The sequence below is a fragment of the Nicotiana tabacum genome, chromosome 14 (assembly GCF_000715075.1).
Source record: "Nicotiana tabacum cultivar K326 chromosome 14, ASM71507v2, whole genome shotgun sequence".
Taxonomy (NCBI): Eukaryota; Viridiplantae; Streptophyta; class Magnoliopsida; order Solanales; family Solanaceae; genus Nicotiana; species Nicotiana tabacum.
The window spans coordinates 100,550,316-100,616,108 of record NC_134093.1 but is presented as its reverse complement, the minus strand read 5'-3'; the positions used below and the strand labels follow the sequence as shown (position 1 = coordinate 100,616,108).

Here is a 65,793-nt window from a genome sequence, read left to right as displayed (position 1 = left end):
AATCATCACCGTGTTTATCAAGAATCTAATTCCATCAAGAAAATCAAAATTTAATGAAATACATAATAATCCCATGATTAAAGATAATAAAATATGCAAATATATAAGCATATATGCAATAAGAATGTGAATAACAACTTACTGCTTTGGTTGAAAACACTATAGGCTTTTCCGATAGATATACTAAAACGAGATTCCTGCACAAATATTTTAGCTTTAGAAGATAAGAAATTCATGTAGTACTCTCGAAAAAAATATTTGAAGCTTTACAAGATGAAATCCCAATGTCATGTTGAATGTTGGATATTTTGTCAAAAAAAAAAAATGCTTCAACCAATTATTGATTCAACGACCTCTCTACTCGTAGAACTAAAAAGATACTAAGGTAAAACATAAATAATTCTTGTAAACCCGAGTTCTTTTATTTTAATTTAGGAGAAATAAAATGGAAGGTATATATTATAGTTATATTACATAGTTCAAATAAGGAAAGATTTTATACAAGGTAAAGAATCTTAATTGAATTCAAATTCCTAAATATTTAGGACTTCTTACATAGTTCAAATAAGGAAAGTTTTAATAATCAAAATGTTTGTTGATTTTAAAGTTATAAATATTATAAAAATATTAAATGCTAATTTTGTTTGATAGAATCTATTTTTTGAAAGGTAAAAAGAAGTTGTCCAATTTATTTACTTGTTGCTAAAAGTCCTTAGTTTGAATCAGTAACCGTATCTTTTTTACTTAAACTTTTTGTGTGGAACATATTGAAATTGTCTAAAAGCTTCTTAGTCTGCATATTAAAACTGTCTAAAAGCTTCTTAGTTTGTTGTATTTATTTGTATTAAAAGTATAAAAATATAATAACTCAAAAGGCGTTAGTCCAAAGTAATATAACGGAAGAATTAATAATATTTGTATATTACAGAACAAAAACTATCCTCTTGGCTCAAAAAATAATAAAGAAAAATCTAAATAGATTGTGTTTTTCCCCCTTACATGTAGGGACGGGCATATTTTGGTCAGAATCGAAGAAATCGACCGAACCGAAAATATTTTTATTTCGATTTCGGTTATTTGATTTTTTCGGTCGGTTTCAGTTTAAAATTTTAAAATTTCAGTTTTTCAATTCGGTTGTCGGTTATTGATTTATTTGGTTCGGTTAACCGAGAAACCGAATTATTAGCAAATTAATTCTTTAAGCTATATATATAGACTAACCCATAGGTAATAATATTATGCCCAATTTTAAGTGAATGAATTGGACATCTTAGTTGGACAGTAGAAACCATATTTTGTCACTTTGAACCTTAAAATGACAAAAGCTTATTATCACATTCTTGAGCAATAATATGGACAAATCAGATTTATAGAAATAACAAATAAGATTTATGATTTATCACATTGAAGCAACATAAGAAGTCGGAAAACACTAACAAATTCGTCAGTCCAATTATTACATAGAAAGAGCCCAATATAATAATGTTCAAATCGAAAACCGATTCAAAATAAACTGAACTGAAATTGAAAAATCGAACTGAACCGAACTTATTTCAGTTCGATTTCGGTTACTATTTTTAAACCGAAAATCAAATAACTGAACCGAATCTCTTCAAACCGGACCGAACCGACCGAACGTCCACCCCTACTTACTTGTTTCCCATTTCCGCTCCTAATAGATTGTAATGTCCAAAAATTTAGGACTTCCAACGCATTTCGTTTAAATAAGGAACATATTTAATAATAAAATATATAGTAGCTTTCAAAATTGCTTTCAAGATCTAAATATTAGAAAAATAATTATATGACAGTTTTGTCCAATATAAAATCAATTTTAAGGGTAAAAAAACGAACGGCATTTCGCTAAAAACTTTTGTACTTTTAATATAACTAGTCTAAGTGTACGCGCGTTGCGCGTGTACCTCGTTTCTATGAATATAATTTTTTTTAAATTACATAATTGTTATATAAATATACATGAGTTAGTATAAATTAAAAGTTGAAGAAAAGGTACAGGTTACTAAAAATGATGATTGCTGATCTTAATTAACTAACTCAAGGAAAAAACTATATTTATAGAAGTCTTCAATCATCTCAATGAACGGGTTAACTCTTGAAGATTTAAGAGTAGTTCTGAATTTTTCTGAAAACCAATATTTTAAGTTAATTGCAGAAAACACAAGCAGGATAGCTAAATTACATGAAATATTTTTTTGTCAAGCGAAATATCAATTATTCTATTTATTTGATCAAAGATAAATAATATGAGAATTATTTCCAACAGATTAGAAAATAATAAATCTCTATTGAAAAAGTAGAAAATGCTACATTTTGATTAATCTACACTTTCTTCATTTTCAAGAGAGCTTTCATTTCTGTCCAAGCACATAACCATGCATCCTAGATTTAACATCTAGATGTTGTGCTTTTACAGAACGAAGAGTTTATGATTGAAAAATATAGTGCTCATGCATGTTAAATTCAGATTTCGAGTTTAATACTATCCCAGAATATAAGTAAAAATACAAACTTCATGCATATTACAATCAGATTTAGAATTTATTTTTTCAACCAATTCTCACGTAGGGTTAATTCTTGTGCCACGATAATCAGTTCTCATATAAGTTGGAACTTTTTAAAGATAACTCCGACTTGATTCAAAAATATATATATATTTAATTGTCTATATTGTGAAAAAGTAATTTTTGAGAATTGTTTTACATAAATACTTTGCTTGTTTATTTTTCTAATAATATTTATTATGATTTTCTTATTTTTATTGTATTGAGTTTTTATTTACATAAAACATATTCATAAATGGCTTCTGACAATTATAATTTTAGATTTGTTTCCCTATTTTCACATATAAAATGGCAAGAGATTTAATCTTGCACTAATTTTTATTCATAGAGTTATATCTCTTTAAAACTATTAGTTCTATATTCATTTTTATGAACAAGGGATGTTGCTATTATCAATAGGACTCTAGCCGGTTAGTTTGGTGCATTAATTAATGCTATTATAAATAGAACCCTAGATACTTAGTGCAATTATTCTCAATAACAACATCGTTATTCACTTTCAAGTTAAAATTGGTATTTTGTACCTAAACTTAAGAAGTATTTAACTTTGATGATTTCCTACATTATTCAAATAAGAAAAAATTTAATAACTATAATATAATTTTAGTTAATTTCAAACTCCTAAATATTAGGAGACAATATTAAAAGACTATTTTATCTAGCATGAAATATATTTTTAAAAGGTTAAAAAGACGAACAATATTTCGTTAAAGGTGCTCGTGTTTTTAATATAGTATAGATAGATAGATATAGATATTCGAAGTGAAATAAATACTACCATATCCGTTAACGTGTTTATCAAGATGAATGCACATTATTCAAGCGCATAAAATGTTAATTAAATACACATAATTATTGCGTATTGGTCACGTGGGTATCCCAAAAAAAAAGGGAAAAAAAATAGAGGTTATTTCAGAGTTATGTTAAAATTAGCCATCTTTTAAGAGCGCTAAAGCTCTAAGAGAATGCCCCTTCTATTAAATTATTCTTGGAGTGAAAAGGTCTATTAAAAGTGGTATGAGATAAGTGTGATTTGATCGTATCCTTTTAGCCATAGGGTATTGAGTCATTATATGAATGTTAAATCTCATATATGTGTCCCATGGTTAGTGGGGGAAGTGTAACACCTTACTATCCAAGAATGGGAGAAAGGGATATTTTATTTAATTTTCCGATATTCTTTCTCCCTACACGGTACAAATATATAATTGTATTCTGATTACAGCTCAATACTATACACTTGTCCCAATTTCATTAATTGCCTAAGGGACTTGATTGAAAATACGAAAATTACCACTATGACTCAATTTCATTAGCAACTAAAGCTTATCTGTAAGGCTGAAACTTAAGAAACACATAGTCCCTAACATTAAATTTTGTGCTTATCAGCATAATGTTTCATCCTATTCTTAGCTAATTTGATCAACTTTGGTTTGAGGTGGGGTGGATCAGCTACTATCTCACAGCTATTATCCTTGAGTAACTTTCCAATTGCTCCTCAGTCATTTCAGACACATTTTGTTGTCCTAGAAGTGTAATTGTAATAACTCAGAGACTAGAGAATCAATTCTATTTATATCTACTGGGTTACATATTAAACTAGTGGGAGAGAATTTACAATAATGTATATGACTATTTATAATGAAAGGTACAATATTAAACTATTTATAATGAAAGGTACAATATAGAATCTGCTAGGAAAATTTTATGTATTTCGTTGCTAGTTCATTAAGTAGGAGAATAATTATTAGACAAGAACATGTGTTGTTGATCACGCCCAATTATGCCTTATAAAAAATATTTATCGATCGTTGCAAATATATTCCGGCTAATAAGTCCGGAGTCGAATCCCACAGGGAATTAATCTATCAAACACAGCTACTAGACTCGCACAAATTCACGCAATCAATCTTCAGAAATATTTAAGTAACAATTTGGGTTTTTATTAACTAAATATTGTTGAGGTTTTGTTTTTAAGATGAAATATTCTTAAAATGAGGGTGAATGGGAAATGGAGGAAAAATGAAATTTTGAGTAAAATTTTAAGTTTTCCCCTATTGACAATGAGACATTGTCCCATATTGGAAGAGGAAGACATTTTTAGTGGGTATATATATATAATTGCTCTTCTTGTAGCTCTTAAAGAGTTAAGAAGAAAGCAAGCCTCGCGCCATCGTCATCGTCGCTCGCTCGGCTCGGCTTCGGCTACGGCTACGGCTTCGGCTTCGGCTTTGGCTTTGGATTTGGATTTGGATTTGGTCAAATGATCGATTGATTGATTAATTTTTTGGACCAAATTTATTTGTTAATAGTAAATATTAACGTAAGATTATCCGTATTTGTAACGGATATTTTCCAATCCGTGTATTGACTATTTGGCAGCCGCCTAATGCTCTTCCCACCATGAAGTGCTTGCTCCACAAACATGAAGTGCTTGCTCCACAAACAAGCTAATGCTTGCTCCACCATGGAGGGTGGACGTTTGGTCTTCTTCAACACTGGCTGCTATATATATGTGCAGCAGATGTTGAAGAAAGACACTCAACACACAACACACAATTCGCTCAACAAATTGGCTATACAGTGCACTCCTTCCTCTCAGCATTTCTATACGATTTTCTGAGTTTCTACTCCTTCGTTCTGCATTGTTTTAACTTCAAACAAAGAAATTGTAAGTGTGATTTGCTACCGAACTTTGTGTTCGCTGAAACACTGCGGTTTGAAGTACCGCTACACCAGTGTATGATTCCTTCTATCCTGGGAGGAAATAATCCATTACCTTGGGTACTAGGAGGGGATTAAATTCCTTAAGGAAACACTGTGAATTCAGTGGGCTCGAATTAATTATTGTTTCATTACGCTAACTTATATTTTGCAGAATTATTATTTACAAATACAACAATATTGGCGGGAATAACAATCTTAAGGAATTTAATATTTATTTCTGTATTTGTGTTATTCTTATTATTCTGCAAACTAAAACCTTTGTGGTTTGTGTACTCCCGTTTTGGAGAGTTAAGCCTTCGTGGCATTTTGTTGGATATTAAAATCTACGTAATTTTTACTCCAGTTTAAAAACGTGTATTAAACGTTTGTTTGTGTCATTCTTTTACAGAAAAAGTGATGACTGAAAGCGAAAACCAAGCTGTTCCGATGGTAACTGCCAACGCATCGACAAGCCGAACACCGGCGTTGGCACCGGCAGAAAAATCCGAAAAATTTTCCGGGATTGATTTCAAGCGCTGGCAGCAGAAGATGTTCTTCTATCTAACTATGTTATGTCTACAGAAGTTCATCAAGGAAGATGTTCCTGATCTGTCAGATAAAACTCCAGAGAATGAACGCTTTCTCGTGATTGAAGCGTGGAAGCATTCTGATTTTTTATGCAAGAATTATATTCTTAGCGGACTGGATGATAATCTGTATAATGTATACAGTAGCGTGGAGACCTCAAAAGAATTGTGGAATGCGCTTGAAAAGAAATATAAAACTGAAGATGCCGGGATGAAGAAATTCATTGCCGTAAAATTTTTGGACTACAAAATGGTAGATAGCAAATCTGTTATTACCCAAGTCCAGGAATTGCAAGTGATTATTCATGATCTACTTGCTGAAGGTCTTGTCATCAACGAAGCATTCTAAGTAGTAGCAATGATTGAGAAGTTGCCTCCGTTGTGGAAGGACTTCAAAAATTATTTGAAACACAAACGAAAGGAAATGTCCCTTGAAGATCTCATTGTTCGGTTGAGAATCGAAGAGGACAATAAAGCTGCTGAAAGGAGAGGCCGTGGAAATTCAACAATAATGAGAGCAAATATTGTTGAAGCTAACAAAAAGAGGAAAAAGGCTTCTGGTCCGAAATATAACCCAACCAAGAAGCGGTTCAGTGAAAACTGCTACAACTGTGGGAAAACCGGACACAAATCTACGGAGTGTCGTGCTCCGAAGAAAGACAAGAAAAGGGGTCAAGCAAACATGGTAGTAAATCATGATGATGTTGATAACTTGTGTGCCATGCTTTCTGAATGTAACTTGGTGGGAAATCCTAAACTGTGGTGGTTTGATTCAGGAGCCACTCGCCATGTTTGTGCAGTTAGAGAAGCTTTTGCTACTTATGCTCTTGCTGAACCCGGAGAGACAGTTTATATAGGAAATGCTTCAACAGCAAAAGTTGAAGGATATGGAAAGATATTTCTGAAAATGACTTCTGACAAGGTCATGACTTTGAACAATGTCCTTCATGTTCCCGAAATGAGAAAGAATCTAGTCTCTACTGGACTTCTTGTTAAGCACGGTTTTAAGTGCGTTTTTGTGTCAAACAAGGTTGTAATTAGTAAGAATGAAATATTTGTAGGAAAAGGTTACCTCACCGAGGGCCTTTTCAACCTAAATGTAATGGTTGTGGAAAATAATAATAATATTTCAGCTTCTTCTTACTTACTTGAGTCAAATGATTTATGGCATGTACGTTTGGGTCATGTCAATTATAAAACCTTGCGGAAAATGATTAACTTGGAAGTACTGTCCAAGTTTGAATGCGAAAAATCAAAATGTCAAACATGTGTGGAATCTAAGTATGTTAAACATCCTTATAAGTCAGTTGAAAGGAATTCAAATCCTTTAGACTTAATTCACACAGATATTTGTGACATGAAGTCAATACCATCTCGCAGTGGAAAGAAGTATTTCATAACTTTTATTGACGATGGTACTCGATATTGCCATGTTTACTTACTGAATAGTAAAGATGAAGCAATAGACGCATTCAGGCAATACAAAAATGAAGTTGAAACGCAACTTAACAAGAAAGTAAAAATGATAAGAAGTGATAGGGGTGGTGAATATGAATCTCCTTTTGAAGAAATATGTTTAGAATATGGAATTATTCATCAAACAACAGCCCCTTACACGCCCCAATCTAATGGGATTGCGAAAAGAAAGAATCGCACATTAAAGGAGATGATGAATGCGTTGTTGATAAGTTCTGGTTTGCCACAGAACTTGTGGGGGGAAGCCATTCTTACGGCTAATTGAATATTAAATCGAGTGCCCCATAGCAAAACACAATCCATTCCATATGAAAAATGGAAAGGAAGGAAGCCCAACTTGAATTACTTTAAAGTGTGGGGGTGTTTGGCAAAAGTGCAAGTTCCTAAACCCAAAAGGGTAAAGATAGGACCGAAAACCGTTGATTGTGTTTTCATAGGATATGCGACAAATAGTAAAGCATATCGATTTCTGGTTCATAAATCAGAAAATCCTGACATTCATAATAATACGGTTATAGAATCAGATAATGCTGAGTTCTTTGAAAATATATATCCGTATAAAAAGGAATGTGAGTCGTTTGGTGAAGGATCTATACGACCTCGGGAAGAAACAAAAGAAAGTACATGTAATCAGGAGAATCCAAGACGTAGTAAACGTCAAAGAACGTCTACTTCATTTGGACCAGATTTTGTGACTTTCTTATTGGAGAATGAGCCTCAAACATTTAAAGAAGCTATGACTTCTTCGGAATCATTGTTTTGGAAAGAGGTAGTCAATAGTGAAATAGAATCCATATTGAACAACCATACATGGGAATTGGTTGATCTTCCTCCTGGAAATAAACCTTTGGGTTCTAAATGGATTTTTAAGAGAAAAATCAAAGATGATGGCACTATTGATAAATTCAAAGCAAGGCTCGTAGTCAAAGGGTATAGACAACGAGAAGGTCTAGACTACTTTGATACATACTCTCCAGTTACAAGAATTACGTCCATACGAATGTTGGTAGCATTAGCTGCAGTGTATGGTCTTGAAATTCATTAAATGGATGTTAAGACGGCCTTCTTAAATGGAGAGTTGGAGGAAGAAATTTACATGGAACAACCTGAAGGGTTTGTGGTTCCAGGTAAAGAAAAGAAGGTATGTAGACTTGTTAAGTCTCTTTACGGACTAAAACAAGCACCCAAACAATGGCATGCGAAATTTGACCAAACAATGTTGTCAAATGGTTTTAAGATAAATGAATGTGATAAATGTGTGTACACTAAAAATGTTCCAAATCACATAGTCATTGTTTGCCTATATGTGGATGATATGCTGATAATGAGTAATGACATTGCCAACATAAATGCTACTAAGCATATGCTCAATAGCAAGTTTGATATGAAAGACTTGGGAGTTGCTGATTTAATTCTGGGAATTAAGATCCATAAGACTCCTCAAGGTCTGGCATTGTCACAATCTCATTATATTAAGACAGTACTTGAAAAATTCAAGCACTTAGGCTTTAAAGTTGCAAAGACTCCAATTGACGTGAATCTTGCATTAGCAAAGAATAAAGGCCAAAGCATATCACTATTGGATTATGCTCGTGTGTTGGGATGCTTAATGTATATCATGAATTGTACACGACCAGATATAGCTTGTGCTATAAGTAAACTGAGTCGATATACGAGCAATCCAGGCCAATCTCATTGGATGGCAATGAAACGAGTTTTGGGATATTTAGAACATACCCAGAACTTTGAATTGCACTACAGTAATTTCCCTGCGGTGATTGAGGGATACTGTGATGCAAATTGGATCACCGGTTCAACTGATTCTAAGTCCACGAGTGGATATATATTCACTATTGGTGGAGGAGCGGTATCTTGGAAGTCGTCCAAACAAACATGTATTGCCCGCTCTACAATGGAGGCTGAATTCATAGCCTTAGATAAAGCCGGTGAAGAAGCTGAATGGCTCCGGAATTTCTTGGAAGACATTCCATTTTGGCCCAAACCGTTGGCACCAATATGCATACATTGTGATAGTCAAGCGGCAATTGGAAGGGCTGGGAGCGTTATGTATAACGGTAAATCTCGTCATATACGACGAAGACATAAAACCATTAGGCAATTACTCTCTAGAGGAATTATCACGATTGGCTATGTAAAGTCAAGTGATAATGTGTCGGATCCACTTACAAAAGGTCTAACTAGAGAGGTAGTTGAGAAATTATCAAGGGGAATGGGGCTATGGCCGAGAACAAGTCATTGTGGCGGTAACTCTACCTAGAAGACTGGAGATCCCAAGATCTAGGTTCAAGGAGATCAAACAAAGTTATTAATGACAGTTCAACATTGTCAAATAAAATTTTAGTCTGTTCTCGTGATGAGACAATGTTCAGTACCAAGGATAAAGCATTGAGGCTTTTTAATGAATTCTAAATTTGATACGGGGTATATCAAATAGTGTATTTACAGGATGACACATTTAGGAATCACCTATGTCAGTGTGAAGTGTTAGCCGCTTCAAGGAGAACTTTGTAAGGCCAGTTCTCTACGCACTTATGAAACCATGCGGTGTTCATGGCTGAAACGAACACAACAATGAGAACAAAAGACGGTTAAGGGTTGATTGTGTGACTTATGGTTGTCTAGGTATACACCAAAGATCGACGGTTCAAAGATATCAAATCTACCGATTGACCGAGTATATCCGACATAAGTTTACTACGGAAAGTTCAAAGGGAAATCTACTTATCCAGATGCGATTAATCCTTACTTGTAAATCACACAGTTTTTCCATGCATACTTCCGTGATATATCCATTCCCCATTCATGTGGGGGATTGTTGAAGTTTTGTTTTTAAGATGAAATATTCTTAAAATGAGGGTGAATGGGAAATGGAGGGAAAATGAAATTTTGAGTAAAATTTTAAGTTTCCCCCTCTTGACAATGAGACATTGTCCCATATTGGAAGAGGAAGACATTTTTGGTGGGTATATATATAATTGCTCTTCTTGTAGCTCTTAAAGAGTTAAGAAGAAAGCAAGCCTCGCGCCGTCGTCGTTGTCGCTTGCTCGGCTCGGCTTCGGCTACGGCTACGGTTTCGGCTTCGGCTACGGCTACGGCTTCGGCTTCGGCTTCGGCTTCGGTTTTGGCTTTGGATTTGGATTTGGATTTGGATTTGGTCAAATGATCGATTGATTGATTAATTTTTTGGACCAAATTTATTTGTTAATAGTAAATATTAACATAAGATTATCCGTATTTGTAACGGATATTTTCCAATCAGTGTATTGACCATTTGGCAGTCGCCTAATGCTCTTCCCACCATGAAGTGCTTGCTCCACAAACATGAAGTGCTTGCTCCACAAACAAGCTAATGCTTGCTCCACCATGGAGGGTGGACGTTTGGTCTTCTTCAACACTGGCTGCTATATATATGTGCAGCAGATGTTGAAGAAAGACACTCAACACTCAACACACAAACTGAAATCCTGAAATCGCTCAACAGATTTGGCTATACATTGCACTCCTTCCTCTCAGCATTTCCATACGATTTTCTGAGTTTCTACTCCTTCGTTCTGCATTGTTTTAACTTCAAACAAAGCAATTGTAAGTGTGATTTGCTACCAAACTTTGTGTTCGCTAAAACACTGGGGTTTGAAGTACCGCTACACCAGTGTGTGATTTGTTCTATCCTGGGAGGAAATAATCTATTACCTTGGGTACTAGGAGGGGATTAAATTCCTTAAGGAAACACTATGAATTCAGTGGGCTCGAATTAATTATTGTTTCATTACGCTAACTTATATTTTGCAGAATTATTATTTACAAATACAGCAATATTGGCGGGAATAACAAATATTATGTAATGAAAATGTAATAATTAATAACTAACTACGAACGGGTTGTAAACAAGAATTAGAATGATCTAAGGTTGTGATTTCCCCTATTGTCGGAATCTTTTCCGCCACGTTTTCTACAAATTTGCCTAAGTCTTCTCTATCGACCATGAGCACTCTAACTGTCGTAACTCTCTCCCGAGTAATTACCACAATTTACTAGAGATATTCTTCCGAATTATGCTAGCTGGCATTAAGTACAGCTCACTCAGATCGCACCAAGGTTTCGTTATCCCTAATCCCACCTTTAAACCTCCGTATTGATCCCTCATATACGTTTAGGAGTGATGTTATTCAACAACTACTTAAATATGCACTCTCTCCTGAGTAATACATACTAAATAGGCACAGCTAATTGAGGGCCCTTCAATCAACCACAAGAATAATATAGTTGAACAAATAGAGAAAATACTACGGCAAATTTATATTAACGTAACAAGAAAATCATCCTTCAATAGGTTCCATCAAAACCCTAGACTATGAATTTAGCTACTCATGATTAAAGTAACAATATCCCAAATATTTTGCATAATTAAAGTACAGAGTAAAGATGAAAGGATGTAGAAATTGATGATTCTAACTCCCAACGGGTGATTCCACAAGTTATTCTTGCCTCATGTTGCAAAAGTCCCTTCAAGTGGCGTTTTTAGGTCTATTTATATGTGTAGGAAAAGACCTAAATATGTAGGCCAAGTCCTAGTCAAACCCGAAAATGAATTAAGTCTTCAAAACTCGGATTGGACCTAGCCCAGGCCTGGCGTCGCCAGTCTAACACCTGATAAACCTGGCGCCAGGCCTGGCGATGCCAGCCTAACGCCTGGTTCTGCTTGGACTTTGCCTTGCGTCGCCACCCAATCGCCAGCTTCAAACTTGGCATCGCCAGCTTCAAGCCTAGCGTCACTAGCTTCTCTCATTCACTGCTCCCGCGCACGCTTTCGACTTGTAGGTCTCCTTTTTCTTCTACTTTCATCTCTAATTTACCTACACATAAAATGAACCCTATTACACGCAAATAAGGTGTACTTTATCATTAAAGCGTATAAAAATGCAAGGCAAATAATGTGCTAAACCATGAATTATAGTCACACATCAATACCCCACACTTAAATATTGCTCGTCCTCGAGCAATTAAACTACACTCATAGACACAACCTATTAAGCAACTCTCTTAACTCATTATGCCAAGAATCTTTAAAAATAGTTTAAGCACAAAGGTGTGACATCCTCGCCTCAAGATTCGACTCACAAATATCATGCCTTATTCACAATTCACTTACTTACTCTACATAGAAGTCAACAACATTACCTTTCCTTTATGAATCATGTGCACTCACCCAATCAAAAAGCTTAGTTCCACACACAATGAATTTTAAGAACATAGGAACTCCAGATAGACAAAATTCACTCGCTCTCAGAAATAACATTCATATGCCACAAATGATGCACCATAGGCTTGCCCGTAGTGTAATACTCTACTAATCGAGTTCATTCAATCTAAGATCAAGTAGGACTTTCATTGGTTGTAATGTAGACTGCGGGTCGGGTAGGATACATTTGGATATAAGTGACTACACCTCCCTTAAGTACTTTGATATATATACTTTCATACACAGCCCATACTTATGTCAAACCAAAACTCCACCTTCACATGTATATTACCCCATACTTCTTTAAGCACAATTACATTAAGAGTCGCCACTTATCAAAGAGTATTCTTTTTTACAGCACTACAACTATTTTTTTTCTTTCTTTTTTTCCAATTCAAGCGGCTCTTACTTTTTCAAAACTGTGCACCTTTCTCCTTATTTCATTAGTTCCACTCAAAAACCAAACCATCCACCCCACACTTTAATTTTTACAAAGTTCATAACAATTCAAGTGCTTATTAGAGGTGAAAGGTTTAAATAGATGGTTAATTCAAACAATTAGGTAAGGCTTGTAGTGTGGTTACCAAAGAAACAAGATTACAGGCTCAAAGGGGTTAACTACGTTACATAACTTTTAGGGGGGTAAACTATATATATCTGGCCTAACAAAGAAACGCCCATATCACTTCTCAGACTGAACAAGACTACTATTTCACTTTGCACATATACATGGCAAGTTCTAGACATCAAATGGAATGCACAGAATACATACAAAACTCACACATACATGGCACATAACTCACTTAGGATTGGTTTCATAGCGACACTCCAGTCAAAGCAGTTAAGCAAAATTAGGAATCTACGATTTAAGGTATTTATGCTAGAGTCAAAAACTGAGCCTAAGCGTCACGACTATAGTACGAACTATTCTCAAGGAATAACAAAGCCAAGAGATATTTCTACAATTAAATGCATAGCTTCATGGTTCCTACTCCTAAAAATTAAAACTAACTACACCCGGTTCAACTAAAAGCCCCTAGAAAAAAACTGCAGCCTAAAGAAAAGTCAAGGGGAAATTACTACACTACCTAAAAAAATCTTTTTGGTATTTTCTTTAGACTTACTTTCCTCAAGAAAACTGTCTAGGAGATCCATCGTCGGGAAGAGTCCAATTTTTCTTTTTTTTTATTTGTTTTATTTTTCTAACTAACACTAAATAACTAAAACACATAGCCAAATCAATTACTAAACTAATACTAAAACACATACTAAAACAAAGAAAACAAATACTAAATAACTAAAATTAACATGTACAAGTCGCCACCCCAAACTTAGATCATGCATTGTCCTCAGTGCATGCACAAAATGACAAAACACGAAAAATGAGTAGGGTGTAAAGAAACTCCCTGATCAAGCAACGTCTTCATCCGCTGACGCTCTCCACTCGTCATCATGTTCATCCTCCTCCTCATCATCATCCCCCTCACCATCTGACTGCTCAGGCTCAGCCTCAGACTGCTCCGGTGTGTTGATATCCTCATCATCGGGGAGTCTGTATCCATCTCCTAACCCAACCAGCTATTGGGCATGAGCATTGAGCGGGTACCGGTGCTCTAATTCAGTCCTCTCTTCAGATGTGGCCGTATGACCTCCTATCCTTAGCTACAAATCCATCATCCCATAGAGATGGGCCATAAAACTATCATCTCGAGCATTGCGCTCGGTACTTGTCAAAGATGTCATGGCAGTCTCTTCTTTCAGTCGGAGACTAGTGATGTCTGTTTGTCGTAGGGGCTGATCGATGGTGTGGTCAAACTCTGGCTCCTCCTCAACCTCCTCGTGTCTTAAGTACTGAGTTAGAAAATTGGCAAATGGAATTCGATCGACCTTTTTACTCGTTCTGACTACAGACATCTGGTAACGGATTAGATGACCCACATTTACCCTTTGACTCGTCATGAGGAAGTAGAGCACACAGGTCCTCTCACGGCTAATGAGCGTGTCATGATTGCACGGTATGAGCCGTGCATTTATCAGCTTAAGCCACACTTGAGCCTCTGCCCTCATCTTCTTCTTGGGGAACCTCTTGTGCCGATTAGTTTTCTTATCCCGGACCCATGTTGCCGTAGAATCGACACCACAAAGCGTGTGTCTTAACTATCTATATGTAGGCCGGCGAATAAAGTGGTCCAATGTCTCCACAGGAACATCCGGGGCACCTAAAAAGTTACATATGGTCGTGGCTGAAAAATCTATCAATCGCCCACGAATCAACACCAGTTGTTCAGTACTCTGTGGATCAAACCCTGCATAGACTTCTTGGACTAAGTTGAGATTAATGTCCCATGTGTTCTTGAATATATAGCTCAACCCCATATCCTGAATGCCCCTCTAAATTGCCTGATACTTTGCTTTCAAGCTGCGTTCGTGGATAGCTGCTTCCGGGTGTACATGTTTAGGCTTACGACGCCTGTACCAATCCTTAGTATGCGGTGGTATGCTGTTGATTCCAAACTCTCGTTGGCCTTATGGTTGTTGACGCATGGCTGCTATAGCTGCCACAACTTGTACTCCACTTAGATTTGAGGTAGCTTCTCCCCCCTTTCTCTTCTTTGAGGGAGGTGCGGATGTCGCCTTTGCTTTAGCCGGCGTAGTGGAAGTAGCCTTGGTTTTGCCTGTGTCTTTTTTGGGAGGCATCTTTGTTCCTACACAAAAGAGCAGTAGTCAGATAAAACTGCATTACACACTATACACATAATCTTGCCTAACTTTCTGATGTTACTCAGACTTCACCTCGTATTTTCTTAATATTAGAATCAAAGAACAACACATGGGCTACCCACGAGCCACCCTACACTTAAGATTTTAACGTGGTGTATGACTTCATAACACTAGTCTATTAATCTCGGAGACTCGGGCTCCAATGGGGACAAGGAATGCCATTGAGGCATTATATCAAACACTTAACATGCATTAGTGCCATGGGAGTTCTGATGGAAATGAGGGATTGCCTCATCCTCCCAAATCGGCTTGGTGGTTCCGTACTACCACATGTTTTCACAATCGCAGCACCATTCTTATGGAGTTCATGGGGTTGGGGCACACAAACTCAATACTACAATGAAGAACAACCACTAATTTTTGTGTGTAATTATATACATGTACCCAACTCGAAATTACAAAGAAAAGAGATCAAATCATACCTTTGAAGCTTTTGAGATGAGGGAGCTGCCTGAGAAATTTTGATGAGTGTGAAAGAATAGCAAGAGTAAGCTTGACTTCAATGGGGATGGGCGAGACAACTATGGCAATGCGCTGTTGAGTGTTTGTGGGTGAGGGCAATTCGTGCAGTGTGTTTGGTTGAGAGCAAAGCTGATGAGCAGATGTGTGTGCTTGTGATTTTTTCTTTTAGAGCTTAATGTGTGTTTGGTTTAAGTGAGGTTAGGGTTTTTGTATTGTGTTCAGTGTTTAGGGCGTGTAATGTGAGGAGATTCGACTAAAATAAGTTAAGCTAAGCTGAATAACTTACATGGCATCGCCTGGCCCGATACCCGGCGTTACCCAGGCGTCGCCAGCCCAAACGCCAGCCTTATATGGCTTTACCCAGGCATCACCAGCCTAAGGCCTAGTGGACCTGGCGTTAGCCAAGTGTCGCCAGCCTAAACGCCAGCTTTGGCAGATTTATCCTGGCGTCGCCTGCCCCATCGCATGGTGTACGTCAGGTGATGCTAAAACCCTACTCGACTTGCCCAAACTCGCCTGCAAACTTGTTAGTCCCTAAAAACAAAAAGAAAAATTCTAACTACACTAAAAATCAACTACGAATTGGGTTGCCTCCCAACGAGCGCCTGATTTAACGTCGCGGCACGACGCAGATAATTGCACTTAAGGCTCGCTTAACCTTGGTGGCTAGAGCAAATGAGTCACCAACACTACTTTCGCATCTTTCATGCCCAAATAATGTTTTAACCTGTGCCCATTGAATCTATACGTGCGAGAATCATTTGATGCAACAATCTCTATGGCTCCGGTTGGGTGAATCTCTACCACACTAAATAGTCCTGACCATCGTGACTTTAACTTACAAGGAAATAACCTTAACCTTGAGTTGTATAGCAATACCTTATCTCCGGGTTTAAAACTCCGCTCAAGAATATTTTTATCGTGCACTATTTCATTCTCTCCTTGTATAATCTTGTGCTCTCAAAAGCGTGGTAACAAAATTCATCAAGCTCGTGCAGCTCTGTGACTCTACTTGTGCCCGCAGCTTCTATATCGAGATTCAATTGCCGCAGTGCCCATAAATCTCTATGCTCTAACTCCACTGGTAGGTGACATGCCTTCCCAAATACTAATTTATACGGCGACATACCAATCGGAGTTTTGAAAGCGGTACGATAGGCCTAGAGTGTATCATCTAACTTTCTTGCCCAATCCGTTCTTGTAGCATTCACAGTCTTTGTCAAAACACTCTTTATCTCTCTGTTCGACACTTCTACTTGCCCACTCGTTTGTGGATGATATGGGGTGGCAACTTTGTGGCGTACACCATACTTTTATAACAGCTTTGCGAAGGCTCGATTACAGAAGTGAGTGCCTCTGTCACTGATTATCGCCATTGGAGTGCCAAATCGGGTGAATATGTTATTTCCCAAAAAGCCAATTACCCCCTTAGCATCATTTGTTGGGAGCGTTGTAGTCTCCCCCCATTTTGACACGTAGTCCACATCTACGAGTATGTATTTGTTGCCATATGAGCTGACGAAGGCCCCCATGAAATCTATTCTCCACACGTCAAACACTTCTACCTCTTGAATTGGGTTCATATGCATCTCATATCGGCGGGAAATATTCCCAGTTCGTTGGCATTCGTCACAACCTTTCACCCATAAGTGTGCATCTTTGAACATTATCGGCTAGTAGAAGCCCGATTCCAGCACTTTCGCAGCGGTCCTTACTCCCCCGAAGTGGCCACCATATGGTGATTATGACAAGCCTGCAAAACAAAAGATTGGTCTATCTCGGGGATACATCTCTGGATCATGTTATCAACACAAATCCTGAACAGGTAAGGCTCATCCCAATAATACATGTGACAGTCACGAAAGAACTTTTTCTTTTGAACAGAGGAAAGATCATAGGGGACAATACTGCTTGCCAGGTAGTTTGCAATGGCTGCATACCATGGCGCTTCCTCCAATCACTGCTAGCAATTGTTCATCTGGGAATGTCTCAATTATATCTTCTACCTCGACTTTCTTTTCAGCTCCCTCCAACCTTGAAAGGTGAACTGCCACTTGGTTCTCTGCCCTTTTTCTATCGTGGATCTCCAAATCAAATTCTTGTAGCAAAAGAACCCAACGGATCAAGCGTGGCTTTGACTCCTTCTTTGCTATCAGGTACCTAAGTGCTGAATGGTCAGTATAAACAATCACTTTTGAACCAATCAAATAAGACCTGAATTTGTCGAATGCAAACACCACATCCAATATCTCTTTCTCAGTCACGGTATAATTGAGTTGTGCACCGCTTAGCGTTCTACTTGCATAGTAAATTGGGTGCACCAGTTTGTCCTTCCGCTGCCCCAGGACTGCTCCTATAGCATAGTCACTCGCATCACACATGAGCTCAAATGGTTGCTCCCAGTTGGGTGCAATGATGATTGGTGCAGTCACCAGTCTCCTCTTCATCTCCTCAAATGCTAACCTGCAGTCATCAGAAAATACAAAAGAATGATCCTTTTCAAGGAGTTTACATAAGGGGTTAGCAATTTTAGAGAAATCCTTTATAAATCACCTGTAGAACCCGGCGTGCCCAAGGAGACTTCTTACTGCCTTGACTGAAGTGGGCGGTGGCAACTTCTCAATCACGTCAACCTTAGCATGGTCAACCTCAATACCTTTACTGGACACTCGATGCCCCAACACTATACCTTCTTGTACTATAAAATGGCACTTCTCCCAGTTCAGACTAAATTTGTCTCCATACACCTTTTCAACACTCTTCTTAAATTGTGAAGACAGTCTTTGAACAAATCCCCCACCACAGAGAAATCATCCATAAAGACTTCCATAATATCTTCAACCATGTTAGTGAAAATGGTAACATACACCTCTGAAAGGTGGCCGGTGCATTGCATAGGCCAAACGGCATTCTCCGAAAGGCAAAGATGCCATACAGACAAGTGAATGATGTCTTCTCTCTATCCTCAGGGGCTATTGAAATCTGATTGTACCCCGAATATGCATCCAAAAAGTAGAAGTGAGACCTCCCTGCCAATCTATCCAACATTTGGTCAATGAATGGTAAAGGAATATGGTCTTTCCGGGTGGTTGTGTTCAATTTTCTATAATCCATACAAATTCACCAACCCGTAACTGTACGAGTCGAGATTAACTCATTATTCTCATTGGGCACTACAGTCATTCCACCCTTCTTTGGCACACACTGAACTGGGCTGACCCAGTTACTGTCAGAGATTGGGAAGATGATTCCTGCATCTAACCACTTGATCACTTCTTTCTTCACCACTTCTTTCATGTTAGGATTCAGCATTCTTTGATGTTCTCTGGAAGGTTGTGCCCATCTTCTAGTAGAATCTTATGTATATAAAATGTCGAGTTGATCCCGTTAATATCTGTAATGGTCTAACCAATTGCAGTCTTGTATTCCATTAACACCTGCAAAAGTTGTTCTGCCTGCACATCTAACAAACTGGATAAGATAATAACAAGTAAAGTTGATTTAGGTCCCAAGAAAGCATACCTGAGGTGAGACGGTAACGGTTTTAGCTCCAAATGTGGTGGCTCTTCAATTGATGGCTTCGCTGGAGGTGTTTTTCTTTCTTCTAAGTGTAAGGGCTCGAATTCGAGCTCTCTTTTCCAGCATCCTCACCCTTTAAGGGCCAAAACCCACTCTGCCAAGTTTTCACCCTCTATTTCTTCTGAGTTCATAAGGCATGCTGCTAGAGGGTCTTTTGCGTTCAGAGTCTCATCTTTTTCCCCCAAGATCACATCCACAACTTCTATCAGAGAGCAGTTAGCAAACTCACTGGGTCGCCACATAGATTTCTGCACATTAAATGTTGTCTCTTCATCGTTCAGTCTCGTCTTTAGCTCCCTAGTTTCACAGTCAATTAGGGCTTTCCCAGTGGCCAAGAATGGCCTTCCCAAAATTATGGGAATCTCCTCATCAACCCGGCAGTCTAGAATGACAAAATCTGCTGGGAAAACAAATTTTCCTACCTGTACTAATACATCATCAAGGATACCAGAGGGCCTCTTCATTGTACGATCGGCTAGCTGTAATAACATAGACGTGGGTCTAGATCTTCCAATTCCTAAAATTTTGTAGATAGCCAAGGGCATCAAGTTTATGCTTGCCCCCAAATCACAAATTGCCTTAGCAAAAGCATAGTTACCTATTGTGCATGGGATTGTGAAACTCCCTCGATTAGATAACTTCTCAGCTATGGGTCTTGTCACAATAGCACTACATGTCTGAGTCAGTGTAACCATGGCCAAGTCTTGAAAGTCGAACTTACGAGACATCAAGTCCATCATTTTTGCATAACCAGGCATTTCCTTTAAGGCGTCAATCAATGGAATGTTTACCTGAATTCGCTTCAATATCTCCAAGAATTTCTTATATTGCTCATCTTTTTGATATTTGGCCAATCTCTGGGGGAAGGGTGCTGGAGGCCGCTTCTTTCCTGTGATTTGATTTTGAACCTGCTGTGGCACTGTTTCTACTGCCTTCTCTTGCTCTGACTCAGTTTCCTTCGCGACTTCTTTTTCTTTGCTTGTTTCAGCTGGCGCATGTTGTACCGTCACCTTTATTAACCCTGTTGAGTCATCTATCTCGATGGGTACTGGCACTAGTGTTTCAGTAGGCCGGCTTTCGCGAGCCATCTCTTGCTCTAGATCTAGGTCTCTACTATTTCGTAGACTCACTGCCATAAGCTGTTTAGGGCCCTGTTCTTTTGGATTGACTTGTTTATCTGCAGGTAACATCCCTTGGGGACGATTGTTTAGGGCCATAGAACTCTGTCCTAATTGAATCTCAATACCCTTTATCGCCGATTCATGCGAGTCTACCCTCTGTTGCATTTTTCCCGTGGACCCAATCAATTGTTGTAGCATTCTTTGTTGCTGTCTAGCATTCCCTCAAGTTTAGTAAACCTATTATCTGGTCTCTAATCTGTTGTTGTTGAGGTTGTTGATAAGTCAGTTGCTTATTTTGCTGGATGTAGCCATGTTGCCTTTGGTAAGGCGCAACTTGACCCAGTGGTCGCATAGCTCCAGGATTGTTATTGTTATTGTACTGATGTTGTGCTGGTCTATATTGTTGATTATGTTGACCCCAATTCTGACCACCTTGCCTCTGTCCCCCATAGTTGGCTACATAATTCATATCTTTTTGATATTGCTGGTTGTCACCTTCCGCACTCCACGAGCAAACATATGGTTGGTTAATGTATGGTGTACATAAGCCCCCATTAGTTGTGTCAACTATGTGAACCTGCTGCTTCTGGCCTGATTCATCAATATTTTTGGTGAGGATACTCATTTGTGTCATTAGAGTGGCCACATTCTTAGCTATGGAGTTGTCTGGGTCCAAAGCCACTGAGTGAACTGCCGGAGTGATCATAGAGGATTTTGTCATCCATCCTGAGTTTTTGGCCATCTTATCAAGTAGGATCTTGCATTCTACGAACGTTTTACTCAGAAATGCTCCACCTGTTGAAGCATCAACATTGGCCTTTAAGCTGTCCGCCAGTCCCATGTAGAAACTCTGCCCCAACATCTGATCTGGAATACCATGATGTGGACACTTAACCAGCATGCCCTTGAACCTCTCCCACGTTTCTTGTAGTGATTCTGTTGGTCTCTGCCTGTAGCTTAATATATCATCAATCTGTTGGGCAGTTTTATTTGGTGGGTAGAATTTGTTCAAAAATTGCTTGACTAATTCCTCCCAAGTAGTGATGGAATTTATGGGGAGTGAATTAAGCCAAGTCTGAGCATCTCCTGTCACCGAGAATGGGAACAACAAAAGCTTTATTGCGTCCGGTGTCACGTTAGGTTGCCTTTGCGTTAAACATATCGACAAGAAATTCTTCAGGTGTTGCTGAGGATCTTCAATGTGTGACCCTGAGAACAGTCCTTTGTTCTGCAACAAATGTAGCATATTGTTTGTGATTTGGAATGATTTTGCTTGTATCTGAGAGACTGCAATTGCGGTAGCCAGATTGTCGGCTGGTACAAGAGGCACCACACCCCGATTGTTTGGTTTATTCTCATTGTTTCTGTTGTTGATTGGATTTTCTATTCCGTCAGCTATGTCTGGTTCGATTTGTTCTGGCGAGTTTCGTTGCTGTTTGCTTTTCTTGTTTACATGATTTAGTGCCTTGAAAACTTTCTCAGGATCTGATAACGCTTCGAGCGATTCACTAGTTCTTGAGGAGTTCCTAGGCATGCACCTGTAACACCCAAGACTACAAACGTTAAAATTTCAATGTATTTGATTTAGAATGAAGAAAATTGACTACACTAAGAATTCTAGCACTTCTTTTAGCTACAATTAATAACACCGTTAATTCCCCAACAACGGCTCCAAAATTTAATCACGCCTAACTATGCCTTATAAAAAGGACTTATCGGTCATTACAAATATATTCCGGCTAATAAGTCCGGAGTCGAATCCCACAGGGAATTAACCTATCAAACACATCTACTAGACTCGCACAAATTCACGCAATCGATCTTCAGAAATATTTAAGTAACAATTTGGACTTTTATTAACTAAATATTACGTAATAAAAATATAATAATTAATAACTAACTATGAACGAGTTGTAAATAAAAATTAGAATGATCTAAGGTTGTAATTTTCCCTATTGTCGGAATCTTTTCCGCCATGTTTTCTACAAATTTGCCTAAGTCTTCTCTATCGACCATGAGCACTCTAACTGTCGTAACTCTCTCCCGAGTAATTATCACAATTTACTAGACATATTCTCCCGAATTATGCTAGCTGGCATTAAATACAGCTCACTCAGATCGCACCAAGGTTTCGTTATCCCTAATCCCACCTTTAAACCTCCGTATTGATCCCTCATATACGTTTAGAAGTGATGTTATTCAACAACTACCTAAATATGCACTCTCTCCCGAGTAATATATACTAAATAGGCACAGCTAATTGAGGGCCCTTCAATCAACCACAAGAATAATATAGTTGAACAAATAGATAAAATACTACGACAAATTTATATTAACGTAACAAGAAAATCATCTTTCAATAGGTTCCATCAAAACCCTAGACTATGAATTTAGCTACTCATGATCAAAGTAACAATATCCCAAATATTTTACATAATTAAAGTATAGAGTAAAGATGAAATGATGTAGAAATCGATGATTCTAACTCCCAACGGGTGATTTCACAAGCTATTCTTGCCTCCGGTTGCAAAAGTCCATTCAAGTGGCGTTTTTAGGTCTATTTATTTGTGTAGGAAAAGACCTAAACGTGTAGGCCAAGTCCTAGTCAAACCCGAAAATGAATTAAGTTTTCAAAACTCGGATTAGACCTGGCCCTAAGCCTGGCGTCGCCAGCCTAACGCCTGATGAACCTGGCGCCAGGCCTGGCGACGCCAGTCTAACGCCTGGTTCTGCTTGGCTTTTGCCTTGCGTCGCCACCCTATTGCCAGCTTCAAGCCTGGCGTCGCCAGCTTCAAGCCTAGCGTCGCTAGCTTCTCTCATTCACTGCTCCCGCGCACACTTTCGACTTGTAGGTCTCTTTTTTCTTCTACTTTCATCTCTAATTTACCTACACATAAAATGAACCCTATTACACGCAAATAAGGTGTACTTTATCATTAAAGCGTATAAAAATACAAGACAAATAATGTGATAAACCATGAATTATAGTCACACATCAGTTGCATTTATATATCTAAACCTATTCGGGCAGTTTCAATTCTTATGGTTAAGTATGAAGATGGAATATAGGGATTAATCATGATGTAATGATTGGAGGGTGATGATTATAGTAATAATTGATTGTTAGAATTTGATATATGATTGAAATTTATGTCCTCGCATCCACTGTTCTTAGTACATTAGTTTCGTTCTTTGTGCCACTATTGTTCCGAATCTTTATTTTTATATATAGATAAAATTTTGGCTTTCAATTTATAATTATTATTATTGGAATCTCTGTGCTGATTTATAGAAATTATAATCAAATATTAAGTTTAGGTTGAGGGTATTACTTTGTAGGAATCTTAATTGAATATTGTGTTTAAATTGAGATTTTCATTGAGGGGGTCAAAATATAAAAAAATAAACTAACCAAAAAATCAAAGGGTGTCATTATATAGTATATATACATTTTTTTTTAAATTACCGAACTAAACAGTATAATTTTTCGACGAATGGTGTAGGTCGACACCCCTTGGGTGTATGTGGCTCCACCATTGGTTGCAATATATTTTTATTAAGATGCTAAATATTAAGATTTAGCTTTAAGTTTGAAAGTTAGGGAAATTGAGACTTGATCCCTACTAGCATAATTAATATTATTAATTAATATTTTGGATAAATTGAGGCCATTGGAGGCCGTTTAGTTGGTGTTTTGGACGTCGCAAGGTTGAAAAACTTCATGTTAGCAAGCTAAGGTAAGTGAGACTTTAAGCTTTGGTGCTTGCTTTTCAAAATCCGTTTTAAGAATATGGTCCATGTGTTGGGAGTGTGTACTTGACAGAATCGGTAGTCTTGACCAGCCACACATATATTATTTTGTTATGAATATGAAAAATTATTTAATACATAATTGGTGATGTGGCATGGATTCGTGTCATGGCATTGGGGCATTATAAATATTTTTATCGTTGTCGTAAAATATTTGGGGCATTATGTATATCGTCGTGCTAGATTTGGGGCATTGTATATACTATCGTGGACTTGTCGGGATATTTGGAGCATTATGTATATACTTGTTATTAAATATTTGTTTAGACCTTGTGGGATAATTATATGGTAAAATAATTTATGTGTATATTATTTTTGTACTTGCTAATAAAATGGTCACAATATTTGTTGGGGCAGAAATTTATCATCGCGACTGATCAAAAAGCCTTAAAGTATCTTATGGAGCAGACTCTACATACTAACTCTCAGCTGATGTGGCTAACCAAACTGATGCCATTTGGTTATTCTATAGAGTACGAGAAAGGAGTAGAGAACAAAGTAGCTGATGCACTTTCAAGAGTGACTGGAGCTGAACTATTAGTACTGGTGGAAGTGGTGGTTAGTGACACTGATCTTTTCCAAGCTATAATTAATTGCTGGAATTCAGACCAGGAAGTGAAGCACCTCATTGAAGAACTCCAAGCTGATCCACATACTCACAAGCAATTTACATGATTTCAAGGTCAGCTAAGGAGAAAGGGCAGATTAGTGATAGGCAAGGTGCCAGAATGAAGAAAGGCAATTATAAGTCTGTGGCATGCAACTCCTCAAGGTGGTCACTCAAGTGTTGAAGCTACACTAAAGAGACTACTAACACTATTAACTCAAATCAATATGGACTTCATTGATAGTATCCCTAAATCTAGTGGTTGTGATGTGATAGCAAATATGGTCACTTTATTCCATTAAAGCATCCTTATACTGCTCAATCCATTGCTAAAGTATTCTTAGACAATGCGGTGAGATTACATGGTCTAATTGATATCATTACTAGTGACAAAGATGGTGTCTTTTTCAGTACCTTCTGGCAATAGCTATTTTCACTGCAAGGAGTTCAATTAAACATTTTTTCTGCATACCATCCTCAATCTGGTGGACAGACTGAGGTGTTGAACAGAAGTTTTGAGACCTCCTTGAGGTGCTACTGCAATGAAGATGTTGCTAAATGGCTGAGTACTGGTATAACATCTTATTTCACTCAGCTATACAAATCATTCCTTGTAAAGCACTATATGGTCGACCACCTCCTTTTCATCTTCCCTACTTGCCAAGGGGGTTACCTTCAGCTGAAGTTGATAGCACTTTGATCAATAGGGAGCTGAAACTACAGTTGCTTAAACACTATCTAAGAAGAGCTTAACATAGAATGAAGCAACATGCAGACTCACACAGAAGTGATAGACAATTTACTGTAGGTGATTGGGTCTATCTGAAGGTCCAGCCTATAAACAAGTGACCATCTCCAATCTCTCATACACAAATTGGCTGCTAAATACTATGGACCTTTCAGATTATCAAACAAGTGGGTCCAGTTGCCTATACTCTCTTACTTCCTGCTAGAGTTAAGATTTATCTTACAGTGCGTGTCTCATTATGGAAAGGGTGTTATGAAGTTCCATCTCAGATTTCTTATCCTCCTGTGATTGATTTGGCCAGCCCCTATTGCCCTGATCCTGAACTAGTATTGCAAAAAAGAATGGTGAAGAACGGAAATGAAGCTGTTGCACAAGTCTTAGTAAAGTGGCAAGGAGTTCCTGCTTATGCTGCTACATGAAAGTTTGTTACAGTCCTGCAAACTAGGTTTCCTTCATTTGATCCTTGTGGGCAAGGATCTTTGATTGGATGGAGTAGTGATATACAATTATAGAAGAATGGCTCGAGAAGCTCAAGTAGTAGAAGAAGAAGTCGTGTATGTTCAAAAGTTAGTTACATAGTGAGAAATTAGTTAAAGTTAGTTGAGGTAGTTAGAATAACAGAATTCAGTTAGAGAGGAATCTGCTATAACTTTATCATTTTGAATACAATATAATCAGTACAAATAGGATTGTAAGTTACAATTTCGTTTATCAATCAATACATATAATTCTACCCTAAATTCTCTCTTCTCTTCTTCTTCTCTCTTCTTCTCTTATTCTGCAAATTCCTTATCTCAACTACTTACTCGAGCAATTCCTGAGGCAGTGCTGAGATCCTCGAATTCAATCTGAATTCCTGCAATCGTGTGACATAGCTATTGCTAATGCAATATTAGTTTGTTCCTCCACCTTGGTCTTCTCTTATTTCTCCAAACCTTCTGTAATATCATGGAATAGCTCTACTTCTTCCTCCTGCCCTTCCATAGTATTTACTACTTTTTGTTTGCACTGGTGTCCATGGTGATACTTTTCCTATATCACAAACCTTGACCTCTAAGTGCCTCTATGTTATTTGGTTTGCAAGGAGCTTGAATCCTCTGATTTGGATAGGTTATTATGAGTGGGGTATTCTCAAGGAGTAGTCTAATAACAACAAGGGTTCTTTGGTAAGTAAGCTGGTTAGGATTATATGGTCTTGTTTGGGAAGAGAAAGGTCTGTGGCTATTGTGCTTGGCTAAAGCTTGAAAGGACTTCTCATACATTCTGGCTGCTTCATAAGCATCAACGAGGCTAGTAGGGTTAGCAAGCCTAACCAAAGGCACCATCTCAGATTTTAGTCCACTCACAAAACTAGCAATAAAATATGATTTATTTAATAGAGGGTTAAGAATAATCATGTAACTAGTGAGCTCCTCAAACTTTTCCTAATAGCTGTCTACACTTCCCCTTTGTCGGATCTTGTTAAATTCATCAACTATATCGAGTGGCCTAATGTTCCCAAATCTCCTACACAACTCAAAACAAAACATAGGCCAAGTGATATTACCTCTGTTATGAGCCAAGCATCTGTTGAAACAAACATCCACCCGGTCTTTTAAATACATTGAAACACACCCTAGTTTACTCGACTACGGGATATTATAGATTTCAAAAATCTGTTTGTATTTTTTAAGCCAACCACGAGAGATTGTTCTTTCAAATTCAGGAAAGGTGATTTTAGCTTTAGAAAATTTAGGAAGCTGAAAACTAGGATCATCAACAAGGGATATCTAATTCATATGTTGTGTTGGTGAAGAAACAAGTGGAAGATCCTAAGAAGTAAAAGCTTTAAGGGTTAAAAGAGAGTTTTTGGGAGAAGTTAAAGTTGGGATAGGTGATAGAGGGGGTTGTTGAGAGATAAAGGCACGAGCTTGCAAGAGGGGAGAGCCTTAAGAAACAAAAACTGGGGGAAAAGTAGAGTCTCTACCAATAGAGAAAGTGAAAGAAGAAGCATATGGGGGTGTCGATGGAACTAACCCAACCTTATAACCTGCGGATTGCCAGATCCGACTCGTTAGGGGAAGCCCTAAGCTGCAGACGCAAAGGATTTGGCCGGAGGAGGAGCTTCTTGCTTCTTTGTTGCGTCCAACTGATTGGTAATGAGCTGAAGCTTCCAATTTGTCTCCTGAGCTTATTTGAGTTGCATATTAAAACGATTATGAGTTTTATCCACCTTATCAAACCGTTTTGCCGTTTCCGCCATGAAAGACTGAAGTTGGACCTTTAAGTCTTTCACACCATCTTTAAACCCCTTAAAATGATTAGTATCAACATATATTTTTCACGGCCGAAAGTAGCCTAGTAAAGTTCTGATACCAATTGTAACACCTTACTTAGCCAAGAATGAAAGAAAAGTAGATAAAATAGAGAACGAGATAAGAAGATAAAAGGGGAGAGGGATATTTTATTCAATTTTTTGATATTCTTCTCTCAGTACACAATACAAATATATAGATGTATTCTGATTACAGCTCAATACTAGACCCCTGGCCCAATTTCACTAATTGCCAAAGGGACTTGATTGAAAATACGGAAATTACTGCTAGGACTCAATTGCAATAACTAAAAAATTTGAGAAGGACAAAACTGACAATCTAAAAGAACTTGCAACTAAACTTCTTTTTCAACACTTAACGACTAGACTGTTACACGAAGATGTTGGAATAGTGTTGAATTCAGAAGTATCCTTTCCTTATATGTGTAGAATGGGTTAAAAGTGAGGCATCAACTAATCTTTCGAGTAATTTTTAAATTTATGGGGTAAAATAAGGTAATTTTATAATGGTCTTTAATAGTGAAAAAAATATAGGATTTATATTGTTATGAACAAGTCTTTTATGGAGAAGAAGAATAGTTAAAAATGTGGGAAGTGTATAATAATTTTTAATGGTAAATTCCAACGACAACGAAACATCCCCAACCTAAAAAGCGGATTCACTATAAAATAAGAATAGAATGAAAAAAAAGAAAAAAAAGAAGGAAAGAATATGAAAAGTAAAATATTAAATGGTTAAACACACTTATCAAGTGCGTGCTATATGTTACATGATATTAATATGGTTCCACTTCAAAAGAGCCCAAGAAGTAATATGCTCCCCAAAGTACAAATCTGTAACTGCAAATTTTAAAATTCTATAAGGAGTGGTACCAATATTATATAACTCTAATATACATAAAAAATACACAATAAATGTACTTATTAGAGAATTATCTAGTAGAATATTCAAGATATACATAACAGATACTGATAGTAGCGTAATTCCCTGATTTTCTAACTATGTGTCACTAATCCTCGAGAATGATAGGTTCTTAAAAAAAAGGAAAAAGTTTAACTACTGTGTACTTTTACGCCTCCCTGAGAAGTAATAAATGAAATACATTTTTTGTTATAATTTATGATAATAATAGCATTTCAAAAAGTATTGAGAAATAATTTGGGGAATGAGTAGTTAATGATAAAGTTAAAATAATTTTTTTTTCTATTGATTTGCTAAAATAGATAAGTAAAAGCAAAAATATATTTTTAGTACCGTGGACAAGTAAAAGTGAGTAGACTATTAATCCCTAATTTTCATATTCAAATTTCTAGTTGCTATGTGACCTAATAAATAACCCGTTTGGCCAAGCTTCAAAAATCAGCTTATTTTGAAAAGTATTTTTTTTCAAAAGTACTTTTGGTGAGAATCAGTTTGTGTTTAGCTAATTTACTTAAAAAGCACTTCTGACCAGCAATTAGTGTTTGACCAAGATTTTAAAAACTGCTTCTAAGTGTATTTTTCTCAAAAATGCTTTTCAAGAAAGTGCTTTTTATAGAGAAACTACTTTTTCTACTTTTTCAAAAATGTTTCTGGTTCTACTCAAAAGTATTTTTTTTAGCTCGGCCAAACATTTTAACTTTTTTTTTTTAAAAAAAACTTCTTTTGAAAAAAAAAAAGAAGTGCTTTTGGCTGGTAAAAGCTTGGCCAAACAGGGGCATTGCATATATCTCAGGACAGAGCCAAAGAAGCGCGGTCTCACGTCTGAAATGACCGCTTACCCTTGTCTTCCTCCGTTGGTGGTATAGAGTTTTTTAAGTTGAATGGCCGCGATATCAAAGCTGACTAGAGACAATGCTTTATTCTCGCGTCTCAAATCCCTTGTATCCTTGCAGGTACCACTTGGATATCTCATATCTGGTTCTTCTGCATGCTACTTTTTCTTTCAGGCATATTGTCGAACAGTTTATAGCACTAATATAGAATTATGTGTTTCAGAAATTTAAACATACATTTGCTGAATACGAAAGTCAGTCTCAGGTTTCTGCTAATACGGGTACTGAGTCCGTGATCGAGACAGGTAATTATATTGCTTTAGTGCATTTTGAAGCTTCTGCTTGTGCCCAACTTTTCTTTTGCTTATTTTCTTTTAAAAACTTCTTTTCTTGCTGTACCTCTACTTCTCTGAGCTTGGCAAAGCGTCCAAGCTTGGATAAATGAAGATGGATGCAGAGCCGGATCCAAGATTTGAACTTTTGGGTTTGGGATGCCACTGAACCCACTCACTATTTGAATTAATGGGTTCGAAATTTAATATTTGTATATATTTAGTAGATTTCTTAACGCGTACCCCAGGTCTAAGCCAAAGCTAATGTATTCGGCCAAACCTGTAGCTTCTACTGTGCATCTGCCCCTGGACGGAAGGTTGCGGTAGGTTTATACTTTGTGTACAAATTAGTAGTGAAAAACCTGAATAAAGCAGAGTGCATACATAGGATTTATCCAGTTAATTTGGGATTCAGTCATAGTGACTGTTGAGTGTATATTTTCTCTCTCTTAGTTTCTTGTTTGCTTAAGTTCCATAAACCTTTAGAACAAATTCTTGTTCAAAAGAAAACAAAAGTGGGTTTCTTTTCTGCTTGTCTGTTTTTCATTGGGTAGGAGAGACCAAGCTGGAAAAGATTGTGTAGGAGAGACAATGCAACAAACATGTGATTGGATGAAAAATATTATTTGTGGGAGTTACAGTTGAATTATGATATGTGATGATTATGATGCAGGTCAAATTGACTTCTCAAAATGGAGGAAGTTGGACTCAAGGAACTTTGGGATAAGTAGATCAATGATACCACCATCTGCGTGGGTTGTTCTGAAGATTTTGCAGAGTGAAGGTGATACTTTTTGTTGCATTCAATCCTTTCTTTGCATGCTTCTGATCTGTCTTCCAGAGCACGTGTTTCCAGAACTATGTGATTTCAAACTTGTCAGTTTGAAAGATGTTTGCTTTACAAATGACAAGTTTGAAAGCAAACTGGAGTGAGAGCCAAGCCTCTAGTATGAGACTTAGTGTGCAAGAACAATTTGAAAGAAGAAATCCCTGCACAATCATCTCTTGTAATGATAATATCGTCAACATAAATAACTAGAAGGACAATAAGGATATACCAATGCGACTGATACCATGTAAAATAAAAAGGTACTGGAGGAGTTTCCAATGTCTATTACTCAAAGAATCAGTGGTTTAAATAAATGGGAAGAGGATTCTAACTAAGGTAGCTAACTCCTACAAATCCCTATAAATCTGTTGCCAGTAAGTGTGCTTTGTACAGTATTCTGTCTATATACAATGTTCTAACAATAAGAAACACTTTTTTCCGCTGTGCAATTACCAACGACTTTCCGGAAAAAAGATTTTCAGCTTTGCTTTTCATTTCAGTGATTGTTCCCTATTCCAATAATATGATTTTCGTGACTGTTTGCTAGTCAAGTGATTTTTTTATTATCCCTTTTCTCAAAATAAACATACTCAAGTTGTTTCACCTACTTGAGATTGAGGAGGCCTGTTGAGAGTCAAGAAAATATTTGGGTAGAATATTCTTGATGACTAAACATCAAGATATTCTTAATGATTATTTCATAATTAAGAATATCAAAAATCAAGGAATTTTACAAGGATTCCTCTTGTATGTTGCTTTGAAGCAAGCAAAAATAAGAGAAAAGATCTTATTGAGATGATTATTGATGTTATACAAGTGGGGCTCTTAGGAGTCTTAACTTAGGGTAAGTAATAGTCTACACTTACAGTAAGGGTAAGTGATTGTTCTCTTACAATTTTGTAGGACTATTCTGGAACCTTCTGAGAAAAGTAGGAAAATTCTAGAATAACCTTCAATTTTTTTTACTTCTTTCTGCATAAGGACTGGAAACACATATTCTGGTATTTTTCTATTACTCCAGATGCATGTAATGGAAGGGAGCAGTAGTGGTTGAGCGGTGTTAACCAATTAGTTGAATATTCATCTATTCAAGTTCATTGAGTCTAGACATGTGAATCTAGACACACTTTAACATGACCTAATAATTTATTTGGATAAAAGACCCCTATGCTTTTTTCACCCTTGTCCAGTACAACTTCATTTGCATGTCTTTCTTTCTTGTATGATCATACCTATTCTTTTCTTTTTACTCTCGTTTTTTGAAAGTTAGCCTTTGACCAAATTGCAATACACAGGGTTTGAAGCATACTTGGTTGGTGGATGTGTCAGAGATCTAATTCTCAATAGAATACCAAAAGACTTTGATATAATCACAAATGCAAGACTTCCACAGGTTCTTGATGCATTCAGAATCATCACCTTGTTATGAGACATTTATATTAGGGTTCAGTTACTCATAGTTGGGCTCAAACATTTATGCTATTGTACGTCTTGCAGATAAAAAAGCAATTTCGTCGTTCCCAAATAGTTGGACAAAGGTTTCCGATATGTAGAGTACATGTCAAAGGATCTGTTATTGAGGTTGGTGCAACTCCTTTGGGATACCAAATGTGCTACCTTTTTGGGCTTGCGCAAACACAATTTCACATTGTACACATTATGCTGTTCCGACAAATATATACTCCCCCGGTTCCAGCTTATGTGAACCTTTCTCTTTTGTCCGTTCCAAAAGAATGACCTCTTTCTAAATTTGAAAATAATTTAACTTAAACTTTCAATTTTACCCTCAATGAGAAGCTTTTATAGTCACACAAATACTTTGGCATGTTTAACACCACAAGTTTCAAAAGAATTATAGCCACACAAATGTTATGGCTTGTTTAGGACTACAAGTTTTAAAAGTCTTCATTTTCTTCTTAAACTCCGTACCCAGTCAAATAGGTTCACATAAATTGTAAAGGAGGGAGTATATTTTACCTTAAGTGAAAAATTCAGAACTGTTCAACTAAATGCTTGGAGAATTGAGAAGTGCTTGAGTTGCAAGTCACATTTGATGTGTAAATTTACCATTTTGATCACAACATTCTCGGAAGAACATTGATTTGGTATCCAGACGACAGGAAAATTTCCTTTTGTTTTAGTCTAGTAAGAGATAAATTAGAGATCTGAAAACCCTTTTTACAATCAAAACTATTGAAGTAATTTTACTTACACTAACTGCAGGTATCAAGTTTTGATACTGTGGCAAAGAATGCTGAAAAGGAAGAGGAACTCTTTGTTCCTAAAATGCCTAAGGGATGTGATCAGAAAGATTTCGTTCTCTGGAAGAATTCCATGCACAGAGATTTCACTATTAACAGGTATCTTTCTGTTTTGTATTTTTCTAAGTGGACAAGCTAAAAGCTAATTTTTGTTCTGTGGACTTCTCCTGGGAAAAGAAGGCATAGGAAATGTTGTAAGTTTTATTGCTGTTGGGAACTTAATTTTGGTTGCTAAAGCTTAGGTTTCAGTTACACCAATCCTAACTGAATAGGTATAGAGACTGCCAACCCGGTAAAAAAAAGGAGAATTTAACACATAACATCCAAATTTGTTGCTCAGTTCATGCATTTCCCTTTTATTTTTGGTACTGGTGTTGATTATATGCTTAATAATCCATAGAAAAGGCAATGAGTGCAGAACAATCTTTAATTTTGACCAAAATGTGGAGGAATTGATTGTAGCAAGAGGTGGCAGTTATGTAGAGGGAAGTTCTGTGTGCTGTGGCACCTCCATGCTTGATTTCTCCGTGTTGTGGCCCTAATTAGGTGGTATGGAAAACAACTTTGGGAAAAAATTGTGCACTTTTCTTAATTTCAAATACTGTTTTCTAGAAATATTATATTCGGACTAAATGTTTTAACAACAAAAAATTCACCCAAGAATTTATGAAACTATCACTCAGACCTTGGATCATTATTAGGACACATATCTTATGTAAAATGTGGAATAAACTAGTAAAGTAACATGGATTATTGGATTAAGCGACGATCATATACTTTTCAAATGAAGTAACTTTAGTTCTTTCTAGATTTTTAAGGAAAATGGTTGAAAGTTGAGGAGTCAGAGTGGAAGAGGTGGGTTGATTTTGCAAAGAATTAGTTTGCCATAAATTAGGCTTAGATGATTTTTGGTATTTATAAAACTCATGTTTCCCAAAAACCAGAATTTGTGTTTTTTGATGAAGTGAGAATTTGTGTTTTTTTTAAACACCATTATTTTCAGTTTGCTGAAACTGGAATTCTACTTGTTGAAGGTAGTGCTATGCTGCATTTGATTACACCATGTGGGATCCTTGATGACTACTCATAACTCAGTTTAGCATGGATTAATGAATAGAATTATTCAGTGGTTTCTTTTTTGATAAATGGTAAGTATTATTGTGTCAAAATCCAGCACTTTCTAAATGATGTGATAACATGCAAAAAGAGAGCCAAAGAAGCAAAAAAGAAAAAACCCTGACTATCCATACAAAAGATTCTAAGAATTGTAACAGGGTTTCACTCTCATCTATCCAAGTGGTTTCTACATTTCATCTTTTTGGATGAGGAAAGATGAGAGAAAACTGTTAGCGGTTTCCAGAGCTATGACTAAGAAGTTGGAAATGTCTGTTGCTCCTTTTCTTGGAGGGTTGTGAGCTGCAAGAAGAGAGAATAAGTCAGCCTGATCAGTTATTTAATTGTAGTTGCACCTCCACAAGTTGTTGGCAAAGCTCTAGATGCTTTATTTAGTTCACTAGAATCAGTCATCCTTAGCATTTGCAAGCGGATTCAGAAAAAAGGCAAAAAACTGAAGATATTAAACCCTATGCTAGTGCGAGGGACCTGGTTAATGTTTTCTCAAATATTGGTGTAATTGCCCAGTTGTTACAATGGAGTGCTGTGAGATGTGAATTGACAGTTGTTTCAGAACATTATAGCATTTTGGGAAGCTAAACTAAGCAATTTATTTGGTGTTGATAGGATTCTGCTAAACAAAATTATGTAATCTCATAAACGATCAATTCTTTTTAAAATCTCAAATTGCTATTCTCTGCGTTATACGTTAAACTGATGTCTTTATCAGTATCTTTCTATGGAAAGTCCTCCACAAAGTCAATATGAATTATATCTACCTGTTATGCCATATGTAGCATACATGGTAACTTACGCTTTTTTTTTCTTTTCTAGTTCCATGAAACAAAGCATTTTACATATTAGAGAATGTTGGGCCAAATTAAACATGCTTTTTCTGCAGTTCAAAAGCTATGGCCTGTGGGTTGATATGTTTTCGTTATGGTGATTGATTGGATACTTAAATTATTGAGTTTGTGGGTGCTATTTAACTCATTATTAATTTTTCTAATATCATGGAAACAGCTTATTTTTCAATCCGTTGGTGAATAGAATCTATGATTATGTTAACGCAATGCAGGACCTAAGATCCTTAAAGGTGAGGTTATTATCTTCATGTATGTACTTTATCAAAAATTTATCTTCAAGTATGTAATGCAAAATAGTTACTTTGATGTGTTGGGATTTAAAAAGTTTTATTTTGATATGAATTCAGCTGCGGACTTTAGTACCCGCTCACTTGTCGTTTGGAGAGGATTGTGGTAGGTGCAGTTATTTAAGAATTTGTCATGAATTAAGACTTAGTTCATGCTCCTTACATCCCGAATTGAATATGTATTTTATTTTTGTATTTGTTTATCTTACTTATTCCTTACAAATCAAAACGTAGACATTGTCAACTTCTTTTCTTAATAACTAAACAAAGTTTTTTTTGATAAGTAAATAACTAAACAAAGTTAAACATTCAATTTTGGAGGGAAGCATTACTATTTTATTTGGTTAAAGTGATTGCATCCCTTTCATCCATAACTCGCTTATGCACCCCCTAAACAGTTTTTTAGCACGCTTAAAAACATAGATCTTTAATTTTTTAAACGCTCCAAACAATTTCATAATTGGATCATGAGATTTCCACGGGATAATTTTTTTTATTTGAAATGGTAAAAGTTTTATTGATAGAATGTACCAACATGGTACACGTAGTAGAATAACAAAGGGAATGCAGATCAGAACATAAAGAACATAAAGATTACATCTACTGTCTGCCTCCTAGCAAGTCCAAGAAATCCATATACTCGTTTGTGCTGCCAATAAGACTACCCTTACACCATAAGAAAAGATTCTGCAAACACTTGGTCTTAATTCTAGAAATATGGTCTCTTTATTCCAGCAATACTCTTAACCCCTTAGCTGTTCATTTCCATGATTCTCCTAGCTCCCCTCTTCGTGCAATAACCAATTGCCCATATCCAAACCTTCCATTGGTGTACTTTTAAGTTCCCTTGCGACTGCATTATTTCTATAATTATTTGCAGCACTACTATATTAGTATTAGAAAACTTATGAAAACATTGTCGAAGTTGAATGTCGAGTACCTAGCTGTTAATGGTTTTTGATTGTATTCAAAATGATTGTGGGAGATTGAGTTGGTCTTAGAAGGGCAGTCGCTTAAAGGGGACAATTAAGTGAAGAAATGGAGGGATCATTCTCTTAACAGGCAATGAAGTGGGAGGTCCCATGGTGTCAAAGTTAAGCATGACGAGAGGGGTTATATTTTAGCGCGAAGAGGGGGCACTAGTATTATAGAATTTATGAAAACATTGTTAAAGTTGAATGTCGAGTACCTAGTTGTTAATGTTTTTTGATTGTATTTAAAGTGATTGTGGGAGATTGAGTTGGTCTTAGAAAGGCAATCGTTTAAAGGGGACAATTAGGTGAAGAGATGGAGAAATAATTCTTTTACAAGGCGATGAAGTAGGAGGTCCCATGGTGTCAAAGTTAAGCATGACGAGAGGGGTTATATTTGAGCGCGAAGAGAGGGGATTATAAGGTTTACCACATGAGGAAGGAGCAGAATGTTTGGGGAAGGATGATTGTAGTATTGGGAGAAGGAGGGTGACTGTGCTGCTTCTGCCTGCTTTGGCTGGCAGAGGGGAAGAGGGAAAGTAGCGTGCTTGTTTGAGGGTGGAACGGGGCAATAATTCTTGCTAAATGGATTAGTAGTGTTCTTGTAGCTCAAGTGAGAGGAAGGTGGAACACAAGGTATAAACATGGGGTACCATGAGGTTTGAAGAGTTTACAGCCATTCTCCTTGTTAGAAAAGAACAGACGGGGTTTTACTGTTTTACTGCTAATCAATTTGGCAAAATGTGAAGTTAAGAAAGCTTGGGATTAAGTGTAACTAAAAGTAGAATGGGGTTGACATTGTTGAATTCAAGAATAGATGGGGATTACATGAATTTAACCCTAATTGTTAATGTGATGGAACTAATCTTGGCTTTTCTTTTTTCTCAGCGAGAATTTTGCGCGGCTTGAGATTGGCTGCTCGTCTTAGCTTATCCTTTACAAAGGAGATAGAAGATTGGATGGATGAATTCTCATCATCCATCATGAGCTTGTCCAAGGTATACAATGACTTTTGGATAAGCCATTTATGTGGCTTAGTAATTCACATCATCTTTTCTCAATCGGCTTTCTCTTTCCTATTTGTCCCTTCTCATTGTTGGACATCCCTGAAACTTATAAAGCTCCTACTCTTTTAAGGGAACTCTCTACGTCATATGCTCCGTGCTCACTAATTTTTCTATTTTTTTTTTTTGCAGGCTAGAATAAGGATGGAACTAAATTATATGATGTCATATGGGGCTGCGGCGCCTTCTCTTTCTTTACTTCAGAGATACAATATACTTGAGATTGTGTTGCCATTTCATGTATGTCCACATTGCTGCATCTCATTTTGGCTTGCTGACAAAATGATACACCTTAGAATGGTGGAAATAGCCTAATGTGCATGTGTATCATTTACAGGGAGCGTACCTTGCTCAACAGGCTTGCGAACAATCGGGTGACAGTTCTGTGATGCTGATGGTATGCTCTTTCTTGCTGCATCTCTTTCTTCCTCTTTAAAAAATTTATAAGTCCTTATACCTGCTCCAACACTTAATTGATATCAACTCTTCCTGGGTTGTCTACATCTTATAATTTCATGTTACAGCTTCTGGTTGCTCCTATAAATACTTATAAGACCAGCTCTTTCCTGTGTATGGTGCATGCGCGTGTGGGCATATTCATTTTCTAAAGTTAATTTGTTGTTGGTTTTTACTTGTGTTTTAAGCATATAATTTATAAGTCGCAGCTTTCTTCAGAAACTATTTTCCAGCTTGGATCAATTTGTCACCTGCGGTCAACCTTCACATGATAGTGTGTGGTGAGTTGATATAAATTATTTGGGTTCAAATAAAACATTTGGTCTTATGACATGCATTTTAGTGAGGTTTTTTGCGTCTCATTTTTGGCATTTGATTGTTTTGTCACCCTTCCAGTAATTAGTGACATAATATTGTTCCCATTTCTCACCTGTAATAATTAGTGACATGTAATATTGTGCCCGTGACATGACATTGCTGCAGCTTTATCATTAGTCAAGTTCTTTTCGTTTTTATTCTGAGGTCTGATTCAGATATGTTGATTGGATTCTTTATCTCCATGAGGCTTTTGCTTCTAGTACCCCTCTCTGTCCTTTTACTGACACTTCCTCCCTGAGAGAGATGGTCTTCATCTTTGGATATTATTGTATCTACTGCTGCTTTCAGAGCTGTAATTTGATATATGTTGCTCTCTAGACTTGTCTAATTAGAAGGTCCATTAATTCTATCATAGTATTGCAGCAGTATAACAGAGTTATTATGTTAGCTTGGTCCCAAGTGCTGACGTGGATAGGAAGAATTGACTAAGCTGAAACCCTGCTGCTGCTGTTAAGCTAACAGTGGACCTTGCAGTCTTCTCTTTTGATTGTTATGTATGCTTTGAACTAAACGAGTAGTCATACCTAATCTTTGTATGCTTTGAACTAAACAAGTTTTGATGAAAAAAAAAAAGAACTAAACAAGTTTTCAATCCTAATCATTGAGTCACTGAAATTATATGGCTATTCTTTGGCAAAGGGAGGACAAGTGTAAGCTCCCTAACCGTAGGAACTACTTTGAATTTCGCCTGATCCGTGTAAATAACAAATGGCATTCATTCGCTAGCCACGTGAAAGCTTAAACAAGACATCCTAAACCACAAAAAAAAGAAGAAGCTAACACCAAAAAAGTAAGAGAGAAGGGTATTAGAAGGTGTCCACAGGACAACTATATTAAATGCTGTAAAGGAACCATTGAAGCTTCTTCTACTACTGAATTTCCATAGTGAGGAGGTAACGCAGCACTGTGAACAGAAAACAAGCATCTTCTTCTGTCTTTGTCATATTTTGATTTTAATTTCTGGACACTGCCATTAGAAGCATCCTTCCCAACTTTAAAAGCCTAAGTTGGCATCATCACTACAACTAAGCTCCATAACTACAACAAGATAGAACCTTTTCTTGTGCATCTTAGATAATACATCTATGTCGCTCCCTTCATTATTTGTTTTTTAAATTGCAAATTAGAGGCATTTTAAACATTTACAGGTTTGAAGAAATTTCTACATGCTGCATGGTCATCATGGTAGATTCATTGTTTGACACGTTTACTCTGGAGTATCCCATAGTTCAATTTTTCTCATACACTGCAGTCAGCATGCGAATTCTTCGGAGTCATGTTTCTAACTCTATTTCACAGCAGATGTTGCAGCTCATAGTCTGGCTGCCTACTGTCGCAGTAGTGGATTTTGCTATTCTTTTGATCACTTTGCTATAATTTTTTTGACAGTCGTCTATTAGATGAATTGTTAACCTGCACTAGTGTTGTGAGAACTGGCTTGTTATGACTTTGATACTTGACAAATGTTTTCTTTTCAATGATGTGCATGACAGGGTTGCACTCTTGGCGTTTCATCTGGCATTGATCACTCATCCTCAACATGCGCTTGTCATCCTGACTTTTGCTTCTGTATTGTATCACGGAAATTGGAAGGAAGGTGTTAAATTTGCAGAGAAGCATTCTGAAGCTGCAGCTGTGTATGCACCTGAAGTCTATGATTCTCAAGTCTCCATTTCAGATGATGAACTTGCAGAAAGAGTTGCACAGCTGGCAGTGCAAGTCCAAAAATCTATAAACATTTTAACTGACGGGGACAGCCTCCTGGAAGCATTGTCCAAGTTCCCAGGAGCCCCATGCTCTGGTTTGGTGGGTAAACATACTTCGATTTTTACATCTAACTGTTGCTTACACCAAGCTGGTTTGTCAGTCTTGTCATTTCACTTTATTTGAGCATGCTATGAAGTTATGCTTGACTTTTATGAAAGATCCCAGTTAGTTCATGCTGTTCATCCAAGAGTCAAATAGGCTAATTTTCTATCTGAAAGCAGAAGCTGCGTTAATCCTTTTTCAATAGTAAAATGTGAAAAATGTCTGATATATAATTCTATCTGGAATTTTCTGTTGATAAATGTGTAAATCAGCTTTTGATCAGAGAGTTAGTCCAGTTGTCTCTCAAGTAGCAGCCTTGCCATATAAAATGAGGAGAGGAGAATGCTCCAGTTTCTAGGAATGCCTGTGTTTGCGAAACAATGTTTCCTGTTGGTTTCCCCTTATCAGCAGGGAATGGGGGAATGACTTGAATATCTATGACTTATAATCTCTTGGTCAACTCTTTTTGTTAATCTGTGGTAACCTCCTAGTCATTATGAAACGATAGGACCCACATTGTAGGGCCTAGAGGTGGAGGTAGATGACTTCCCTAGAGAAAAAGTCAACCATTTCGTAATTCTTGCCTTGAATTACTTAATTGATTCATACAACAAGACAGAGAATCTCTCTAAACCTTTTTGCAGTGCGTGCTATGGACGGGAAAGGATTAAGTACATTTTGAAATAGCTCTTTATTTAAAGGCACGCATCAACGATTTCCTAACCTTGAGAGTCTAGCTCATTATACTCACAAGGAGGTGATTATCCCTGTTTCTCTGAACCTGATGTAACGGTGTTCATTTACTTCGTAAACAACACGGTATCTTGCATCTACCTTTTGTGGAAACTTAAGACTTAGTGTACTTGGAATAAATGTTGTAGCTTGCCTCTCCATCATAAACGGACCTAATAAATTCATTGGGAAACCAGCTCAGCTTGTCCATAAAGTAAATACTATTTGTATATATAGTCACGATTTTTGTTGATTTGAATACAAAATGGGAAGAAAAAGGAGAACCAGTAGACTTTAATTCTCGTGTCCTCTTACTTGAAAAGTGTTTAATAGGCTATCAGAATGGTAATTGCTCTTTTGTTAGCTTAATGAGTTTTTGGATGTCTGGTTTGCAGGTCTTTGTATCAATGAGAATGGGCAAAGATGTCGAGCTTATGTTTGACATTCTGGTGAAAGGTGTTACATCTTTCAAAACCAGTAAGAAGAATTTCAAGATAGATTACGATTCTCTTGGGAAAGGACACGTGCATGAGACAAGGTTCCTTCTCGGCAAAGTCATCCTTGATACCATAGTTCCAGGAGTCTCCACAGGTGTTGAAGTGATCGAAGCGGAGAAACATGTCCTGCTTGAAGGTGATGGTCGACAGGAGGAAGATGTTTCCCAGGAGACTTTCCATGGAAATGTGGAGCTAATGAAGCCAGAGTATGTGTCTGAAGACGATAGTGAGCTTGATGAAAATTATGAATTGCAACACAATAGAACTGAGAAGCAAAAGTTAAATCAGAAGGGATGCAGTGATTTAGTGGAGGCAGTAACCAAGAAGCAGAAGATCATTGCTGCTGAGCGCTCTGAGGAGATGGCTCTCAAGAAGCAAGATTTGATTGATGATACAGATTTTCTCAGTCGGGAACTGGATAGAGGGGATACCGTAACTAGGAAGAAAATTAAGGGTACACGTACGCAGTTGTTTAAGGATGAAATAAGGATGCTGCTGGAAGAGGTGAAACTACACTGTTGTGATGTAACAGGAAAGGAGAAAAAGGATGATGAGAAGTCACAGAAGACATCTATTAACCATTTGAATCTTTTGATGAAAGATGTGGCTAGTAAAGATCACAAGTTCATAAAGAAGCATGATTCCTTGCATGAACATAGTATTGAAGAAGTAAATGAGAAGTTTGATAGTAAAAATCATAACTCTCAGGGGAAGAATTTGGATTCAGCTGAGAAGGGCAAACAAAAAGCTAGCAAACGGACACTTTCAGCTCTTTTTAGGTGAATCAGATTCTGTTTATTGTAAATTAGATAGATATTCTTCAAGTGCAAGAGTAAACCTGACCATCTGTATTTTAGCTTGTGGTTAAAATGGCAGCCCGGTGCATTAAGGGCCTGCTATGCGCGGGGTCCGAGGAAGAGCTGGACCATAAGGGTTTATTGTACGCAACCTTACCCTGCATTTTTAATAGAAACTAAATCCAGTTACATGGCAGTAGACCGAGTTCATCGGTTATTATTGCCATTTTGTGACGTTGAAATAGTTTATCAATTGGCTGTAACAATGCTATTTGTTCTTAATATTACCTTGATAAATATCACCCTTTTATTTAAGCCAAGTAAAGGGAAACAAAAATTATTTGAAAGAAAGAAGATTTGGAGATATTGAGATTATTTGCTACTTCTTCCTTTGTGTTTTGTATGACTTTCATTTTATTTTTAATTTAATTTCACAGCTCTTTTAGAATTATGTGTTTCAGTAAACTATTCTTGTCTCTCTGGAGTAATCTTTACATAAGAACTTTAATGCCTGACCAGTGCCAGCAAAAGAGACCAATTATTAAAATGTAAAAATGTCGGAAACATGCCTCATAGCCTGCTACAATCATTAATTATATATATTTATATAAAAGATGTAGGAATGTATATAGGGAGTAATTTAAATTCAAAATCACGTGCAGTTGCAGATGTGCAGAACAAAGACAAAGAGTACTGACGTTTTAAATTTTGGCTTTTCTATTTTATTAATTTTGTATAGTACTAGCTCGGGATGCGGTTTAATGAAGCGATATCATCTAAAAACTTGAGATTGAGGCATAATATTACTAGTAATCATTTATTCCATTATTATTATTATTATAATTATATTTACAGCTTGTTTGGATGATTGTTATCTATTGTATTGTATCGTATTGTTACTTTAAATATAATATTTGTTTTGATTGTTACTTAAATTTTATTGTATCGTATCGTTAAATACATCGTTACGTAACGATAAAAAGTCACTTTATGGAACGACGGATTTGGTGTGGTAAGCGTCCGTTCCTTGCTTTTTTCCCCTCATCTTGCCCTTCCTCATTATTAAATAATCATATTTTATCATTTATCCTACTTTTTTATATAATAATTCTACTCTATATCCTATTTTTTCTTTATAATGTTGCAAGTTTATTGTTAATATTGTTGGTGCATGACATCATGAAATGACGACGCACGATACAATCTATCCAAACATTGTATTCATCAAACAATATAATACAATACAGTGCAATACAATACGATACATTATGAAAAAACACGTAACAACATCCAAACAAATAGATAATTGTATTTGAAGTTTATACCAATCTAACAATTTAAACTATAAGAATCACAAATAAAAGTATTTAGATAATCATAATTAAGTGATGAAAGTTTATATACTCAATTCGTTTCAATTTATATGAATCTATTTCCTTTTTAGTCCGTATCAAAAACAATGACCTCTTTTCTTATTTAGAAACAATTTACCTTTATGCAATGATTTATAGCGACACAAAATATATGTGCCTCATTTTACACCATAAGTTCAAAAGTCTTTTCTCTTTTCTTAAATTTCGTGCCCGATCAAATAAGAGGGAGTACAAGATACATATCTCATATTTATTTGCTTGGTCTAAATATCGGGTGCAATTTCTTTTTTCTTTTTTCTTTACTTATATTTCCCTTCTTACTATAAATTGTTAGAACATTGGGCTTTCAGTTTCATTTTCACAAATTAACGAGTGCTTACACTAAATCATATCAGATTATCATTATTAAGACATTTAATAAGATGAGAATGCATATTAACTAATCGTAGTTAAGTAAAAGAAGCCTATGTGCTATACTATTCATATATCTTGTAAATACTCAGATGCAAATAAATTTTATCATATTTTTAGTGTCTATATTTGTCAATTAGAAGATCAGCCAATTGCTAATCATAGTTTATCCGTTTCTTCCCCTAATATTCATCTATTCTTCTGAATCAATTTGTGAATACACGACTTAAAGCTTATTTTTAATGTTTACATTGAATGTGTGACTCGATCTAAATCTTCAAGAGCATCTTTATTAGCAATCTATCCGTTACGTTCGCATAAGATACTACTTAAGAAGATATATGATGAAGAAATACATATTTACACCAAAATCATATCAACTTATTATAGTTAAATAATTTAATAATACAAGAATATATCCTAATTAACTATGATTAAGTAGTTTCTATATGGGAATTGGCCGTAAACTCCTTTCCTTATGAATCAGTTTTTCGGGTATAAGGAACGAGTGCCAGAAACCATACCTAGGTTTTAAACGAAAATGATATATGACGTCTTCCTTTACAATGACTTTTTCCTTTCCTCTTCACCGTACGAAATTATAGCTCACCTTTGGATCAGGGGATACATTAAGTTAGCAGCTATAAATTTACATACAAACACATATCATGCATCTGTTAGTTTGATATAAACACTAAGTGCCTTCAAATCTGCATGAAATTTGTGGTTGTTACCGGTAACAAGTACCCAAGTTGACTCCATTAGTACTTCTTTGGATACGTTAGAAATTTAACATGAGCTTACTATATCAAGTTTGATATGACAAATTACCTGTTATTAAACCTTCATTCCCTTTTACCAGCCCTAGTTCTTCACCCTTCCCTTAAATCTAGCCCTATTTCTTCACCCTTTTTTTGATTTTCTGGTTTAAAAATTCTATTATTCTCTTCAAATTGAAAGTAGTCTCGCCATTTGTGTTCGAATCTTGGCTTAAGCTCTCAATCATGTCTCTCACACCAAGAGTCGATTCATGCCGGTTTGGTCATGAATGTCAATTGAAAGCTTCATGGTCTCCATCTAATCCTGGAAGGAGGTTCTATGGGTTAACGACGAGTTTCCTAGCCAAGTGAATAGGGTTATTTGGGGTTTGTTGAACATGATCAAAGCTTTTGAAGAAGAAAAGATTCGAGCAAGAACATGGAGGAAGAAATTGACATCTATTACAGTAATAATACTAATTATTTGGGTTTGCTACTGTGTCGTCGATCGTTGAAGTTGTTGTGGTTTTGCTGGTAGTTGGAGTAGCTGCTGTATTTTGTGTTTGTAATGGTGGTTGATATAAACACTAAGGGGTCGTTTGGTATGAGGTATAAGAAGGCATATTGCTGGTATAAAAATTTAATACCACCTTAATACTTTATTTGGTTAGCAAACCTGGTATAAGTTATCTCGGGATTATAATTAGTACCGGAATAACTTATACCTTATAGAGGGTGGGGTAATTAGTGTCGGGATAACTTATGCATTCTTCTTAGAAATTATGCAATTGTCATTTTTAATACAACATACCAAACAGTCGATAAAAACAGGATAACTAATCCCAGCATAACTAATCCCAACATAACTTATCCCGACATAAATTATCCCGACATAAGCCGTATTCAAAGCTTCCTAGCCAAGCGAATAAGGTTATTTGGGGTTTGTTGAACAAGATCAAAGCTTTTGAAGAAGAAAGGACTCGAGCAAGAATATGGAGGAAGAAATGGCTTCTATTATAGTAATAATGCTAATTATTTGGGTTTGCTACTGTGTTGTCGATCATTGAAGTTGTTGTGGTTTTGCTGGTGATTGGAGTAGGTGCTGTATTTTGTGTCTTAGCTGCTGTATTTTGTATTTGTAACGGTGGTTGATATATTTTGGGTGTATCTAGTTTGTTTGAATGTAATTATGGCATGTGGCCTTATTTCAATGAAATGAAATTTTTTTCTGCAATTGCCTTTTATATATTGGTTCAATTATGAAACTCAAAGTGCTAAAATGTTGAAGTTGTAACATGAACTCAACTGATAAGTTTTAACAAACAACCATCGCAACCTACCATCCTCCAGATTTACTAAGAACATACAGTCCAACTTATGCAAAAAAGCACTGCAATTGCATTCATAACTTATGCAAAAGGCTGCTGATGCTATCAACCGAATGCTTCATAAAAGCACATACACGAATGCTTTAAACTGAGGCTACCAATAGCATTTAAATTGCATTCACAACTAAAGTGTTTACAATACTAGTCACAATTCCAAACAACTAAAGTATTTACAATTTAAAGTAGTGCCAACTAGTGACCCGAAAAAGACACAATAATTAATCCAAGTCTGGATACTTAGCAAAGTACATGAACTCAAACTCAAAATAGCACAATCCTAACACAACTATGGCGCTGGAGGGGCTGGACTTGCAACTGAAGAGGTAGTTGATGAAGATCCAATTTGGTTTCTCCTATTTGCACTTAGTTGTTGTAGCTCGGAAGTAGTTATAGCATTTCTGCCTTTAAACTTAAGCCGAGGAGGTTTAAAACCAAGATCAATATTGACTGTACTAGTATCCTTCACAACCTTAGTCCCATATGATACAACTCGTTCACCTGAACTACCAGGCTGAAATTGACATAAAATCATATAGATTAGTCATAAAAAATGGTAGTAATAACAAGTTGAAGTTATGAATAGCCAGTCCTTACAGTAATGACAACCATTTAAGTTGTAGGGTTGGTGTAACATCCAAAACCAACATTTCCTGGCCTCTTCTATCCATCAGATGGTGGTGCAGATTCAACACCTCTTCCCCTTATTCTTTTAACCCCAACAGTAAGTTTTCTAGGAGCAGTTATTGGAGGTGCATTTAGAAATGCATCCCTGCCAAATCTAGTGTTGTTTCCCCTTCCCCTGCCACTGGTTGTGCTTGTATTAGTTGCTGGAGGTGTATTTGGAAATTGTCACGACTCAAAATCCTAACCTGTCGTGATGACGCACATCGCGGTACTAGGCAAGCCGACATTTAAAAATATTCTAACACTTTTAATAGAAAACGAATTTAAGCATTTTAAACAATAAAAGCTTTCATAAACGGGATAGAAACCCAAAATACAATGCAGAAATTCCCAGCATCGGAGTGTCACTGAGTACATGAGCACCTATGCATCACAAGTCCGGAAAAATACTGTCTATGATAATCTGAAACTAAATACAATAAGTGAAAAGATAGGGAAGGAGAAACAAAGACTGTGAAGCACCGTGCAACTACCTTGGAATCTCCAAAAGATCAATTGCGCGAAGAATCAACACCCACTATGTCCGAAAATACCTGGATCGGCACATGAAGTACAGGGTATAGCGTGAGTACAACCAACTCAGTAAGTAACAAGACTAAATAAAGAACTGAAAGTAGTGACGAGCTTCACAGTTATAGTTCAATTACATTGATTTTAACATAAGAAGGTAGGCATGCTTTCAAGTTCGACAATTAAGGTCAAAACAACAATTTCATATCAAGTTCAACTGAAATAGAGTGTAATTTCTTTCAGAGATTTCAAGACAGTGATACATGGCAGCTAAGCGCAACAATAATGAAATCAAATACATACTCTTAGGGCCACAATCACCCAGCCCTCCCATTCACTCAACACTCGGCACTCACACTCAATAGGTACCTGCGCTCACCGGAGGTGTGTGCAGACTCCGGAGGGGATCCTTCAGCCCAAGCTCTATAATCCGCACGGACAACTCACGTGTTGCACGGACAACTCACTTGCTATAGTATAATAACTCACAATCAGGCCATCGGCCTCACCCAATCATCAATCTCTCCAGTCTCTCGGGCTCTCAGTAATCATGAAAATCAACTCCAATAGAAATGATATAATGTATCAACAAGGAACAATAGAGACTGAGATATAATAAACAAGTAAGACTGTGACTGAGTAAAACAATATTTGAGCAATTAATTCAACATGTACACGACCTCTATGGGCCCCTACAGTGCCAACACATAGTCTAAACATGATTTCTAACATGATTTGTGGGTCAATTTCTCTACTACATGGAGAATGTACAGATAACAATAGATTAAACAACTACACGGTTCCACAAAATTTGACCAACTCAAAATTCCCATGGTGCACGCGCACACGCCCGTCACCTAGTATGTGCGTCACCTCAAACTATAACGACCCGACCGGTCGTTTTGAGAGTTAGAGCCCCGAACCCCTATTAGCTGCTTTTCCCATATCTATTTATACTATTGTGACTTATCGGGATGATTGGTTCTGAGTTTTGGAATATTTTGGGACACTTAGTCCCTAAATGAGAGCTTAAGTCTTAGGATTTGGACTATAGTCGGAACTATCTGAAAATGATTTCGGAATGAAATTTCGTCGATTTCGTTAGCTCCGTTGGATGATTTTGGGCTTAGGGGCATGTATGGAATGTGTTTTGGGGGCCCGTAGCTCATTTAGGCTTGAAATGGCGAAAGTCAAAAATTTGAAGTTTTGGACCGGTAGTGGAAATTTTGATATCGGGGTTGGAATCCGATTCCGGAAGTTGGAGTAGGTCCGTAGTGTTGAATATGATTTGTGTGCAGAATTTGGGGTCAATCGGACGCGGTTTGATTGGTTTCGACATCAGTTGTCGAATTTGAAAGTTTCAAGTTCTTTAAGTTTGAATCGGAGGAGGATTTGTGATTTTAGCGTTGTTTGATGTGGTTTGAGGATTCGACTAAGTTCGTATGGTGTTTTAGGACTTGTTGGTATATTTGGTTGAGGTCATGGGGGCCTCGGATGTGTTTCGGATGCTCAACCGGTCATTTTTGGACTTAGAGAAGTGGCAGATTTCTGGTATTTTATTGCAGAAAAATCCTTCATCGCGTTAGCGAGAGGTGCCTCACGATCGCGTCGAGCATCTAGGAAAGGCAGCTAAGTTGTTCTTCGCGTTCGCGATGTTGTTCCCGCGTTCGCGAAGGTGTGGGACCTTAATCCTACGCGTTCGCGATGTGGTCCTCGCGTTCGCGTAGAGGAACGGGGCACAGGGAGATTCAGGCATTAAGCCTATGCGTTCGCGAAGAGGTTCCCGCGTTCACGAAGGGTCCGTCAGTGGAAGGTATGCGTTCGCGAGAGTCCCCTCGCATTTGCGAATGAGAAAGTTTAGGCCAGTGGAAGATTGTTCATCGCGTTCGCGATCGTGATGTCGCGTTCGCGAAGAAGAACCCATCTGAATAGAATTTAAGATTCAAAAACGAGGGTTGAGTTCATAACACAAAAAATTGATTGAGAGCTCGGTAGAAGGCGAAATTTGGAGAGATTTTCGGAGGAAGTTTTTGGGTAATGATTCCTAACTCCTTTATGGTTATATTCTACTAATCTATGGTTGATTTCATGATTTAATTTCGGATTTTGGGGTTGAAATTGGAAAATATTTGGAAGAACTTCTTTAACAAAGATTTCGAGTTTTGAAAGGGGACTTGTGATCGGATTTGATTAATTTTTATATGGTTAGACTCGTGAGTGAATGGGTGTTCGTATTTTATGACTTTGACCCGATTTCGAGATGTGGGCCCCACATGCAATTTTTGAGTTAATTTCGGAATTTTTGTTAAGGTATTGATTTCATTAATTAGATGAGTCTATTATGGTTGTATTTATAATATGTAATTACTTTTGGTTAGATTTGGGCCATTCAGAGCCGCATATTCGTGGGAAAGGCATTGTGACCAATTGATTGAGCTTGGTTCGAGGTAAGTTGATTACCTAACTTTGTGTGGGGGAAATCCCCTTAAGATTTGGAACTATTGTGATATGTGAGCACCGTGTGCGTGAGGTGACGAGTACGTACACGGGCTAGTAGTGGAAAAACCTGATTTTCTTACTGTGCAGCAACCTGTTTTCCTTTTATTTTTAGTTATATCATTTTAATGAGTATTAATCTATTTTCATTCTTATTTGAGTTATTCAAATATGTGTAGCTATCATGTTTAGTCTAATACAACATGTCTACGTATCTTAATTGCTTATGTGAACTCTGTGCAATATGCTTAGTGAATTTCATGGTTGTTCCTTGACTGGTACTTAGTCTAAATCGTAAGATTTCGTGATGTAGTTGCATTTCTATTGTTTGCGCTGCATATTTACTTTGGGACTACGGAACGGTATTCCGGGAGATCCCCCTGTATCGCATATTTACTTTGGGACTACGGAACGGTATTCCGGGAAATCCCCCTATACTGCATATTTACTTTGGGACTACGGAACAGTATTCCGGGAGATCCCCCTGTCTTGCATATTTACTTTGGGACTACGGAACGGTATTCTGGGAGATCCCCCTGCACATTTACGTTTGGGACTATGAGACGGTATCTCGAGAGATCCCCTGTTGTGCTTCTGTGTACTGAGCTGTTACCTTCTATGATTTCATTGTTGTTAAATTCAACCTTTCTTTTATTGCGGCATTACACTCTATATTGTTTTATTATATATTTACCAGTAGGGCCCTGACCTGACCTCGTCACTACTCGACCGAGGTTAGGATTGGCACTTACTAGGTACCGATTATTGTGTACTCATGCTACTCTCTCCACATGGTTTTCGTGTGTAGATCCAGGTACTCCTTATCAGCCGCACTATCGGTAAGCCGGAACAGCTTTGGAGACTTCAAGGTATATCTGCCGCGTCCGCAGACCTCGGAGTCCCCTTCTACTCTTTCTCATGTCCATTATCTTTGGTATTTTTCCTTTGTTAGACTCTAATATATAGAGACACTAGATTTTCCTTCTGTAGTTTGTGATTCACGATGTTCGGGGTTTTGGGATTGCTGTGTATTTTTGAACGATTAGTTGTTAAAAATTATGTTTTCATTTAATTATTCAGCAACTGTTAGGCTTACCTGGTCGAAGAGTCTAGGTGCCGTCACGACGTCATACAGAGGGGTAATTTGGGTCGTGGCAAGTTGGTATTAGAGCTCTAGGTTCGTAGGTGTCGTGAGTCACAAACCGGTTTATTAGAGTCTCGCAAATCGGTACGGAGACATTTGTACTTATCTTCGGGAGGCTATGGAACTGTTAGGAAAATTTCATTACTTTGATTCCTTGTCGTGTGAAAATTGTTGACTTCAAAGATTCGAAACTTCTGTATTCTATTCTCTCAAAGATGGTGATGACACGTACAAGAGGATCTGATGAACAGGCACCCGCGCCCCCTGCTAGAGCCGCGAGAGGCTAGGGCCGGGGCCGGGGTAGAGGCTGAGGACGTCCACGTGGTGCAGCCAGAGCACCCGCACGAGCTACTACAGAGGAGACCCCAGTAGCTCCAACTGAAGGGCAGACACCTGAGGCACCTGTTCCTGCACCAGCCCTCCAGGAGACTCTAGCCCAGTTTCTGAGCATGTTTAGCACCTTAGCTCAGGCTGGTTTGATTCCACTTGCTCCTGCCATATCTCAGGCCGGGGGAGGAGCACAGACTCCTATTGCCGGTACTTCAGAGCAGCGGGTTCAGGTCGACCAGGTTTCAGAGATTGTACCAATGTAGTCGATAGCTCCAGCTCAGCCCGAGGTTAGGGCAGCAACTTCTGAGGTGGAGCAGCTTAGACTTGAGAGGTACAAGAAGTATCACCCACCTACCTTCAGCGGATTAGCTACAACCTACAGATGATGCTCAGGGTTTTCTGGTGGAGTGTCATCGTATTCTCCGTACTATGGGCGTAGCGGAGACGAGCGGGGTTTCCTTTACTACATTCCAGCTTAGGGGAGCAACCTATCTATTCTATGAGGGCCCTTAAATGATGAATTCAAGATATGAAGGAAAAGAAATACATATTCTATTGGATGCAAAAATAAAAATTAAAGGAGGGAACAATGAAATAAATTGGAGGGAAAATAAACTAATAAAAAGTTTTCTGAAAAATTGCTGCTAGCTTTTACCAGCCACTTTTGTTAATTGTCAGTGAAAATGTAGTTTTCATGGCCAATGTTCATTTGCCAGTAAAGGATTGAGTCTAGCGAATAAATTGTCGGCTATATATTTATTGCCGCTAAATAATGGTCGCTAAAAACCTTTTTTGTTGTAGTGGCTGCGTCAGGGATATATGACTGTGTCAGAGTATGCAGTTCGCTTCAGTGATTTGGCCCGACATGCACCTACCTTGGTTGCAACAATTCGAGAGAGGGTTCGACGGTTTATTGAGGGACTCCACCCCAGCATCCGGATTAGTATGGCCAGGGAGTTGGAGATGGATATTTCTTATCAGCAGGTTGTGAGTATCGCTAGGAGATTGGAGGGCATGCTTACCTGGGATAGAGAGGAGAGGGAGGCCAAGAGGTCTTGAGAGACTAGTTCTTATTCTGGTGCTCATGCCCCAGTCGCTCGCCATGGTAGGGGTTATGTGAGTCGCCCCATCCATTCAGCTCTTCCAGCTGCTAGTGGTATTCCGGTCCCTTCTAGGCCACAAGAGCCTTATTATGCACCGCTAGTATCTAGTGTGCCTCTTGCACGGGGTGTTCCTAGCGGCCAGTCCAGCAGACTTGTCCCGAGCCAGCCACAGTAGCCACACCCTCCCAGAGCTTGTTTTGAGTGTGGCGACACTCTCCATATGGTGAGGGATTGCCCCAGATTTAGGAGGGGTGCACCTCCACAGACCTCTCAGCCATAACGTGCTCCACGGGGTCCTCAGGCTATGATTACAGCACCAGCTGCCACCCCACCTGCTCAGCCAGCCCGAGGTGGAGGTCGGGGAGGTAGAGGTCGCCCTAGAGGGGGAGGCCAGGCCAGATATTATGCCCTTCCTGCTAGTACAGAGGCAGTCGCTTCTGATTCTGTCATTACAGGTATTGTTCCAGTCTGTCATAGAGATGTGTCGGTATTATTTGACCTAGGCTCTTCATATTCCTATGTGTCCTCTTATTTTGCCCCATATTTGGGCGTATCGCGGGATTCTTTGAGTTCCCCTGTTTATGTGTCTACTCCTGTAAGAGATTTTCTTGTTGTGGACCGCGTGTATCGGTCATGTTTGATTGCTCTTAGTGGTTTTGAGACCAGAGCCGATTTATTATTGCTCAGCATGGTAGACTTTGATATTATTTTGGGCATGGACTGGTTGTCACCCTATTATGCTATTCTTGATTGTCATGCTAAAATCGTGACGCTGGCTATGCCAAGTTTACTATGGCTAGAGTGGAGAGGTACCTTAGAGTATACTCCCAGCAGAGTTATTTCCTTTCTTAAAGCTCAATGAATGGTTGAGAAGGGGTGTGACGCGTATCTAGCTTATGTGAGAGATGTCAGTATTGATACCCCCACAGTTGAGTCAGTTCCAGTAGTGAGGGACTTTCCAGATGTGTTCCCAGCTGATCTTCTGGGCATGCCGCCCGACAGAGATATTGATTTTGGCATTGATTTGTTGCCAGGCACTCAACCCATCTCTATTCCTCCATATCATATGGCTCCTCCTGAATTGAAAGAGTTGAAGGAGCAGTTAAAGGAATTGCTTGATAAGGGCTTCATTCGGCCCAGTGTGTCATCTTGGGGTGCTCCTATCTTATTTGTGAAGAAGAAGGATGGTTCTATGCGGATGTGTATTGATTACCGCCAGTTGAACAAATTCACAAGGAAGAACATGTATCCATTGCCTCGTATTGATGACTTATTCGATCAGTTACAGGGTGCCAGAGTGTTTTCCAAGATTGATTTACGTTCCGGCTATCATCAGTTGAAGATTCGGGAGCCAGATATCCCGAAGACTGCCTTTCGGACTCGGTATGGTCACTACAAGTTCCTTGTGATGTCTTTAGGGCTGACCAATGCCCTAACAACTTTTATGCACTTGATGCACAACGTGTTTCGGACTTATCTTGATTCATTCGTCATTGTGTTTATTGACGACATTCTGGTGTACTCCCGGACTCGGGAAGATCATGAGCAACACCTGAGGACTGCACTTCAGACCTTGAGAGAAAAGAAGTTATATGCAAAATTTTCAAAGTGTGAGTTTTGGCTAGACTTAGTGGCATTCTTGGGCCATATAGTATCGAGTGGGGGGATTCAGGTGGATCCGAAGAAGATTGAAGCAATGCAGAGTTGGCCCAAACCATCCTCAACTACATAGATCCGGAGTTTTCTTGGTTTGGCGAGGTATTACCGTCGTTTTGTAGAGGGATTCTCATCTATTGCAGCACCTATGACCAGGCTTCCCCAGAAGGGTGCTCCGTTCAGGTGGACAGAGGAATGTGAGGAGAGCTTTCACAAGCTCAAGACAGTTTTGACTACAGCCCCAATATTGGTATTGCCTACAGGTTCGAGGTCTTATACTGTATATTGTGATGCATCGCGGATTTGTCTCGGCGCGACGTTGATGCAGAATGGTAGGGTGATTGCCTACACCAGACAGTTAGAGGTGCATGAAAAGAACTATCCTGTCCACGGCCTTGAGTTAGCAGCTATTGTATATGCCTTGAAGATTTGGCGCCATTATTTGTATGGTGTTCCTTGTGATATTTACACCGATCACCGGAGTCTGCAATATCTATTCAAGCAGAAGGATCTTAATTTGCGTCAGAGGAGGTGGTTGGAGCTGCTTAAGGATTATGATAGCACCATTTTGTACCATATTGGGAAGGCCAATGTGGTGGCCGATGCTTTGAGTCACCGGGCAGAGAGTTTGGGGAGCTTAACATATCTACCAGCAGCAGAGAGGCCCATGGCTTTAGATGTTCAGGACTTATCCAGCCAGTTTGTGAGATTGGATATTTCTGAGCCGAGTCGAGTATTGGCTTGTGTTGTCTCTCGGTCTTCCCTTTATGATCGTATTATGGAGCGTCAGTATGATGATGCACATCTGCTTATCCTTAAGGACACAGTCCAGCACGGTGATACTAAGGAGGTCACTATTGGAGATGATGGTGCATTGAGGATGCAGGGCAGGCTATGTGTGCCCAATGTAGATGGATTGCGTGAGTTGATTCTTCAGGAGGCTCACAGCTCGCGGTACTCCATTAATCCGGGTGTTGTGAAGATGTATCAGGACCTGAGGCAGCATTATTGATGGAGGAGGATGAAGAAAGACATAGTAGAGTATGTGGCTAAATATCTAAATTGCCAGCAGGTGAAGTATGAGCATCAGCGACCGAGTGGGTTGCTTCAGAAGATAGAGATTCCGGAGTGCAAATGGGATCATATCACTATGGACTTCGTTGTTGGTATCCCACGGACTCAGCGGAAGTTTGATGCAATTTGGGTGATTGTGGACAGGCTGACCAAGTCAGCTCATTTCATTCCTGTGATGACTACCTATTCTTCCGAGCAGCTAGCTCGAATCTACTTTCGTGAGATCATCAGGCTTCATGGCGTACTGGTATCTATTATCTCTGACCGGGGTACGCAATTTACATCACGGTTCTGGAGAGCTGTACAATATGAGTTGGGTACTCGGGTTGAGTTGAGCATATCATTTCACCCTCAGACGGACAGACAGTCCGAGCGCACTATTCAGATACTGGAGGATATGCTCTGCGCTGTGTGATAGATTTTAGGGGTGCTTGGGACCAGTTCTTGCTATTTGCAGAGTTTGCTTACAATAATAGTTATCAGTCCAGCATTCAGATGGCACCATATGAGGCTCTGTATGGTAGGCGGTGTTGGTCCCCAGTGGGTTGGTTCGAGCCGGGCAAGGCCAGATTATTGGGTACGGACCTGGTTCAGGATGCCTTGGAAAAGGTTAAGGTGATTCAGGATAGACTTCGCACATCCCAGTCCAGACAGAAGAGTTACACGGACCGAAAGGTTCGCGATGTTGCATTCATGGTTGGAGAGCGGGTCTTGCTCCGGGTTTCGCCTATAAAGGGCGTTATGAGATTCAGAAAGAAGGGCAAGCTGAGCCCAAGGTTCATTGGTCCTTTTGAGGTATTGCGGCGTGTTAGGGAGGTTGCTTATGAGCTTGACTTACCTCCCAGTCTAGCAGGAGTTCATCCGGTATTCCATGATTCTATGCTCCGAAAGTACCACGGTGATCCGTCTCATGTGTTGGATTTCAGCTCAGTCCAGTTGGACAAGGATCTATCTTATGTTGAGGAGCCAGTGGCTATTTTAGACAGGCAGGTCAGAAAGCTAAGATCAAAGAACATTTCTTCCATGAAGGTTCAGTAGAGGGGACAACCGTTCAAGGAGGAAACTTGGGAGATCGAGCAGGATATGCGCAGCCGTTATCCTTATCTTTTCACCACTTCAGGTATGTTTCTATGCTCGTTCGAGGACGAACAATTGTTTTAAGAGGGGGAGGATGGAATGACCCGATCGGTTGTTTTGAGAGTTAGAGCCCCGAATCCTTATTAACTTCTTTCCCCATATCTATTTCTGCTATTGTGACTTGCCGGGATGATTGGTTCTGAGTTTCGGAGTATTTTGGGACACTTAGTCCCTAAATGAGAGCTTAAGTCTTAGGATTTGAACCGTAGTCGGAACTATGTGAAGACAATTTCGGAATAGAATTCCGTCAATTTCGTTAGCTCCGTTGGGTGATTTTGGGCTTAGGGGCGTGTCCGGAATGTTTTTTGGAGGCCCGTAGCTAATTTAGGCTTGAAATGGCGAAAGTCAAAATTTTAGAGTTTTGGGCCGGTAGTGGAAATTTTGATATCGGGGTCGAAATCCGATTCCGGAAGTTGGAATAAGTTCGTAGTGTTGAATATGACTTGTGTGCAAAATTTGGGGTCAATCGGATGTGGTTTGGTTGGTTTCGGCATCGGTTGTCGAATTTGGAAGTTTCAAGTTCTTTAAGTTTGAATCGGAGGAGGATTTGTGATTTTAGCGTTGTTTGATGTGATTTGAGGATCCGACTAAGTTCGTATGGTATTTTAGGACTTGTTAGTATGTTTGGTTGAGGTCCCGGGGGCCTCGGGTGTGTTTCGGATGCTCAACGGGTCATATTTGGACTTAGAGAAGTTGCAGATTTCTGGTATTTTATTGCAGAAAGATCCTTCATCGCGTTCGCGAGAGGTGCCTCGCAATCGCGTAGAGCATCTGGGAAAGGCACCTAAGTTGTTCTTCGCGTTGGCAATGTTGTTCCCGCGTTCACGAAGGTGTGGGACCTTAAGCCTATGCGTTCGCGATATGGTCCTCGCGTTCGCGTAGAAGAACAGGGCATAGGGAGCTTCAGGCATTAAGCCTATGCGTTCGCGAAGAGGTTCCCGCGTTCGCGAAGAGTCCGTCAGTGGAAGGTACGCATTTGCGAGAGTCCCCTCGCATTCGCGAAGGAGGAATTTTGGGCCAGTGGAAGATTGTTCATCGCGTTCGTGATCGTGATGTCGCTTTCGCGAAGAAGAATGCACCCGGGCAGAGTTTAAGGTTCAAAAACGAGGGTTGAGTTCATAACACAAAAATTTAATTGAGAGCTCGGTAAAAAGTGAAATTTGGAGAGATTTTCGGAGGAAGTTTATGGGTAATGATTCCTAACTCCTTTATAGTTATATTTCACTAATCTATGGTTGATTTCATCATTTAATTTAGTATTTTGGGCTTGAAATTTTGGGAACAATTTGGAAGAACTTCTTCAACAAAGATTTCGAGTTTTGAAAGGGAATTTATGATCGGATTTGAGTAATTTTTATTTGGTTAGACTCGTGAGTGAATGGGTGTTCGTATTTTGTGACTTTTACCCGATTCCGAGATGTGGGCCCTATGGGTGATTTTTGAGTTAATTTCGGAATTTTTGTTAAAGTGTTGATTTCATTAATTAGATGAGTCTATTATGGTTGTATTTATGATATGTAATTGCTTTTGGCTAGATTTGGGCCATTCGGAGTCGGATATTAGTGGGAAAGGCATTGTGACCGATTGATTAAGCTTGGTTCGAGGTAAGTGGCTTGCCTAACTTTGTGTGGGGGAAATCCCCTTAAGATTTGGAACTATTGTGATATGTGAGCGCCGTGTACGTGAGGTGACGAGTACATACACAGGCTAGTTGTGGAAAAACCGGATTTTCTTACTGAGCAGCAACATGTTTTCCTTTTATTTTTAGTTATACCATTTTAATGAGTATTAATCTATTTTCATTCTTAATTGAGTTATTTCAATATGTGCAACAATCCTGTTTAATCTAATACAACACGTCTACGTGTCTTAATTGCTTATGTGAACTCTATGCACCATGCTTAGTGAATTTCCTGCTTCTTCCTTGACTGGTACTTAGTCTAAATCATAAGATTTCATGATGTAGTTGTATTTCTGTTGTTTGCGTTGCATATTTACTTTGGGACTACGGAACGGTATTACAGAAGATCCTCCTATACTGCATATTTATTTTGGGACTACGGAACAGTATTCTGGGAGATCCCTCTATACTGCATATTTACTTTGGGACTACGGAACAGTATTCCGGGAGATCCCCCTGTCTTACATATTTACTTTGGGACTACGGAATGGTATTACGGGAGATCCCCCTACATATTTACGTTTGGGACTACGAGACAGTATCTCGGGAGATCCCCTGTTGTGTTTTTGTGTACTGAGCTGTTACCTTCTATGATTTCATTGTTGTTAAATTCAGCCTTTATTTTATTGAGGCATTACACTCTATATTGTTTTATTATATATTTACCAGTAGGGCCCTGACCTGACCTCGTCACTACTCGACTGAGGTTAGGCTTGGCACTTACTAGGTACCGATTGTGGTGTACTCATGCTACTCTCTGCACATGTTTTTCGTATGCAGATCTAGGTACTCGTTATCAGCCGCACTATCGGTGAGCCAGAACAACTTTGGAGACTTCAAGGTATATTTGCCGCGTCCACAGACCTCGGAGTCCCCTTCTACTCTTTCTCATGTCCATTATCTTCGGTATTTTTCCTTTGTTAGATTCTGATGTATAGAGACATTAGATTTTCCTTCTGTAGTTTATGATTCATGATGTTTCGGGTTTTGGGATTACTGTGTATTTTTGAACGGTTAGTTGTTAAAAATTATGTTTTCATTTCATTATTCCGCAACTGTTAGTCTTACCTAGTCGTAGAGATTAGGTGCCGTTAAGACGTCATACGGAGGGGAAATTTGGGTCGTGACACAAACCAAATGCATGACACGTAATACGAGGTTTCGTACCCTCAGATTCAAATTTAGAATTGTTACTTACCTCAAATCGAGCAAATCTCTACTCCAACACACCCTTGCCTCGCGAAACGGCTTCTGAATGCCTCGAATCTAGCCATAAACAATGCGATATAATCAATAGGGTCTAAAGGAATCAACTCCATAAGAAAATGCTAAGCTATTAATCAAAATAAAAAATCGGCTCAAAAGCCAGTCCCCGGGCCCACATCTCAAAATTCGATAAAAGTCACAAAACCCGAAAGCCCACTCAACCACGAGTCTATCCATACCAAGTTTATCAAAATCCGATACCAAATCGTCACCCAAACACCCAAATCAAACTCTCCAAATCCCTAGCCTCAAACTCCCAACCTACATCTTAAATACACACCGACTAGGTGAAAAAATAATGGGGACGCAATATTATTGATCAAATATGAGTACAACGGACTTACCTCAAGAATCCCCTCGAAAGCCCTCTCAAAAATTGCCTAAATCGTGCTTGAAATGTTTGAAATGAAGCCAAAATCGTGAACCCTTGTTTTAATAATCTGCCCAGGATTTTTGCACGTGCGACCAAATATCCGCACCCGTGGAACCGCTTCTACGGTAAATCCTCTGCTTCTGCGGAAATCACTTAAGTCCCCCAGGCCGTCATCTGCGCTCAAGGTTCCGCACTTGCGGAGGCGCTTCTTCGGCCTTCCATCCACTTATGCGAAAACAGGTCTCTCCCTCAACTCCGCATCTGCGGAGCCTTGCTCGCACCTGCGGGCTCGCAGATGCGGTTAACCCCTTGCACCTGCACCCTGCCCAGATCAGCCCAACTCTGCTTCTATATAAATCCATCCGCATCTGCGGTATCGCAGGTGCGGAAATGACCTCGCACCTAAGACCTCTACTCACTTCCTCCCTGGCCGCTTCTGCGGCTCACTTCTCACTTCTGCGAGATCGCACCCGTGATCTCCACTCAGCAGGTGCAATTACACTAGAAGCTGGTGAGCTTCAACATTTCCCTCAAACTTCAAATCGATCCGATAACCATCTAAAATCAACCCGGGGCCCCCGGGACCTCAACCAAACATACCAACGGGTCCTAAAACACGATATGAACTTAGTCGAGCCCTCAAATCACTCCGAACAATATGAAAAACACGAATCACACATAGATTCAAGGCTAATGAACTTTGAACTTCTAATTTATACAAACGATGTCGAAACCTATCAAACCACATCTGATTTACCCCAAATTTTGCACCCAAGTCTCATTTGACATTACAGACTTATTCCAACTTTCGGAATCAGAATCCAACCCCGATATTAAAAAGTCCACTCTCGGTCAAACTTTCCAAAAATTTCGACTTTCGTCATTTCAAGCCTAATTCTACTATGGACCTCCAAATCACAATTCGGACACGCTCCTAAATCCAAAATTACCCAGCAGAGCTAACAGAACCCTTAAAACTCCATTCCGGAGTCATTTACTCAAATATCAACATCCGGTTAATTATCTTAACTTAAACTTTCAACCTTGAGATTAAGTATCTTATTTCATTCTGAAATCTCACCGGACCCGAACAGACTACCCCGGCAAGTCACATAGCAGCTACAACTCTCAAAACGACCGGTCGGGTAGTTACAAAAATGCACCCCTGCCAAATCTAGTGTTGTTTCCCCATCCTCTGCCACTGCTTGTATTAGTTGCTGCAGATTCTTGAGTTGCTTGACTTCCTTGGCTTTGTTGAGTTGCTTGAGTTGACTTTCTACTTGTAAACTCTCCTATTCCACCCTAAAAAAATTTCAATTATAACACATATATAAGTTAGAATTTAAAGTGAATAAAAAGATGAAAAATATTACAACTTACCCTTGATTGGTAGGTAGACTTGTTATGGCCTGCTTGATGACATTTTGACATGTCATCTTAACTCCTTTCTTAGAGAGCTTGCCATAATTCTTTTTCTTAAGCTCATTCTTGGCCTTTTTGTTTTGGGCCTGCCTGGCATTGGCTTTGGTGCAAGAGGCTCAATTACCATGTTATTAATATCAGGCCACATCTTCATCTTGGGGATTGGTTCAAGAAAGTATTGATATTCCTTGAGAAATGTCTCCTTTTTATACCAGTGATCCACATAATTGTATGGTTCTTCTTCTTGGTGATAGATTGCACGTATTGCATGTGCACAAGGGATCCCTCTTAACTGCCAGGATCTACAAGTGCATGTTCTTCTCTTCAAGTTCACTATATATTTGTATTCATACTCATCAAACTCAAACCCATCAGTTCCAAACTACAAAACTTTGCATTTCCTAGAAATCTCCTCATTTTCTTCTAGAATCACCTTTGCCATAGGAGAAATGTTTGTAATCCAAGTCTCTGTAAACTTTATCATATCAACATGTCTCCTAACTACTTTATGTCGAATGTCCTCTAACATGCTAATAATAGACTTTTGCCTAGGTACCAATATCCAAGAATTAAAGGTTTTCACACATATTATTTTCTACAATATCACATTTGGAGTGTTCAAGGAAAAAAGCTCTACACCAATACCCTTTGTTATACTTCAATAAGCTTTCACGTATACCTTTTCAAGCTTTCCCAAAGTAGCCAATTCTTCTTTCAACTTCACCTCAAAACTAGCCTTAGAATACCTCCAAAATTGCTTTCTCCTCTCCTCACCTCTCCAAGTTTTTGACTAGTTAGACCATATGTGCGTAGCACACATTCAATACTCACAATTTGGTAGTAACTCTTGAATGCTTGGTACCAATCCCTACAAAACAAAAATGAATCAAACAGAACCCCAAAAAGTTGAGATGAAGTAGAAATTTAAAACATAAAGTAAAGATGACTTAGAAAGTTAAAACAGAAAGTTGAGATGAAGTAGTTAGTTAAAACAGAAAGTAGAGATGAAGTAGAATTTTAAAACAGAAAGTAGAGATGAAGTAAAATACCTTTTAATTATCAGACATAACTGTTAATCTGATTCCATCTCCTAACTCCAAATTAGATATTAAGTTGTTTATAAACCAACTCCAAGATGCTTTTGACTCATTGTCTATAACAGCCCATGCAATGAGATACATTTATTGATTCCCATTTTTCCTAATAGCTACCAACAATTCACCCTTACATGTCCCCTTTAGAAAACACTTATCAAATCCAATGATCTTTCTGCATCCTTCCAACCAATCTTTCTTCAATGCATCAAAATAGACATAGAAATATTTAAACAGATTCTTTTCAAGCTCTGAATTTCTGTCAGTTTTGACCAAGCAAGTGCTATCAGGATTGGCTTGTGTAATAATATCAACATAGTCACATAATCTAGCAAACTCCATCTTCCAATCCCCCATAAACTTCCTAAGAACTATCTGTTTTTCCCTATAACAAATGATTCTACCAACATATAAACCCAATTTGTCTCTAACCAGTTCTTGTATTTCTCAAATCCTAATATAGGGCTGAGAAGTGATCCTATCTCTGAATTTGTTAGCAATATACTTAGAATTACAAAGTTTGTTCTAGTTCATTGGAGTGCACTTGTGAATAGGATGATACTTCTTAAATATAAAATTCACCGAATCCCTGTCAAGACTTGCAAATAACTCCCACTGGCATGTAATGACCTGACTAGTCGTTTTAAGAATTAGCATCTAGTTCGGCGATTTAAGATCACGAGTAGCTTTGTGATGTATATTATGACTTGCGTGTATAGTCGAGTTTGGTTTTCGGACGATTTAGGATTAAATTGAAAGAACAATTCTTATTTTTGAAGCTTAAATAAAAAGAGTTGACTGGAGTTTGACTTTTGAGCAAACGACTCCGAAATAGAATATAGATGTTTCCAATAGCTTCGTATGGTGATTTCGGACTTAGGAGTGTGTCTGGGTATTTATTTTAAGTCCGCAGTTGAATTTGGCTTGAAATGACGAAAATAAGAAATTGAAGGTCTGGAAGTTTGACTGGGGAGTTGAATTTTTGATATCAATGTTAGAATCCGATTTTGAAAATTGGAATAGGTCCGTTATATCATTTATGACTTGTGTGCAAAATTTGAGGTCAATCGGACTCGATTTGATAGGTTTCGGCATCGAATGTAGAAATTAAAATTTCATAAACTCATAAGTATGATTCGAGGTGCGATTTATAGTTTCGGTATTGTTTGATGTGATTTGAGGCCTCGACTAAGTTCGTATCATGTTTTAGGACTTGTTGGTATATTTGGTTGGGGTCCTGGGGATCTCGGGTGTGTTTCGGGTGAGTTTCGGATCATTTTGGGCTACTTTGGATGCTGGTTTTCTGATGTCTGGTGTTGTTCTTCGCGTTCGCGAGGTGTCTCTCGCGTTCGCGAAGAAGGATTTGGCTTATGTGATTTTGTTCTTCGCGTTCGCGAAGAAGGAAATCCTGTTGTTTGTCACCCGACTTTGAAAGCTTATATCTTGCAATCTATAAAGAATTTGGAGATAATCCAAAAATGAAAGTTGTAGCCCTTTGTGTCTAGTTTTTCAAAAAATTAAACCGTTTGGAATTTGGGGTTGTGTACAAAGAGTTATGATGGATAAACTACAAGCTGTTTGGGAAGAGTAATCGCGAAGAAGCAATTGCTGCTGCAAAATGCTGACTTTGGAAGCTTATATCTTGAAATCTATATGGGGTTGGGATATGAGTAAAACATGAAAGTTGTAGCTCTTTATGTCTAATTTTCCAAAAGTCAAACCATTCATCATTTGGAATTTTGTACAAAACGTTATGACCATTATACTAGAGGCTGTCTAAGAAGAGTTTGGAAATGACTATTGAAGAATTTATTCATCGCGAACGTGAGAGGAGGGTCGCGAACGCGAAGAACAAACCCCCGGGCAGCAGAATAAAGTCAAAAAATGAGACTTCGTCTCATTCTTCGTCCAAAAATGGAAGTCGGGTTCCGAGAGGCGGGCCTCACGTGACTTTTTAGAATAAAATTTTAAGTCAACATTTTATTACTCGAAATTGTTTCCGATGATTTTTAATAAAGTTATACAATTAATTTGGATAGATTTGAACTGTCCGGGATCAATTCAAGCAGGAAGATTATTTTGGAATATCGGCCTAACTTCAAAAAGGTATGTATCTTGCCTAACCTTGAGTAGGGGAATTACCCCTTAGGCATTGAGTCTTATGTGAAAATTGTGTAATTAAAACTATGTACGCGAGGTGACGAGTACGTACTTGATTTATATGTGCAAATTTCGTTGGTTGAAATTCGTAGACGCTTTTATGTATTAAATTGAAAAATTGTTGGAACATAGTAAATCCTTTATTTGTCATGCCTAAATCCTTGTTTGTTGAATTTATTTTTATATGATAATTGGGTGTGATTGCCACTTTGATTTTTATGTGAATCCCGTGTTTATTTCCTGGAGATAATTTCATTATGGATTATTCATTTGCAAATAATTTATTATGTAAGTTTAAAATGAGGCATTAATCTATTTGCCAAAAAATTAGATTAAAGAAGGCGTTGTTCCTTGATAAATTATTTTCCAGTTCTTGTTATGGAAATTGGTTTTGAGTTATAAAGGCCGTAAATCATATTGAGGTAAAGTATTAAATTGTGAAATATTATTCTGTTGAGTTATTCACTCCCGGACATTTTTGCTAAGATTTGTACACATTATGATCGAGCCATGGGCTCCTTATTGTGAAAATTAATGTATTATTGATTTATGTGCCAAGCTGTAATATTTGAGCATTTGATGTGCAATTTGTGTTATGTTGTGATAATTGAGCACTTGAGGTGCAATTTATGAGATGTTGTGATATTGACGCATGATATTGTTCAGAGGTTTGTTTGGGTGTTTGCAAGAGATTTCTGCCGTGCTATTGTTACTATTGATATATGCACATGCGGCGTGACAAAACGGGCTATATATGTGGGTTTGCGCATGTGGCGAGACAAGGTGGGAATATTATTATACGCGTGCGGTGAGAGAAGGCGGGCATTTACTTTATTATTACGCACGTGGCGAGACAAGGTGGGCTATTTCGGGAATATATTTGTGATGACTTGTGATGGCCTGGGGGCTTTGTTGTTTGTTAAAATTTATTTATGATTTGCGACTACGAGGCGGTACCTCGGGAGTGCCCTTTTTGTTGATATTTCTCTATGGTTGCACTTGCCTTTGGTTATTTTATTTTTTCGTAATATATAAATTTTTGTATTCTCCGTGATGTATTATTTGACTTAATATTAAGTGTTTTGTATTGCTTGTAGTATTGTGTTGGCTTTGGTTTTTTCGTACGAGACTTTTGAGGATTTGTATTTTTGGTTTGTACTTGTTCTTGATGATTGATTTGATTTAAATAAAAAAATTACTATTATGTTTTAATTTGATAAGTTTTACATCTAAATCAGTAGCTTATCTGATGTTTTATTTAAATTAAAATGTCATTTTCTTCACTCAAACTATTTCTAAAATAAACTCATTTATTTATTGAATTCTTACTTGGTTTAAAATTGTAACCTTACTTTATTGAAAATAAATTAATCGTGCAGATTTTATATATTGACATATTTGGCACGAGAGCTGTCCGTGCAGTTGTGATAGAGATATGGGCACGAGGTGCCGTGAGAATATGAAAGGGGGTGAGAACCGTATTTTATGATTATGATATGAGATATTTATTTGAAAGAGTTTTATATTCGAAGGATACTTATTTGAAGAAATAT

At 38.0% G+C, this 65,793-nt stretch overlaps 1 protein-coding gene across 1 annotated transcript; it reads left to right on the top strand.

Moving 5' to 3' along the window:
• The first annotated feature begins 29,720 nt into the window (after positions 1-29,720).
• On the top strand, positions 29,721-42,422 carry LOC107761486 (uncharacterized). Its single transcript, XM_016579702.2, has 14 exons — positions 29,721-29,908; positions 30,012-30,093; positions 30,794-30,904; positions 32,245-32,342; positions 32,447-32,530; positions 33,173-33,309; positions 35,347-35,419; positions 35,537-35,582; positions 37,336-37,445; positions 37,644-37,751; positions 37,849-37,908; positions 38,187-38,248; positions 39,839-40,151; positions 41,282-42,422. Exons 1-14 carry the CDS (start codon positions 29,837-29,839, stop codon positions 42,164-42,166), a joined length of 2,241 nt encoding a protein of 746 aa, XP_016435188.1. The 5' UTR covers positions 29,721-29,836; the 3' UTR covers positions 42,167-42,422.
• The last annotated feature ends 23,371 nt before the right edge of the window (positions 42,423-65,793 follow it).

Excerpts from the sequence above, each read along its gene's own strand:
- LOC107761486 (XM_016579702.2), top strand. The coding sequence starts at position 29,837 with ATGGCCGCGATATCAAAGCTGACTAGAGACAATGCTTTATTCTCGCGT. Across the intron at positions 30,094-30,793 it reads TGAGTCCGTGATCGAGACAG|GTCAAATTGACTTCTCAAAA; the intron begins GTAATTATATTG and ends ATTATGATGCAG. Across the intron at positions 37,446-37,643 it reads CCATCATGAGCTTGTCCAAG|GCTAGAATAAGGATGGAACT; the intron begins GTATACAATGAC and ends TTTTTTTTGCAG.